This window comes from Melanostigma gelatinosum (assembly GCF_949748355.1).
Source record: "Melanostigma gelatinosum genome assembly, chromosome: 13".
NCBI classification, from domain to species: Eukaryota; Metazoa; Chordata; class Actinopteri; order Perciformes; family Zoarcidae; genus Melanostigma; species Melanostigma gelatinosum.
Genome location: NC_136646.1, coordinates 8,993,300 through 9,058,113, shown reverse-complemented (window position 1 = coordinate 9,058,113; position 64,814 = coordinate 8,993,300). Strand labels below are relative to the sequence as shown.

The 64,814-nt window shown below is 43.4% G+C and overlaps 4 protein-coding genes and 1 long non-coding RNA gene across 8 annotated transcripts in view; 2 read left to right on the top strand and 3 right to left on the bottom strand.

Moving 5' to 3' along the window:
• Nucleotides 1-140, bottom strand: part of cpt1a2b (carnitine palmitoyltransferase 1A2b) — a 34,674-nt gene extending 34,534 nt beyond the window's left edge. The window contains exon 1 of the mRNA XM_079281120.1: nucleotides 41-140. The gene's annotated coding sequence lies outside the window, so the exon portion shown is untranslated. The remainder of the gene's footprint in view (nucleotides 1-40) is intronic.
• A 2,124-nt stretch (nucleotides 141-2,264) lies between these two features.
• LOC306787014 (serine/threonine-protein kinase BRSK1-like) lies at nucleotides 2,265-26,634 on the bottom strand. Of its 3 annotated transcripts, none has more exons than XM_079282001.1 (20): nucleotides 25,995-26,634; nucleotides 25,584-25,678; nucleotides 21,815-21,900; nucleotides 21,432-21,572; nucleotides 19,861-19,977; nucleotides 18,929-18,962; nucleotides 18,747-18,815; nucleotides 17,777-17,923; nucleotides 16,297-16,328; nucleotides 15,425-15,589; nucleotides 13,226-13,323; nucleotides 12,912-13,062; nucleotides 12,740-12,800; nucleotides 10,301-10,907; nucleotides 9,887-9,935; nucleotides 9,428-9,551; nucleotides 9,203-9,304; nucleotides 8,353-8,471; nucleotides 7,375-7,457; nucleotides 2,265-7,241 (listed from the first exon to the last, which is right to left on the bottom strand). In XM_079282001.1, exons 1-20 carry the CDS (start codon nucleotides 26,080-26,082, stop codon nucleotides 7,030-7,032), a joined length of 2,580 nt encoding a protein of 859 aa, XP_079138127.1. In that variant the 5' UTR covers nucleotides 26,083-26,634; the 3' UTR covers nucleotides 2,265-7,029. The 3 variants fall into 3 exon arrangements, with proteins under 3 accessions (XP_079138127.1, XP_079138125.1, XP_079138126.1); XM_079281999.1 differs by having other exon boundaries at nucleotides 2,265-7,289; nucleotides 7,375-7,464; nucleotides 8,363-8,471; XM_079282000.1 differs by having other exon boundaries at nucleotides 7,375-7,464; nucleotides 8,363-8,471.
• Nucleotides 26,635-32,610: 5,976 nt separating this feature from the next.
• On the bottom strand, nucleotides 32,611-43,757 carry LOC306786782. 2 transcript variants are annotated; one of them, XR_013772505.1, is made up of 4 exons: nucleotides 43,639-43,757; nucleotides 40,551-40,705; nucleotides 33,353-33,460; nucleotides 32,611-32,930 (listed from the first exon to the last, which is right to left on the bottom strand). It is a non-coding gene; the product is annotated as an uncharacterized lncRNA (long non-coding RNA). The 2 variants fall into 2 exon arrangements; XR_013772506.1 differs by lacking the exon at nucleotides 43,639-43,757 and adding an exon at nucleotides 42,981-43,070.
• Nucleotides 43,758-46,004: 2,247 nt separating this feature from the next.
• On the top strand, nucleotides 46,005-48,360 carry prl (prolactin; the record flags this gene model as incomplete). The annotated part of the gene is made up of 5 exons (XM_079282168.1): nucleotides 46,005-46,108; nucleotides 47,114-47,226; nucleotides 47,410-47,514; nucleotides 47,620-47,802; nucleotides 48,169-48,360. The coding sequence occupies exons 1-5, from the start codon at nucleotides 46,063-46,065 to the stop codon at nucleotides 48,358-48,360; spliced, it is 639 nt and encodes a 212-aa protein (XP_079138294.1). The 5' UTR covers nucleotides 46,005-46,062.
• Nucleotides 48,361-50,419: 2,059 nt separating this feature from the next.
• Nucleotides 50,420-55,471, top strand: LOC306787541 (dual specificity protein phosphatase 3-like). Its single transcript, XM_079282710.1, has 3 exons — nucleotides 50,420-50,533; nucleotides 52,215-52,447; nucleotides 53,250-55,471. The coding sequence occupies exons 2-3, from the start codon at nucleotides 52,225-52,227 to the stop codon at nucleotides 53,456-53,458; spliced, it is 432 nt and encodes a 143-aa protein (XP_079138836.1). The 5' UTR covers nucleotides 50,420-50,533; nucleotides 52,215-52,224; the 3' UTR covers nucleotides 53,459-55,471.
• Nucleotides 55,472-64,814: the final 9,343 nt, after the last annotated feature.

Here is a 64,814-nt window from a genome sequence, read left to right as displayed (position 1 = left end):
AGCATCGTGAAAGTTGATTAAAATACGATTAAAAATGTACCTGAAGTGTCTTTAGAGGAGTTTTTTGTCGGTGAGGACTTTGATTCAGACGTTAGCACCGCTCCCTTCTTCTCGAGCTGAGCGCACCCAGAGAAAGCGAGATTTTCTTCACTCAACAACAAGGAGAGAACTCACCACGGCCAGCGGGCAGAGATCGCGTGAGGATGAGGCACGCGGACGAAAAGATCTGTCCCCGTTTAAATGTAGGCCTTAACTTTGACTCATGCGCAGTAGCTATGCCAATATTATATTTATATATTTATATATATATATATATATATATATATATATATATATATATATATATATATATATATATATATATGTATATGCCATTATTTTGTTTTAAATACTGGGCCAGAATTATTTGTAACATTTTGCCCAAATTATCTTTCTTTTTGTAAAAGGTAAAAATAATACTTTTTTTTTTTTACAACAATTGAAGTGGTTTGTATTGCACCGCAATTTATCGAATACAAAATTCAGTTTGTTCCGCTAAGCTTTGCTTTCGTCGTCCTCTGGACCCTCTGTTACTGTCAGAGTGAGACCTCTTCGTTTTTCAAAGCTGTATTCAGGAAGCGACAGCATTGGAGACCCTCCCACTTATGACACACACTACTTTAAAAAAAAACATGCCGGTTTGACCGCTTTCCAACATTTCAACCTACGCCTGCAGGTTTTCCTCATGTCGCTCATGCCCACTGTGACCTTTACTAATCTTGGTTGAAAAATGTTCATGGTCTTTTCAGCACTTAAAAAAATGATGTATATTAAATAGGGGTGTAACACAGAGCAGGAATACATCCTCCCTGTTCACCTTACCCATACTTGTTTCACAAACTAGACACACTCTTAATACAATCATGAAATTAAGATAAACCTCAGAGAATCAAAAGCTCACTTTTAATTATCCTGCTTGGGAATTGTCATTATGATGTCATGATGCACTTAATCTCAGAATATTATCCCAGAATTTCTGTCCAGATTACTGCCCGATGAATTACTATTATCATTTATTGGGACCACTGATGACCAAGCTAGACAGGTTTGACGGACCGGAACTGGCTGACCAATATTACGCCTGACACTCTTGGCCCACTCTATGATGCCTAATCACATAAGTAGTCCCTGTTCAGGTCATTCACGGGACACTTTCCACCCCTTTTTACTCTAAAACAGGGTAGGCTACACATCAGCAGTAGATTGCTACGCTAACCACTTGTAGCATAGTGGACGTGTGGACAACATCCACGGTCCGGACAGGTCAAGCATAGGGAGCACCAGGCTTTGAAGCACATTTTACATAATGGCCAAATGGCAGAATTACAACTTCCATGTCTGTCACGTGACCCCATGGGCCCCAAAAATATTTTCTTTTTTTAATCATAGATTTACATTGGGAAAGAGCCGTCTGTAACAATCTGGGTAATTTTGTACTATATTTTTTTTGCTTCGAGCACTGCGCAACCTTCACAGGAATGAATGAGGCAACGTCTCCGACACTGTATCAAGTTCTGTTTTTACATCCATAGAACGGGTCCGCACCGTCACACAAACTGCCGGTACGCGGGCGTTTTACGCGTACACCAGTGGCGTAAGGTACGATGGGCCCCAGTGCACACTATTATTATGACGGGCCCTGGTGCAAGCTAGTTACCAGTCGTGAAGCACACACTATCGTATTGTCTCATCACATGATCCAATAGAGACTTGACATTGCACAGTATCAACATACATATTACCCAGCAAGCATCATTGCATATCTGTATATGACAAAAATACCAAATATAAGCAATTTTCCATTTGATATACATTTTTTAACAGTTCATTTATAGTTATTATAGTTAATGTAGAATGAGCATATCACGTTGGTATTGCTATTGACTAGTTACTTCACGCGGACCCTCGCGTAGCCTTCTCAGTTTATCATATTTCTCCTGGTTGATATAAAGACAAGCGCAGAGATACCCAGTGGTAGCTACTTCTCCGCACTTGTCTTTATATCAACCAGGAGAAATTTAACAGTAATTTTGTCTCCATTCCAGGTTTCGGATAATGACTGAACATCTTCATGAGTGCACAATGCAACAGAACTCAAACACCCGCGTGTATATTTCCATTGTTGTTTATTGGTCAGTATTTCTCACAGGCAATAATAATCATTGTCATAATAGTGCACTTTTCCTTTTTTTGTAATTATACTACAAACATTTCTCTTCGTCGTTGTCATCATCATTTGTCGCGTTAGCTGTTTTTCTCAAACCCGCCCTCCCCCCCACGCACCTCCCTCGATTTTTTTTCCTGACGTCACAAATTCTTCCTTCCACTGTGTGGAGCGGAGGTACACAAGATGGGGTGGGGGGTGGGGGGGAAGGTGAGAGGTGGAGGGGGAATATGGGCGGGAGACAAGAGATTATAGTCGTACAATTCTAACTGCAGAAGAAGAATGGGCAACAATGATGAGAGGAAGAGTCGTACGGTGACTACAGTGTCGATAAAATATAGTGTACATAGATATGGATGGCATACAATGGAGACAGAGACAGGCATAGAGTGTATACAAATGTATACAGCATCTGCGTTGAAGTATACGGCGCGTATAAAATGTATACAAGGGGAGGGGACGACTATATAAGGGGGTGAGATATGTGCAGTTGGGACAAGAATGGGCGTGGAGCATGATTCAAGAAATACAAAGAGGAGGAATGGGGGGGTGTAGAAAATGTATAGTGAACGGGTGGAGGGGGGGGGTAAAAGAGGAATGAGGGAGGGAAGGGTGGGTTTTATTATGTTTCTTTTATTCGGAGAGTTTTGCAAGTCTCGCAGCCGCAAATGTGCTAAGGATCCCGTTGTGTCTTTTTTGGAATGGATTTTGATGCAGTTTGCTCAAAGTAGAGCAAAACCTGCCGCATGCTTCTGCCTTTCGTTCTTTTGTTCCTCTTCCCATTCGTATCCTTTAACTAGTGTCTCTCTTCTCAAAAGTGTGTGTAAGGTGAACTGGACTCTGACCATATGTTTAAAGGGAAAAAAAAGAAAAAGACGATGACATAAGACTCTCTTTCATGTATGTGTGTAACTATAAACCTCCCTGTCCCTTTGACCTTTCAGATGCGTGTGGCCTCACTGCTGGAAGAGGCCCACTCTGAGCCCCAGGATGGTAAAAGAAAGCCTCTGATGACATGAGAAGGGGGAGGGGACATTAATATCTACTGTTAAACCAGCGCAACCGCAAAATCTTTCTTGATTATGTCCACCAAGCCAATAGTTTTTCCGAAGCTTTCTAAAATGATTCCGAAACCATGCCAAGACCTGTGGCTACTATGCACTTGTCTACGGAAGGGGATTAGGGCCACAAGTGAAAAGAAATAATTTAAGTTCTGAGTTTATTCTCATAATTCTGACTTTAAACTCAGAACTCAAACAAATGTTCCACATGTCCTCTACCACACTTGCCAGCTAGGACAAAGTTCATCTACGGTGTTGGATGGATGTTCAAACAGTTGCTAACCACATGTTCCAGTTTTTCCAGAAGTTATGTGGCAGTTTCAGTTTAGTGTGCAGAGTGTGAGGAGACGATTGAAAGTTAATAAGGGATATGTAATGGTTTCAGTGAATTGTTAATTAGCAGGAATAAACAGTGTTTCACAGCTAATAAATATGACAGGAAAATACATTTGTGTTTGCAGTCACTGTCTCTGTTTGCAGATTTAATTATCTAGCATTCAGAACAAGACTAAGAGTCAGCAGCCATGCTCCGGCTGTACTTAGGCACAGAGCTAAATGCTAACGGATGTTTAGCAGGTATCATGTTTGCCATGCTCACCTTCTTAGTTTTACTTGTTAGCATGCTAACGTTTGCTAGTTACCCGTGAACACAAAGTACAGCTGAGGCTGGTGAGAATGTCATGTTTTGAAGGTATTTTGTCACAAACCAAATTATTGGACACATCTGAATTTTGACCTGATGATTGTGTTAGAGAAAAGGTTGGTGGATCACTATTGAGGTTCATCCTCTGGGGATCATGAATTGCAAAATTTCTACAGAAATGGAATAGGAGTAGAACGGACATTGAGTTGTTTTTCCGTGGTCATTTGACTGGTTCAAAAGAAAATGGCGATTGTTTTTAGTGGTCTTGGTTAATGTGGTTGCAGCTCACTGGGAAGAGAGTGGGCGGAGCTCTGGGGAAACGGATGGCTGGCTGGTTAGCTAGCTACAGTAGATTGTCCTTCTCCGGAGTGGCCGGTAGTGAGGCGGAGGGACCGCTGGCCACCAGCCTACTGTTCGGCTTATTTTCTGTAACCAGTATAGCATTAAAGCATGATGAAATTAGCAAGCTAGCTAACAAGCCAGCTGTCCGCTAGTTAGCTACTTTAGCGAGATTGTTAATTCCACCATGCTTAAATGCTACACTTGTTTTGGGAAAAATAAGCCAATCATAGTTGTGAGTCGTCTGGCGTTAGCTGTGCACTTTCTAACGCTGAGTCAAGAGTGTGAGGATGACGCATCAAGTTGCTAATATTGCTGCTTGTTTTTGTCGTCACAGCAAAACCTCACCTTAGAGAGCTGCGACTTGCCGTAAATCGGTTCGGTTCATAAGTAAGTTAGCGCGCAACAACGGTACACATAAAAATAGCCGCTGCAACTCTGACCATCCTGCTACATTGATTTGAATGGGAATGTCCGCTCTGCTCCGGCATTGCCATCCAAAGAGCCACGCCACGTGTGTTTCGTACGTACGCGCAAACCCAGGCATCTTTGATCAAATTTTCGAACAAGTTCAGTCGCTCAGCGCTCCCTTGGGCGTGCCAAAACAAAATGAACTGGACAAAAGTCAGAAAGAGTGAATAACTAGACACTGATACATATCAGAGCCTTTTGTCTAAATGTTAAAAAATCCTCCACATGGAGCTTATCTCTAACTGTGTGTGTGTGTGAAATATTTGTGTAGTGTCGTAGGAATGTGAACAGCTATAGCAGCCAGCAATAGGCTACTAAATGAACAAAACAAAAGCAGGTAAAGACACGATGTTAAGCTGGAAGGTATTTTTGCAGCATCACATTTTTTTAAATGTTAAAAATAAAAAAGGAATGTTGCTTTTCAGTTTTTTCTCAGGGTTTTCTGGTTTTCATCTTGAAAGTGACATTTCCCTGTCCTAACCCATCTCCTGCTTTTTTCCATTCATGAAAAAACAAAAAACAAATCACACTTTCAACAAATACAAATGAATGAAAATAAATAAATACATTTTCAATAAATATATGAAAAAAATATGTTTACAACTCTTGGAATCGTTTCAAAAGAGTTTTTGACATTCACATGGTTGGTGCCGCCCTCTACTTTGCTGGTGGCAAACACAAAAACACCTTCAACAACAACAACAACAATAAAAAGACACAGAGAAAGACAGGAGCAGAGTAGAAAAAAAACAACAAAATAAAACAAGACAGATTTCATTCTTTAGGTGTGGCCCCCCCCCCATTCCAGGCAGTATTTGTGCAGTGTTTTTATGACAACAGACACGCCAGAGTTCTTTTGTCTGTCTTGGAATCTACTTTTCCCACTTGTGAAAAAGCACATTTGTCCATCTCCGCCTGCCTCTCTCCTTTCAGAGGGGCAGACAGAAGCTTCAGTTTGGGGCTTAGGCGTCGCCCTGCGTCCTCCTGCATCCATTGTCAAATGTAAAGGAACATAGGAAGGGCTTTTAGTTACCTAATTGTGGGTCTAAAAAGCCTGGATGTCCTGTTTGACAGGCCTTTCGACTCCAATTCCACTTTTCAATCACCTTCAATTCCTGTAATTTCATGGACTTGAAGAGCGAAGAGTTTCACTGTCATCTCTACGTTAGCTTAAGATGCCATTGTTTTTTTCTTTTTGTCCTTCCTCTGCTACCAAACGGATACCTGTTGCTAGCTCTCCTCTGTTTAGTCTCCTTCCATCTACTCAGCTCCCCCGTCCTCCGGCGGGACTTTTCCCTCGTGAGACATTCTACCTGTGGTGTGACTAGTGTCCTCAAAATGGGGCTAAATCTAACTAGCTATCCACTATTCTCTCCTCCATTAAAGGCAACACGGTATCATAGCTTCATCAGTGTAATTCGGGAAATAATTTATGGGATTCATGCTTCTCAAAACGCTCGAGGAAAAAAGCGTCTTTGTCTGTCTCGCGTCGGACTCACGCCACGTCGACCGCGTCAGATCTTTTCTCTCCGTCATTTCCTTCTCTGCACTCAGGACACCCTTGATTGTTAAAGTAACGACATTAACAATCCAGTCTACATCAAGACTCCTTCGATGCTTTCTCGAAAGACGTCCTCTTTTTGTTGCTTTGCTTTGAGAACACACGTTTGTCTTCAGTCAGCGAGAGCGAGGAGAAGAGGGGAGAGCGGGTTTCCCTGGTCGTGTGACTCAACACGTGTGGTCAGGTGGTGTTGAGGGTGATGATCGATGTGATGTGGGCTCTGTCATTGGCCGGTGTCTTCCTGCGGCATTTTGTCTACCCGGCGGAGGTTTCCTGTCGGTTTTGAGTCCCGTGTTGCGTGATGGGAAGGTCATGTGCTTTCTTGATTCGTTAAAACGGGCGGACAACGTCTTTCCCTGGCTGTGAGCTTTTTCCTGCATTTCTCCGATCAGGTGGGACATCCTGTATTCTGCCTTGTCCGTCCCCCCCCGTCCCCCCCTTTCCGGGGTGAAGCTACCCTTGAAGACTGATTAGAGATCAGCTCAACCTGCCTCCACCGACCCCCACATGTACGCATTTCTGCAAAAAAATCTGTCATTTGCGGGGGGAATATCTCCTTTGTATCCCCCCCGAATCAGCTTCAAGGTAGAACTTTCCCCGTCCTCCGTCCCGTCACTTTGGAATAATGGTAGGAAGCAAGGCAGGAGGTAAGGAAATAGGGAAGGAAAGAATGTGGGAAGGGCTGAGGGAAGGAAGAGAAAAAAAAGGCCAGGCAGATGACCCTCGCCCTCTCTTCCACACAACATTCCTTTCAGGGATGGGACTGCGTCCCGTTGGACGACGAGAGGAGTCTGGTCTTGTCCTTCCCCGAGCCCCGCCTCTGCAAGGTGCCACCGCTGCCGCCCCCAGCGTCCGCCGCACGCTCCTTCTCTCCCCGCTCCCGCTCGGAACCGCTCTCGGAACGCCGGGAGTTCTGACGCGAAGGGGTGCTGGGCTGGCGGGAGAGCTGTCCGTTCTTCTCGTCTGAGGGGCCAGGGGTAAAACCGTGGGAGAGAGACGTGAAACAAACAACTAAACTACTGGTACACGTGGTTTGCGTGTGTGTGTGTGTGTGTGTGTGTGTGTGTGTGTGTGTGTGTGTACGTGTACTTCTTACCAGCCAGTGCCTGCACAGAATGCTGATCGTGAGTACTCAGGAGCTGAGCCTGGATCGTTTCCACCACTCTCTTGAATCTGCGACTGGGACCTGGTTGGGAGAGCAGTCTTTATTCATTCATTTGAAGGTTTAAAACAGTGAAAATTGAAACTCCAATTTTAAATACAGAATATAGAAACCTCAAGGATACAAATGTAAAATAAACACAGATGAGTGTTTTTGTGAATTTGAAGACCAGAGTCAACAATATAAAGGCCTAATAGGGTCTTTTCTTTCTTTCTTTTGCGTGAGATTCATTCACACGTCAATATATTTTTGTTGTTTGTATTACGCGGCTAAAAAAGCAATATGGTTTTGTTTGTCAGAGCGATCGCACTGTGCGGAACGGACATATTGAAGAACGTATACTGCATTGTACACCAACACGGAGGCGCCGTAGTCAAACTTTATTATTCCTTTCAACCTTCACCTTTACCTTTCACAATAAAAGCCCACAATAAAAGATGTGTAGTGTACGGCAGTATCTGTTTACCAGAGGGAAGCTATTTGCAATAAGGAAACACAATAAAACAGCCTCCAGTAGCTTTAAGCTACACAAATATTTGAATTCCAGAGGATCCAGGTAGTGCGTCCTGCACGAATCCATCAAACATTTTATGGAAAAAGTGCTGCAACCGTCGCAAATTTGCATCACTGCCGTTATGTTTTGATGCAAAAACATTTGCTGGTGTTGTTCTTTCTAAACCTCCAACAACTGATTTCTTTGGTCACCTTGTGGGCAGTGGAAACAAGCTGCGAACTCAACAAAGACACGTTGTGATCGCCTTTCAGGGAATAACCAGTTTCTCACCGGAATAACCGGAGGTCGCGCACATAACTGACCGCAAGGTAACATGGGACGAAGAAGAAGCACGCGTTATAATTGCATGTCTTACACCTGTGTGTTGCTCTCCTCTCATCTATCTTCCACACAAACACACCGTCCTACCTGTTATGAGAGTGAAGGTGACGCTGTAGATGCCCATCTCTCGTCTTCCCTCCCGCTCCACTCGTTCCCTCTCTCGCTCCCTCTCCCCCTCGGAGAAAGCAATGTCCACCTACAGAGAGCGAAGGAGTTCATGATGCTCACACACAAAGACCAAAGACGGTTAAAGAAACGATGTACATGTTTCAGTTTCTGAGATATGCTCATTTTGAGTATCCTCCGATGCTTCATACCCCTTAAAATCTGTTCAACCTAACTTAAGGTTATGTAAGTCAATAAGCCATAATAATTGATAAAAGTATTGTAATTGTATATGGACATTGGTTTCCATCAAAGCATATTTTTCCTGAACAATTCTAAATGTAGAAACATGAAAACACAATTCTCAACCAAATTAACATTATTTTAACTATGTACACACATTTCTTTAGTTTTTGAAATGTGCTCAGTCATGTGAGCAGAGTAAAAAACCGTTGATCGTTTAAATTTTGTATTTGTTTGTGTGTTTCTCTCAGTGTCCCTGGGTGGGATCCGTTGGGTTTTTGTACAACAAATAAAATGTTCTCAGTTGTGAGCTTAAGTATCTTCAAAGCAGAACACAAAAAACATGCGATTACATGGATGTATATACATATATATGTACATACATACATACATATATATAAATCATTGAATCTTCATGTATATGATGCTTACATTGAAACACTCAAAGTCTTCACTGAGGTGTTGACTAGAATCTGATAAAAACTTCAGTGGGTTTGAATGCGGCGTTTGTTAAAGATGGAGTTGGGAGTGTTGGGTCTCAGGGCTGAAGATGTAAAAAATAAATAAAAGTAATAATACTTGGAACTTGACAGGCTTCTGGAAGACAGAGGGGCCCCCGGAGGACTTGTACTCTGCCCGGAAACTGTTCTGAGACACCACGCTGTGGCTGAGGGATGGGATCTGGAGAGGCAAAAGAAAAAGGGCGACACTCAACATTTAGTCTCTGCCTTTAATGCCGCAAATTGTACTACACAGCGAATGCCCGAAGTTGTCGAGGCCGACTGAAGCTCGAGCCGTACTCACTGAGAGGAAGGCGTGGACGATGTCAGCCTTGATGGAGCTGAGCGGCTTGTCTTGGATCATCACGAAGATCTGCTCCTCTTTCTCCAGGCTGATGAAGTTACCGAACCAGGACTTCTTAGCCAGTCTGCAAATGAACAAGTGTTTGACATGTGACCGATTCCTTCCAATGACACTATTCATTTGGGTTGGATGTGGTATTTTCAACTGGCCCATAATGACGGACATAGTGTTCAGCCAAGGATTTGACTGTTTAAATAATTCTGCTTATACGGTTAAATTTGTCTGGATGAAAAAACAAGGAGTGAGCTGACAAACAAATCTCTGCTCTGGAGCTTGAAAGCATTGAAGCTCTAAACGCTACGTAATGGACCTCGTGGGGAGATTGTTTCTTCAACCTACAAACCGTTGTAATATTGTACTGTGTTGCAGGAAAACAAACGGAGACTTGTGTGGACTTACTCTGGACTGGACTCGGGAGTCAAACTGGACATGTCCTCTGACGTGGGGACTAAAAAAAGGAAAACAGAGAGAGAGAGAGAGAGAGAGAGAGAGAGAGAGAGAGAGGACGACAGAAGCAAAAGGCCAGTGAATCTTTATGACGGGGCATAATCTAATTGCCCTAATTATAGATTATCACACAGGCATTAATCAACACAGCCGCAGGCTACAGGCCGGGGCACGTGGCCGTTTCTCGGTAATAATAGATTCTATCTTGGATGCGAGTAGATTAACTCTGATTGTTTAAACTGTTAGCGCAGCATCAAGTTACTTCATACTTCATTCAGAGGCTACTACTTTTTTGAATTTCTTTATCTCAAAGTGTGGAGGATTCACACCACCATCGTCATCCACTGATAGTTTGTTCAAACTCACCTTGCAGTTTGCGCCGATGGAAGCGCGGCGAGCCCAGGAGGTTGTTTTTGAACGAGTTGAGCCTCGTTCTCCAGTGGGCGGAGCTGGAGGCGGCCAGACCGCCGCTGCCGCCCGGGCTGGAGGGCGGAGTCAGCGACAGCGAGGCCCCGCCGGCCCCGTCCGCCCTGGAAGAAGAGGACGAGGAGGAGGAGGAGGGAGGGGTGGTAGAGGAAGGGTGGTGGATTTGGTGCACGGGCGTGCCCAGCGGTGTGGGCAGCGGCGAGCCCTGCGGCGTGACCTGCGACACAGGGGGAGGGGCGGCAGAGGAGTTAGAGGACGAGTGGACGTTCTTGGACTTGAAGACGGATGGAGAGGGGAAGTTGAAGAAGCGTGGGATGGGGGAGAGGAGTGGCGAGGGGGACGGGGAAGGGGAGCGTGGGGTCTGGAGGGGGAGGGACTTCATGGAGTGGAGTGGGGGCCGGTCGGCCTGGGCCTTTGAGGGCAGGGTCTGTGTTTTTGGGTCGGGTGGTGGGCGGGTGGGCCGAGGCGTGGTGGCGCTTCCTGGTTTGGGGTCTTTGGAGGAGGGAGCGGAGGCGACTTCTGATTGGCTGAAAGTGAAGACCGGGCTCTGATGGGCAGACAGAGAGAGAGAGAGAGAGAGAGAGAGAGATGGGGAGAAGGAGGGAAAGAGGGATGGAAAAGATGAGAGAAAGCAATGGTCATGAATTATGGTTCATGGAAACGATTCAACAAGCCTCGATCAGATGGAAGATGGATTTGTTGGATCTCTGTTCTTGGTTACAACTACGTATGTGTTTTTGTCCAGACATTTGCATGAGGCAGCATGGCGTGTCTATGAAATGAGAATGTGAATGACTGAGAAAGTGATGGAGTGTGATGGAAAAGGCTGCCATAGCTTAACAGCGACAGTCTGAGCGAGAGTTAGCAGAGAAAATAAAACAAGCATCACAGGAAATTTGGTTTGCTGTTGTTGATGGCCTAAACTGATGTCTTTAAATTGGAGCCACTGATAGTACATATATGTTTAATATATACTGCAAGTTCAAAAGGAAAAGTCTGGAAAGACAGATACAAAACAGCTTTAGCACACAACACACAGCACATTACAAAGAAAAGACCAAACTCAACTCCAAGCCCACTGGTCCCTAACAAAGGTGGATAGGTTTTATCACATATGACTCAAACAGTAGGAAAATATTGCATTTATTCGGTACTATTTGCAGCTGCGGATGAATACGCATTTGATATGCTTTGACCTATTTTCTCTTACAGCGGCAGGATGATGCGTGTGGGATTGATTTAAAATACACCACAGTGCCCATGTTCATGGCAATGAAGGAACATGTCACCCAGTGCAACAGTGTGACTCACTGGTGTGATTATTAATAGTTCTTAGACAACAGTTGAGCGCTATGCGCAGAGGATTAAGATGTATCAGGTTTCGGATACACAGAAAATACTGTGTTAATAAATGTTGTTTTCTTCATGGGATTTGTTGACCATTACAAAATATGATCACCTTTATCCTTCAAATATGACAGGGAAAGCCTGTATTTACTACCAGCTTCTGACTTTGGTCTTCACTGTATGCGCAGACCATAGGAGTAGGAGTAGGACGGACATTGAACTGTGTTCCGTGCTCATTTGACTAGAACAAAAGACAATGGCTGCTGTTGTTAGTTGTTATGGTGACATAACTTATGTCAGTAAATGAGAGGTGCTGATCGGGCAATTTTATAACCTTTGGACAGAGCGAGGCTGGGGCTAGCGGTTTCCCCCTGTTTCCTGTCTTTGTGCTAAGCTAAGCTAACCAACTGCTGCTGGTAACTTCATTTTTACTGTACAGACATCATCTAACTCTTGGCAAATAAAAGAAGGAATAAGCTCACTTGCCAAACTGTTCCTTTAACTGCTTGTAAACAAACGAGTAATATCTATGAAATGCAAATTATGATACAAACATACTGAGTTCCCTTTGCTCATTAGAGTGTGTGAAATTGAACGCAAAGAGATCACCATATATGTAGAAATGCTTGCGAGACATTAAAAAAACGAGACAAACTGTGTACATTAATGCAGCTTTCAGTGCCAATCCCCCGCTCTCGTGAGTGTAATCATTTCGTCAGATTGTGTAATGTAAAGTACAGAACGGAACATTTCACAGACCTGGCCAGGATCGTCATAGACATGGGGGAGATTAAAATGGGAGATTCTATTTGGGAGACTCACCCATGTAGCTGTGTGACACAAGCATGGTTGATTAAAGTGTAAACTCGTAGGTTAAAAAACTTTTAATTTGCTTTTTGAGTGTAAAAAAAAAATCGAAATAGTTGAGCTCTGTGTCTGCAGACAGCAAGTCAGACCCTGTTTTAAGGCAGCTAGGTCAGAGGCAGTGAAAAGGTCTTTAACAGGGTTAATAGAGTAGAGAGACGTTCTTACCCGGGGACTGCTGAGAGGACTGGATGACAGACCTGTGGACGCTCCACTGACTGAACGAGACCTTTTGAAGACAGCAACAAACAACAAGTCATCGAGGCGAATGGGACTTTTAGGTGCAACAATTTCCATCAGTTAAAAAATAATGTCATGTTATGTCAGTCTTGATTCTGACCTCTGACTGTGTGCATTAGTGTCCAGGGCCCTGCGAGGCGGGGTGGGAGACCCCCCCTCTGTGACACTGAGGACCTCCAGGCTCTTCCTCTCTGGACGACAGCGACCATGACGCGTCAGCATGGGGGAGTCCACTCGCTTCCTGGGGGGGTCTTGGAGGACAAAAATATTAAGAAAAAAAGAAAAGGAAAATCTGAATTTTATCTTAGGAATCGACAGCATTTTCAATGGTAAAAGCACAGTTCAGAGGAGAAGTAACATTCGATTTCACAATCAAGCTTTTGTCTAAAAAGGTTGTGGAGCGCGTGTTCTCACCGAGGTCATTTCTGGCTGGCAGATCCTCATCTTCACAGCTGGGGTATCGCTCCTTCCTGTCCAACAGGAGGTAGTAGATCATCTTCTCCTGGTTCTCCCTGCAGAACAAGACGCAGAGCGACGGAGAAACCGAAGGTCAGAAAGAGAGGAGACACAGAAAGCTTTTTGCCGACGGAATCGGAAAACACAAGGAAGACGAGAGGCTTGTCAGTGTCACATGTGAATAAATAATGGAAACAAAAAATAAATTGTAAATGGGATGGTCCGGACAGGTCATATCGTAAGTAATCTCTATAAACAGAAATCTGCATATGAATGCAGAATCGCTAAGCGTTCAGGTTTCCGTTTGTATTCCGAGTTGTATTGACTGAAACATTTAGCAGATGAAAGTGTTTCGTGTATTGTTTTGGAGAGAAAAAGAGGTGGAATGCATCGGTGGAAATGCAATCTCGGAACCCATCGGCTGTCATCTGACGATGATTCAGCTTTTTATAAGCTAGGACATGTATCATTAACTGAGTGTAAACCGGCTACTTGTGAAACAAAACCATTCGTAGACGACGTCTCTCAACTCCAAATCTATTCTCGCGTCTCAAGTTGCTCATCGCACTGTAAACCATGACAGGTCCACGGAAGAGGAAGCCTTGGCCCGGATCTCCATTACCTCGATTTCTTTATTTTATACATTTGTTCCTTATCCCCGTCTCCAATGGCTACACCAGAAACCCAGAGCTGTTGGCCGTTGCTCCCAGAGGCTGAGTCATCGTTAGGCCGATAGTTGATGGGTTCGGGGATTGTATCGGAACCAGTATTTGATTAATTGTTTCGAGATAGAGTTAACGTGACACACTAAAGCTAGACATTGTTTCAAGTGAATCAATGTTGCAGCTTGAGTTGAAAAGTCAGCTCAGTTTGACGATTTTGTTTTGCTTTTTTAGCTAGCTATTTAGCCCACAAGCTAATTAAGCTAAATATCTGTTGCTAATGTTAACGACAACAAACCCTAAACACCTACATGTTAGCAATCAGTTGCTTATTAACACATCCAGTAAACACGGAAAAACATTAGAATGGATTTGGTTTGGAGTGTTTCTGGAAAATGTTAGTCAAATACTCCTTTAAGCTCGGATTTTTTGTTTCCACTAATTCTTACAATCATTGTTTGGCTCCATATCTGCTAAAGGCTCCACTGTGTTCACCAGCTAGTTGCTAAATTTGCTGTTTGGTGCTGGTCAGGCAGTATACAGCGGGTTTATCACAGTTGTTTCACTGACAACAGCTGCCTAATGTGGCTGGTAACGGTTATGATGAGAGCTGTGAGACTCAGTCAAAACAGTGAAGTTACCAGCCGGAAAAACAAAACAATGAGCTGAAAGATGTTAAAACGCGTCTGCTTCTGCTGTTGTGGTTGGTGAGCGAGCTCATCAGAGGAGGGGGACACAACGGATGGGTGGACACAGAGATAATAGAGCCCTTGTTGACATTGCTCTTGTTCCTGCCATGCCAGGCAGATTAATGATTTAACTCATTGACCGGCCACAAAAGGACAAAAAAGACAATGAGGGAAAGAGACATTGTGAGAGAGAAATGAAAGTAACTACACACACAATTATACACGTTCTCAATCCCAACTCGTCAAATACGGCAGCTTGGTCATCGGCCCTACGCTTCAAACTACTACGTAGCTAAGGCTACCTTACGTATGCAACGTAGTAACGTTACATCACTTTTAATAAGCCAAGGTTGACTCTTGGTTTCCCACGGGACACAAACAGCAGTTTCGTGGCTGAAATTCATGTTTTTGGACCCAACCATGCACCCAGACCTTCTCCCTTTGCAGACGATATTGCTCTGTATACTTCGTAACCTCACTTCGTTCTTTACTCCCCGCCATAACTACGGTCACATAGAGGGTCATAGTCTGATGCCGACTTGACACGTTTGTTCTACTTGTCTAATGATTGCCTAGGGAACAACCGGTCCAGTGGAGACACAGGTTTTCATTTTAAATTCTTTCCTTCTTTCAATCTATTTCTATAAAATATTAATATACTCTATAGTGGATAATAAAGCAGATTTATCAAGCTATCTGATCAATGTTCTGTCATAAATTCCAACCAATATGTTTCAACACTGGTGCACAATGATGTATTGCCATCCATTGAAAGTGGAAATGTTTGATGGGTTATATTTACTCACTCCTCACTTGTAAGGTCCTGTGTGAGTTTGACCCGGTCTCTGAAGCACCCTAAGGAGTACATGCTTTCCAGGACATCAGGGTCCAGGTCTGTTAAGGACAGGATCTTCTTCACACACACACGCCGGGGCGCCGGCTGCTCTGGGCAAGGCTCATTACGGCCCCCCCTGAAGGGACAAAATCAGGGTATGTAGTTGCGTGCAATTAAAAAAATGTTCGAAACATCTCAAAGTTTACCGCAAGCACTGACAGACAACTCTTCACAGTCCGATATTATGGTGATGATTTGGGCCATGGAGCAGTACGTTACACTGCTTCCTGCATTTTTCTTCCCACACTTTTATGATCTAGGGTTCATTGGAAGATTTCACACATTTTCTTCGGGAAGATTCTCATTTTCAACACGGCCATAACAGCTTAGTCACTGTAGTACAAATATATTGGTATGAGCATTGGCTTTTAAAAACCCACTACCACCCACAGAAGTTATTTCAAAAAGCAATGTAGGTCACATCAAGTCAGGACTATATTTATATTACGATATACTGTTTATATATATATACCACTTTATTTTTGAGCTTTTAGTAATTACAGTGAAAAATCAAATGCTAGTATGCCTGGTGTCGACTGACAATGTAAAACAGACGTCTGAGCAGCTCACTGTATGTACAGTATGGTATGAGGTATGTTGCGTGTTAGAATACTGGCTGACCCACAATAAGAGGCCGGCATAGTTAAAGCGAAGGTGTGAGAAATTACAGATGTGGCCCAGCGGAGCCAAGTGCCGCTATGCTACTTTAGTACCAACAATAGTGGCTTTGGTGAAGAAGGGAACAGGGAAAATGCAGAGGAAGAAAGTGAACGTGGTACTTACTGGTACCAGGGGTGTTTCTGTATTGCTTCTAGCTGTAATGAAAAAAAGAAGACAATATTACAGCATTGATCAAAACGTAGTTTCCCGATTTTACAGCTAATTTAATCCTACAATCATACATCAACAAAGATAAAGCATCTGCTGTCTAACTGAACACTGGGATCTGTGTTTAAAAAATAAAATAAAAACCTGATTAAACAAGTCTAAAGCTACCAAGTCTCCTTTTCAAGCCTTGCTTTCAGGAAGGGAAAGCTGGCATTTGGGTGAAAAGCAAGAGAGGCCCTCGCCCCCTTTCACCCTCAGCCTTCTCTACAGCCACTTGATCCATCCAATCAATCGCATTGTGCACACATGCATATATTCATGCCTCTCTTCCTCCCTACACCTCGGTTTCCGTGAGTCTCGTCTTCAAATGAACTGCTAACTTGCCTTTGAAGACAGAAATAAAAAACCCTGTCCTGTCATGGCTGACTCCACTCGTGCCTTTCAGCAACACCCAAGGCCCATTCCTCTGCTCTTTTCTTTTCCACCTTCCTCATCTCCTTCCTCTTCCCTCCGTAAGATCCGGTGTCAGCGTCGATTTCTGTCACATCTCGAAGCGAGGCCTGGGGCCTTTCCTTTCCTTCCTCCCTCCTGAATGTCTGGTTCATGCTTCGTGTGCTGTGGAAACTGCTGTGGGGCAATGTGACTGTTTGCTCAGCCCTGCCTTCCTCAGCTACGGAACGCTCCTCCATTCATACGCAGTTCAGAATGAGAACAGTGGCAGATTTAGCACTGAAAATGCTGATTCATTTTTTTCAACAATATGGCCTTTATTTCAAACAGAGGCAGTCAAAAGGGGCTACTCAATTTTAGAACCAACGATTTTGCCATCTGAAGATTTCATGAGCTGCAGTTAGCTAGCTGATTAAGCTAACGGTTGAAAACACTGTCTACGGCTGACATTTTACTCTTCCAGACAGGGCTGAGTTTGTGCGTGATCCTCTGCTTTTGACTGCCTGTGTTCTGGTACCTTTCTTTCTCTTATTGTTTATTTTTGCAGGGACAGTGTCCAGTAAAAACGAATTACACAAGAGCTAGCTAGAAGCTAATTTGCATCGGTTGTCAATGGGCAGATGGACAAAAAACAACCACATGATAATAAATGCACGACATAAAACAATATAATAGATAATGGTCCATATTTGCACCAAGTCCCACGATAAGAAGGCCAGGTTTTTTAAAGTACATTTTTGTAGTGGCCTACAACTTTGGGGTTGGTCACGTGATGTCATTGGGCCCACAAAGACTTTTTCCTATGGACTTACATCGAGAGAAAGATATCTTTGAATCAGCGGCTATTTTTTTTAGCTAAATCAACTTCAGAGTACGTACACTTGAATGCCCCTTATTTTATGTGTATATATGATATATATATATCATATATACACATATACTTGGCCCTCTCCCTATATAAGCCCCATGGTCCATCCCTGCTCACCGTAAGTCTCTTGTCAGGGTTGACTTCTATCATTCCTTTAAGCAGAGCTTGACAGTCAGGAGGTATAAAGTGGGGCATGTGGAACACCCCGCTCTTCACTTTCTCTAGAAGCTGCCGCAGGTTATCATGGTCAAAGGGCAAGGCACCCTGGGAAGGGGACGGGAGAAGATACAGAAAGACGAGGAAATAGGATGAGAGAGATGCAAAGAGATGAAATAGTTTAGTGTTACACTCAGCATAGTTAAAGGAATAGTTTAACAATTTGTGCAACAGATATATTGTAAAGCACAAGCAGCCAGTAAGCTTAGCTTAGCATAAAGTCTAAAAGCCTGTCTAGTCCTGAGGTAACAAAATATGCATACTAAAGCTACATACTACTACATTTATGGATTAAACAAGATATAACGTGTGAATGTAAGAGCTTCAGAGGTGCTGGTAGGCGGATTTTGTCACCTTTGTCGAACCATTCCTTTAAAGGCACTCTGCGGAGTGTTCTTGTAGAACAATACAGCTACCGGTATGTCTTTGTGTTATGTTTCTCACAAAAAAATCCATTGTATGTATATGTAACGCTTTTAAATCCATCCTTCTCTATTTAGTTCTGCTTTTTGTTGGCGCATTGCTGCATTTCTTGGCAGGTTACCGCCACCAACTGTCATGCAGTGGAAAAGTCGCGTCACCCACGCACTCTTGCATCCCACTACCTCGCTAGTCTCATGCACAAGATATAAACAAAATGGTGACCGGCTCATTCATCGCAACATTGCTCCAGGCTGCCAATAGTTGTCAACATCTCCACAGAGTACCTTTAAGATTTAAGGCTGATACGCTGACAGTCTGGCTTGAGAGAAGACTGCGTATGAGGTTCAATGAGATCCTTGTTCTTTGTGACTTAAATAGCGGGAATCAAAGGGCAGAGAGAAAAAGCAACTCAATACTGGAAAAAAAAAGAATAAAAGTATCTTCTTACCACCAGAAGAGCAAAGAGGATGACTCCACAGCTCCAGACATCGGCTCTGCGACCGTCATACTTCTCTCCCTGAAACCAAAATGCAAAGACATGGAAGCATTAGACTTCACACACAGACTCCCACACACACACACACACACACACACTAACACAATAACACACTGAGATGGGAAGTAACTAACCCTTATGACCTCTGGGCAAGCATAATGTGGGGATCTGTGAAGAAAGAAGAGGATATTATTAAATGATTTAACCAGATGCAACCATGCACACAGATAAAGGACGCAGGTGCTGATTTGATGAAAAAGCTCTTTTATTCATTGATTCGACTGAATAGGTGAATCCAGGCAAACAGCTACGCTCCTGTACTAATTGTATGTGTTACATCCACGTTGCTCCTGATGGGCAGTAAAGTTTAAAAAACGCTTAAGCTGTTGACGAACAAAGTCATCAATTATGTAAAAAGAACACAATAGAGCGCTGAGTGGATGTTCCCAATGTTCTGCACACTTTGTGTATGTCACCGAATTTACATGATCATATGTGTAGTTCATTTACAATACCAGATGTTATTTAAATAGGCAGATGAACAAGTCGCACCCAGGAGGCAACCTCCGGGTCTGAAAAGTGAAGCCAATGGGGAAGAGCCTTAAAAAATTGCATTCTTTCTGATGGCCATCAGGGGGCCTACTTATCACTTGACTTATTACCTCAGTACATTTCGTATCCATGAGTTTATGGTCTCAATCGCTAGTTTCATGTCTTCCTCAACACAGCATGATGTTCATTTAATAAATGATGGTCCCAGGAGTATGCTTTAGGGCGGGGCTACTTTGTGATTGACAGGTTGCTGCCGAGGCTTTTGTTTTCAGTTCATGAAAGTTAATTGTGGCATTTAAAAATTCTGCGTTTGGTTGTACTTCATCTTGTGTCACTTCTGGTTGCAAAAAAACAACATGGCGACGGACAAAATTCCAAACTCGAGGCTTCAAATCGGCAATCCACAAACCAATGGGTGACGTCACGGTGACTACGTCCACTTCACATGTACAGTCTTGGTGCCACATATGAATTCAAGCAAACGTTAGCCTCATCGATCTAATCCAGTACTCACCCACAACTGGTTTCCAACAGGCTGTCCCCAACTTGTAGCGAGGCCATGCCGAAGTCTGCTATCCTGATGTTATTCTTCTCATCCAATAGAAGATTCTCTGGCTTCAGGTCTCTGTGACTGGACACACACACACACACACATATATATTCAATGAAAGTCTTTTTCCAGACCATAAACCACAGCTGCAGCTAACCTTGTTTGTACGCTTGGTAGACTTTCACATGACATATAAATATTCATACCAAAGGGGAGTGCCACTGTTTATTAAAGCTCAGTGATCTGCAGTGCAGTTCACTGCACAAGGACGCACGTGAATGCACGTGTGGATGACGCAATGCACAGCTCTGCTTGTTCGGATGTTTTGAAGTGTGAATGTAGGAGCTACTTCTCCATAGTCAGACAGGAGTACCAGCAGGGAAGCTAAGCAACGTACTGCTGTGTACGGGGGCAGCAGCAAAACGTATTTTAGCCAAAAATCGATATCAGTTTAAGTGCTATATTTAGAATATGTTCACAGGTTTACCTTACAGTGAGGCAGCTCTTTTCCATGGGGAACTGAAGCCGTCATATACATCTAAGCTCTCGTAAAACACTACCAGGCTCCATTGCAAGAACAGCAATTTCACCTCGCAGAACACGGAGGTTGCTGGTCTGAAGCTACCTCGAGCCGTTAGTTCGTTCGTTTGTGCCATTGTGTGACTTTGGTGTTTTAAAGGGTGAGTTTGGATTCACAAAAGTCACACAATAAAACAAACTAACCAACCGATCGAGGCAGCAGTATAACAGCAACTCCTGTATTCTGCGAGGTGAAATTATTGTTTTTTTTCTGGCGGCTTTGGACAAGAGCATATAACGGCTTAAGTTCCCTGTCGGAAACATAGACTGCATTGCCGTCTCACAGGAAGGTGAACTGGTGATAATATTCTAAACATAGCGTACACTTAAACTGATATTGATTCTTGTTCAAATACAGCTGCTGAGCCCATTCCACAGCAGCACATTCCATTATTCCAGTCTGCTTCTCGAAACTGGGGGCGTGCCGACCGATATCTAACATACACTGACTATGGATGAGTACCTCATACAACCCCACTGGTGTCGGGTCACGTGAGCGCCTCATAAACGCAGAGTTGTGCTCCCAACTTTAGTTCTGATCCATGGCAGCCTGTGTGACCTGATCAAGAGGTCCAAGACTTTTGATTTGTCTTCACTATAGCCCACCATTAAAAATGTATATGTATATTCTTTTCCATTCACTGGACAGTTGATAGGGAAGAGGCAGACAGGAAACAAGGGACGAGGGTTCGATTCTAGGTCGGTTATGGATGGGCGTCGCAGAGGTAGCTGGTTGGGGTTCGAGTAAGGTTTGAGTTAAGCATAGTGGAAAACGACTGGTTGGGGTTAAAAATACATTTAGTCTCATTTGAAGGTGAGGGGAAACACCAATCGATGGGGAACAGACTTTGACTCAACACCGACAAATAGCGACGAAACGGGTTGAGAGACAAAATTGTAAATGATACAACAATGAAAGAAAGGGCGGGCCTTAAGGTCAGCAGCCTCTCACAGACCATATGGAGTGACTGTGGCAGAAGTCGAGGGCGGAGATGATTTGTCTGAAGAACTTCCTGGCCTCTTTGGGGGTCAGCCTGCCCTTCTTCACCAGGTAGTCGAATAACTCTCCGCCGGACACATGCTCCAAAACCAAGTACCTGGGGGGGGGGGGGGGGGGGGACATGTGAGACTTCATGCACACAAGCCATGGATGCTTCCTCCATACATAAAAACTCAAACAGACACCCACGACCCTCTATATCTCCCGTGTCATGCGGTTATTATTTTCCCTTTCAGATTCAAGGTTGGTCCTTCTCTGGCGCAGATCCAGAGGGAAGATTTCAAAAAAGAAAGAAAGAAAGACAGTCAGCGGAAAGCAGAAAGATAAAGAGATACTCACAGGTATTTGTTATTCTCATAGACATCATGCAGCTTCAGAACGTGAGGGTGCTCTATTAGTTTAAGAATAGCTATTTCTCTCTCCACCTGGATGGACGCAGAGAAGAGGAGACGTGTGGAGAAAGGTTAAGAAAGAGGGAGGGAGGGAGGTTGAAAAAGAATGGAGAATGAAATGTCAGGAGGAAGAGGAAGGTGTGTATGGAAGGCAGAGAGAGAGAGAGAGGGAAGAAGCAAGTATAAAGGCAGAGTTAGGTCAAATGTGGAGCAGAGGGAGGCAGTATTAAATGTTAATGTCAAATAGTTTAGTGTTCATTGAGTTGTAAACAGCGAGCAGAGATAGCAAATCATCATTTACACCGATGAAGTGTGTTTGAAGGATAAATGGAAGAAGAAAAGAGAGGAACGAAGATTCTTTTTCTCGTCAAAGCTTAAGTGCAGGCCTGTACTTTAAGCTAGCTCAGACCGAGACCGCCTAATGACTTCGACTTAAAGCTGCACTAATCAATATTTTTACATGAAGAATTGACCAAATAATTCTCATCTACGGCACCGGCCTTCTGTTTTCGGCAAAAATAAACTGTAAACACGCTGCTCAGCACCAAACAGACACAATATTAGACTCACACGATCCAGGTTGCATGAAGAATGCTCTCAAATGAACGCTAATGTTGCTCCGCATCTGCTAGATGTGTAAAAAGACAACTGTTTGCTAACGCTAAGCTAAGTTGCTAAGCTGCTCAGCCATATCAACATTAAAAGATGACATTATGTCACTTGTTTATTTACGGCTCGTTAAAATCTTCACAGTGAAAGTCACCGGTAATTTTGCTGCTTACTCTTCCTCCTCGCAGTATCTGCAGACTTGTTTGTTTCCAACAGAGCTCTGATAATTCTGTGATAAAAACGTTTAATCTCCTATAAATTCTTCATGACATAAGTCCCGTACGACTTTGTTCATCAAGAGCTTTATTTTGAAGGAACGAGTGTACAGACTTGACAGTGAATATGTCCTGTCGTGATCGGATGACAAAAGTCGCATTGAGAGGACAAGCGTTACCACGGCCACAATGACCAAAATAAGCCATAAACCTTCATAAGGTCATGTGAGTGTTGTATTAAGGTATTAAGATGGACTTCAAAATATCCAAACCTGTCCTTTAAAATGAATCTCATTTCAGCACCAGCAGCTGTCTATAGCATGACCTACTAAACATTCACACACGCATATCGGTTCGCTCTCCACATGAGGGGGGGGGGGTGATTACCGGATGGTACATTCGTGGTAAATTTGTTCTCATTGTGATCAAAGGAGTCCATTGGTAGCTATTTGCCGATCCCTAATTAAAAAGACTGATTTGATGAAAAAGAAATGGATTGTGATGATCCGCTGTAATAGATAAATACATTTAGTGGCCACTTTATTAGGTACCCCTGCACAGTCTAATGCAAGCCAACGCAAGAGCCCGTCCATGAACAAGTGCTTTTTCAACTGTGACCTCAAGAACAAACAAATAATTGAATTAACACCTCGATAACAGTAAAAAAACAAAAGTTTATAGACATCGTAAAAGTCGACTTCATGGCAGCACAGTTGTATTGGATTGCATCAGACGGCTGTGTGTTGGTAAGAATCTGGCGATGCGATACATATCACGATACAGGGGCTACGATTCAATATATTGTGATATATTGTGATATTGTAAGCAAAGTGATATATTGTGATGCTGTAAGCAAAGTGATATATTGTGATATTGTAAGCAAAGTGATATATTGTGATGCTGTAAGCAAAGTGATATATTGTGATATTGTAAGCAAAGTGATATATTGTGATGCTGTAAGCAAAGTGATATATTGTGATGCTGTAAGCAAAGTGATATATTGTGATGCTGTAAGCAAAGTGATATATTGTGATATTGTAAGCAAAGTGATATATTGTGATATATTGTGATATTGTAAGCAAAGTGATATATTGTGATGCTGTAAGCAAAGTGATATATTGTGATGCTGTAAGCAAAGTGATATATTGTGATATTGTAAGCAAAGTGATATATTGTGATATATTGTGATATTGTAAGCAAAGTGATATATTGTGATATATTGTGATATTGTAAGCAAAGTGATATATTGTGATGCTGTAAGCAAAGTGATATATTGCAATGTTTCAGACTAATTCTGCCTTAAAGAACACACCGCCATATGCATTAAAATCAGAGTAAAACAAAACGTTTATTGATGTTATGTAATCAGAACAGTGGGAGCTGTATTTGCATCTATCACAGTCTGTAACAGCCAACATCATAGCGCTGCTTTTCTCTCTGCACGTAAATGATTAAATTGACAGCGTTTTTGAGAATCGATACAGAACGACAAAACGTAACATCGCGATACTCAAGTGTGGGCTATATGTTTTTATAGCCCCCCACCCCCCCGTTAGACTTTGCCTAATAAAGTGGACGCCGAGTGTAAACGAGAGGATGAGAAGTCAACAGCTGCCAGAACAATGCTCACAGGTTTTGCTTCTGTTGTCGTGCTGTTGACTCAGAGCAGGAAGCTAAGAGACACATCTAGAGTGTCGACAGGAAAAGGCTACTTGTAGTTAAACATGCTTCAGCTGACCCAGTAATGCGGTTACTGGCAGTTAGCACCCCCGAGTAGGCAGTGGGCAGCTTTCCAAAGCGATACAAGACGAGGGAGATACTATAAACCAGATGAATGGGGACCGGTGGCATTTCCAGGTGGATGGAGGTTTCGTCGGTGGTGCAAAAGAGTTTTAATCACGCACTTGTCTCCTGCTTTTGTCATCTGGCTGACGAAAGTGTATTTACAAGTTCATCCTTTTTTTGAAAATGTTAGATTCAGTGTTTTCTGTTTACAACCGTAGAATGGAACGTTGGTTGATTTTAGCCAAAGGCTCGGTAGCTGCAAACCACCATTCCTAGAGGCCGTGTACCGTTTTTTGGCGAAAGCGCTTTTAAAGATCTTGCACCCTCATCTCGGCTTGAGCTTTTCAACGTTTTCAACTCGATTATCTTATAAGCGTGCAGGATTTTAAAAACAGGATTACGGATCATTTGTGCTTGTCCTGACACTGGAAGACAATTATTCTCTTCCTTCGCTGCTGCGATGTGCTGGTTTGTCTGTGGCCTCGGCCATGCAAAACTTTTTTGTATGTTTTCACATTGCATTTTTCCCGGTTTTGCTTTTTTTTTTAAATCTGTTATTTGTGTTTTGAAGTGGGGGAACTTTTACGCCGCCATCTTGGCCAGAACGAATGAGATTCAAGATCTCAACGGGATCATCCCGGCTAGATAAAGGTTACGGAACGGTCAAATAAAAATACTGAAACACACAAAGCCACAACGCAACTCTTTGCTTGGGCCCCACGTTTTCCCAGGCGCAACCTTTAAAAAAAGAGAAACGACTAGTCGACCACATTAGAAACGCAAATGTGGAACAGCTTTGTTTCTTTTTTTTAAACTTTTTTTCAGTTTTCAGCTGCAGTCTGTAGCTTTCATCAGAGGGCTTAATTAGCAGAATGGAATCATCTCCATTGTTCTGTGCACAGAAGCAGTGTGCCCACACACTCGGCGGCTCCACACGCAGACAGGGCTTTTTTTACTTGACTAAAATAAAAAAAGACATTTGTGTTGCTATTTCCGCAGGCTGGAGAGAGCTGCAAGCCGGCTCGATCCGGAGCTTTGTGGCTACTGAGGTGACAGTCGTGGGGATGGGGTACGGGGGTCAGACACGAGCACAGCGTATATATATACCTTCATCAGGACCGATTCGGAGAGTTTCTCTCTGTTGACAATCTTGATGGCCACCTTCTGTCCTGTTATGCAGTGGACGCCCAACTTCACCAGCCCTGAGGGACACAAAGAGACATGGGGAGAGAGAGAGAGAGAGAGACTGTTTGATATCTCAAATCATCATGCAGTGTGATAACAGGAAGGGAGGCATGTCATAAATAATTCAAAAAAAGCTTTACTTGGCTCACATAGAGACAGAATAGAATGGATGCACTTCAAACAAATGCGTGATGAATTTCATTTTGGATCATTTAAGAGGTTGTGATCAGAATAAAAAGAGGCTGGGTGAATAAAGCAGTGATTCTGAATGCTGGAATCAGCTGTTCGCCCCCCCCCCCCCCCCCCCCTGCCCTCCCCCCCGCCCCATCTTACCTGTCTGTCCCTTCCCGAGGGTCTTCTCCAGCCGGTAGGGCCCCACGTACTGGTTGGACGGGCCCACCGTCAGCTCCTTGCTGCTCATCCTGAAATTCTATACACTCCCGCTGCGATGCGGATCAAGACGGCGGTGGCTCCTGTGCGTAACGCCGTAGCGCCGCACATCCCAGGGCGGCTCTGGAGGCGATGGGAGGACCGGTCGTGATTCTAACGCCGGGCCCTGCAGGCTACTCCCATGCACTTGTTTGTCATGCGGGCCAGCCGCTCCGGCGCCGGGGAGAGTGAGAGCCGGTCCCCGGTTTCCACAGTCTCAGCACAGGCCTAGAATAAAGTATTACCCGGGCTGTTCTTCTTCGGTTTCGCGTCGCTTTCAGGGCGGCACGGAAAGCAGCATCATTCAGAGTAGAAAGAAGAAGAAGAAGAAGAAGAAAAAGAAGGACGCGTGAGGTGAGCCCACCCCCACCTTTTTGCTATAAATAACAGTAGTTTAAAGCTAATTGGTGTGTTAGCTTATGCAGCCGGCTAAAAGTGGAGCAGAAGAGAGAGGTCTCATTCGGGCTCTGCATTGGCCACAGATTGATTCCTGTAAGAGCAGGGTCTCAAATATCCCGAGTCAGAATGCCCCTGATTGAATCCATTCTCTGATCGATATCAGGGACCCCCCCTCCACACACCCTCCTCCTCCTCCTCCTCCTCGCTGCTGCTACCGTCCAAAAAATGTTTTCACCATCCTTCCCAGGCTCGTACATTCCCCTCCTCTCTCTCTCTCTCTCTCTCTCTCTCTCTCTCTCTCTCTCTCTCTCTCTCTCTCTCTCTCTCTCTCTCTCTCTCTTGTCGCCCCTTCTCACGCAGGGCCTCTCTCTCTCGGTCAGGAGACTGCCTTTTTTCTCTCTCTCTCGTGCAGATGCCCGCGCGTTGTCCAGATAATAATCTATTATCACAACAGCATCAGCCAGAAGAATGGGTTTTCCAATATCCGGTGCACACTTTGGCTCACCCCTCCCCGGCCCTGCATCAGGAAATAGAGGAAGAGAGAGAGAGGGGAGGGGGGGAGAGCATTAAAAAAAAGAAGAAGAAGAAGAAGAAAACCGGGCGAGACGGGACGTGGGGCGGGGGGAGAACAAGCGACCCTCGGTTCGGGACGGTCGCGGCGGAGAGGAGAGGTGCGCTCGGTGTGCCGGCGTCAAGATCAGCGCTCGGCCCGGTGATTAATCCTGCTTCTAGAAACAACAAGCATCCTCAGCTGGCCTGGTGGTGGGAGCAGACTCCCGTCCCTCCCTCTTCCTTCCTCCCTCCTTCTCTCTCTCTCTCTCTCTCTCTCTCTCTCTCTCTCTCTCTCTCTCTGTCTCCCTTGTCTCTCTCCCCTGGCCGGCTGTGCTCGTGATATCACCGCATCTCCTCCTTGGCTGTTGCCTCCCGCACAAATGACAGTAATTTAAAAAAAAAGAAAAGACATAAAAAAAAGAAATTCGCCTGTGGAGAAAATGAATCTTTCAGGTTATATGAGAAGTTGCCCGCACCCAACAGGAGTGCCCCTCGTTCACGGGATGGCCTCTTCTTCTTCCACTCCGCTGCTGCCGGTAATACCCCTGCTTCTCTTTCTCTCTCTTTTTTTTGTACCCCCCCCCCCCCCCCCCACCTCTCACACTCCTCCTCCTCCTCCCTCCTCTCTCTAGCTTCCTTCTCCTCATCGGTCAGCATCAGCATCCGGGTTCCGTTGTTTCTTCCCCCTCCCTCTCTCGCCCCCACCCTTTTTTTCGATACGGCAAACAGTCCCACATTATGTGATTGGCTGCAAGTACAGAGGAATGCCTTCCAACCAAGTAGCACATGGTCCAAGTCAGTAACACCGATAAATGGAAGAATATCAGATTCATATAAACCAACGACAAAATATGGAATTTTATAGGAATAGTGGGCGACACTCATACCACGCATGTGTTTGATTCATGATTCTTGAATGCATGAATTGATGTGTACGTTGCTTACCATTCTTCTTTATGTGACATTTTGAAATGATCACAATGTATTTAATGTTGAGTCGTGAGTATCACAACATCACTCAAAGGAGCTGAATGGGACACTCAGAGCACATGTTGACTCTCAACGGCTCTCAACATGGCGACGGATGAGACGGCGGCTAACAGCTAACAGTGCTAGCAGCTAACAGTGCTAGCAGCACCAGTTGGATTCGCGTGGATGGGGAGATGGACCACTTTCCGGACGCTACAAGGGAAAACAAACCAACAGTCAGACGGATTGCTGAATGATGAATATATTGGCATAAAATATATGGAACAAAATGATTTTGTGTCCACAGTTTTATGTAATTATTGTGGCAATGCGTGTAGCTATAAAATGCAGCTTTCTCTTATTATTGGGAGCTATATATACATAACATCAGGTTGTAAATTCCGTCGAGGTGAACGGCAAAAAATAGTGACTTCCTTCTCGACTCAGGTAGATATTAGTCCTCTATATCTTAACATAGCTGCAGTAATGAGTCCTTAAACCAGGACATGAGAAGTCAATGGGGGTTTGCATGGGATTTTAGTTAGAACACGAGTTTAAAGGTCCATAATACGAGATTGAGAGCGTTTCGATTGCCTATCAACAGCTCTCAACATGGCCCCCGTGGTGCTAACCGTTTAACGAACCGACTAACTTTCGGATTGGCCTACAAGGAGACAAAAGTCAGCTGAGTCATAACTATCTCACATGTGACATAATTATGAACACTTCATTTAATAAAATATGATTTAAAAAAAACTTGTGTTCCGAACTGGCTTGCTTGTGACGTAATGTGGCATAAACGGCTTTTACGTGCTTCATTCTATTTCAATAAAATTCTGTGAAAATACATTTTGGAAAATACTCAGCTGATGAACAGCCTCTGTTGGCCTCTGACCCGTGGGACGGCCCATGACGTGCACTTACAAAACCACAGGCTTCTGGGTCACTGCATGCTGTGATTAAGGTTCCTCATTGTGATATCTGTATGACGCCGACTCCCAAATCTTTATCCCTTTTAATCTTAAGCTCTTGATGCGGTCAGGATGATGTAGTTCAGGTTATCTAATGGTGCCGTGCTTAAATATGCGCCTGTCAGTGTATTTCTGTGTGATAGATGGTTTTTCCACATGAACAAGTTATGAGACATAAACATAGTTTTTTTGTCACAGAGATATATGCTGACAATAATATGCCAACATCTCCACAGATACCAGTAAAGTGGTGGTACCTGCTATTGTAAGTGCATTTTCTGACCACATGATGGTGCTGTTGTGCTATTGTATGAGCTGCCATTGTTTTCACCATGTAATGGGCACCAGAGGATGTGAATCGTGGTATTAAAGCCAATAGATAAAAATGTGTTCATTCTAATTATGAATGGCCAACACAGAACATTGTAGTCTCAAGAGGGTCGCTGCCATCTGTCTTTGTCTGGATTCAGTCCGTCTTTGTCAGCTGTCATTGACAACCATTATGTGAGACGGTGCCTCTTTAGTTTGGTATAAGGCGGCAGGCCGACTTACCAATAGTGGTGGAAAGTAACTATATACAGATATTAATATCGTCTTACTTTCCACTTTTACTCCACTGCATTTTAGACGGCTTCGTCGTAATTGTTGCTGCTTTACATTTATTGGACAGCTATAAGTTACTCGTAACGCATTTTACAAATGTTACGCTATTACAAATGTAATAGCGTAAATTGTAATCGAATTGCAAACAAACACAGGACTTTCACCCAGGCGACTGCCGTTCGTTTCCTGTATAAAAACCAAAAGTAAATGTTGCGTTTTCACGTGTGATGCAACATTATATAAGTAAGTCTGCTAAGGGATGTTGTTATGTATTCACGCTAGTAACCGTAACATTGTTACGGTTACTGTGGTTGTCATGTGAAGTTGTTAGGTTAAGTTGTTATGTTGTCATATGACCTGTGACCTGTGACCTCTTACCTTTTTATATCATATTATATTTTCTCTTTCAATAATGATGATTCTACGGAAGCCCTGACAGACAAAATAGAAAAAACTATTCTGGTGATCCATATTCTGAGAATGATCTCAATTGTTTTCTCTCCCGTGTTTATGATTTAAAAACGTGTTAAAAAAAGGTTGTGTGTGTGTGTGTGTGTGTGTGTGTGTGTGTGTGTGTGTGTGTGTGTGTGTGTGTGTGTGTGTGTGTGTGTGTGTGTGTGTGTGTGTGTTTGTGTGTTAGGATGTAGGACATGGTTTGCTCTCTCACATGTTGATACCGGGGGAACATTCCTGGAACCATAGCGAGCCTGTTTACACAGGTCATACATGCTGTTTACTGAGTTACAACACATGTGAACACCTGGACTGTCTTATGAGCTTCCATACTGCTCATATTTTGCACAGAGTCATTACAACTTTATTATGCAACACTATGAAAACCCCCAATGAGTGGTGTATCTGGGGCTCCATCGTGTGGTTGTTTTAAAAAATGAGAGAAATCCAACCTAAAACTATAACTACTTCTTAATATGGAGATATGTTTTCAAATTAGTTTGATTGGTTAAAAAATGAATAATGCAGGACTAATTGGGGGGTAAAACTGGAAGCTAACTGAGGTGTATTGTTGTAAATGTTACTGTTAATTCACTGGTGGGAGGTATTTAAATTGGACTGTTTTTATGTAATAAACACTCGGATAAACTCTATTTTCTGTTGTTTTGAATGCCAGTCACAAGGCTTTTTTACACGACTATACTTGTGAGTTTTAAGTGTTATAAACATGCGCATAGTGGCTTTTAACTCCAAACACACCTTTGACTGAAAGCAGAGGGCAGGCTAATCTGGGAATGTGTGGGTGTGATGCCAAAAGGAGTTTGAATGTACCCTTTGGGGCTGGAATAGTACAGCCAAACAGACAGCTGACAAGTATTGATGTCTGCTCATGAGTCTATCTTTGTGTGTGTGTGAGTGTGTGTGACCTGAGAATCGCCTCTTACTTGGTTTCTTTAGGCAGTATTTAGATGAATGCATTGCACACTTAAGTTTCCTTTTGATCCCCAATTTATGACTGACTGATGTGCAATGTACATGTACTATTAAATGATTCTTTATATGTGCTAAAGTGTGATGAATGATGGTAGCCTACACTGATTACTACTGTACCAAATATACAAAACTTAGCTGCATCACCTACATTTTGACGCGGTAGGATGACTCATCAACGTCTGAAATCGAATTATCTGAAATAGATTAATTTACTCTGGTTTGTGTTTACAGACCCTAAAAAATGGTATAAAGTTAAAGGGAACTGTGTCAATGACGACACTTGAGAAACAAAACATATTCAGTAACTTTCAGCGAACCATATACACCAGTTAGTTCTGTACTATAGGCTATAAAATATATATCTACTGAACTGCAGTCTTTTAAAACTCAAAGAAAGAGTTAGGCTACTTTGCTCACAACGTTAGCTCGCGAACACCACGTGAAGCTTTTTAGTTGAGTTTGAAATTATGAGAAAGGAGACATTAAATCACACACATGTACTAAATGTCAAAGAAAGCACAACAAAGAGGTAGATTTAATTCCATGCTCATCCTTGATGAAGACTTCTTAATGTTAGCTAGCTAGTTAACTTTGTTAGCGTTAGCTTGGAGGCTAAAATGCAATAACTATTGTTTTTAAGGGTTTGTGCAGTGATGCTACAGCAGTATGCGGTTTAGGATATGGATGATTGACATAACGTGCACTAGGTAGTGCAGCTTTATGCCAAAAGTTAGCCTGAGCTAGGTAACTAGCTGTAATGTGTCTGCACGTAATGTTAGAATAGTATCTCAGCACAATGGAAACAAGGCTGATGTAAGTCTACTAGAATCTTTTTTTCTTGGTGGACACAAATAAAACGTCACTTTTCAAAGCCACACCCCTAAAATTACCATTATCAATTTAAACATATAATGAACGTATGTAACGACCATGGCTATAGGGATTAAGTATTTTTGGAGGCAAAACATGGAAATTAGCAGTGCGCTGGAGCCCTCAACATAAAGCCAATGGGATTTTTCTGCAGAATCATAGCTCTGTGGCAAACAAAAGTTTATGATACAGCAAAATCATCTTCTCCAGATGGTAAGCGAGCAGCTTGTGGAAGACTAGTGACACCCAATGAGAGCATGGGCAGAATGTGCGCAGACGGACAGGTAGTACACAAGCAGGTCGCCAAATATATACACATATAACACAAAACTAATTCGAAACTATGACCATACCCATCTTTAACAAGGGATAAGTGTTTTGTAACAGCTTCTTTAAGTTTGTTTTCAGCAATCCTCTGAGTGACTTGTGAAACTTAGGTTTTGGTTTAATTACACAAGTCACGTCCGAGTGTCGAATCTACTTTGACTTCAGCCCTTCAAACTTATACAAGAATGTTACGTTCAAAAAAATTGTATTCTTTTGGTCTATTTTCCATAGGAATCAAATATATCCAGACTCCTAAATATTAAAATAGTTCAGACATGCAAGGCAAACTCTCTGTTCATATTCCAAGAAGATGTCCAACCTCCAAATGGTGAATAAAAAGAGGCCAAAAATCAGTTTTTTACACCAAGTATTTGATACTTTTATTTCCATTTATAAGTTTTCATCTCAAGCCAACAATTTACAGTACAGCTCAGCTCTCTGGAATTGTCAACAAGTCGATGTGCTGCACGTCAGCCGCAGAAGGAGAAGGGGAATGGCGGTAAGACTGAGGGACACCTGATAAGCCTCTAACGGGTGGGGAGGGGGGAGGAAACTGTGGTTACTGCCACCACGTCCCAAATTCAGCCCAAATCAACACTTCTGTCACGCATGATCATCCTTATCATCATCATCGTCATCATTCAGTTCAGTGCTGTTGTGGAGAAGGGAATGCTGGGAACTTGGAGGACTCAGTGCAGTGGACCTGGAAGAGAGAGAAAAAAGCAAAACATTCTCATTTTCGAGTTTTTCTTGATTATTTTGCTGCTTCTCCTTGCTGTTGACATATCCTATTTGGGTTTTCCAACTCTTTAACAATGGGCCTTTTTCCAAGTAGACGTTTTGACTAAATAGTGAGTCAGCATAAAACTAAAGGCGCTTCATTGACTCCAGCCATCATTCACTGTATTATTTACATGTGCTTTTCCTACCGTGACATGTCAAAGTGTCTTCCATGAAAAAGGCCCGTTACTCTGCAACGGTTACACTTTGTTGACAATTGTCTGCTGAAAGTGAGCGCGTCTGAACGCGACTCACAGATATAGCCTCATTCGTTAATTAACCCCCCCAACCTGAATTGCTTTGTGTCGACTATGAATGAATCGGCGAATTGTGTCCCATCCTTACATTCGAGGTGGGAGGGCCACTCCTCATGACCCCTCAGCTGCACTCTTCACACAAGCAGCAAAGGCCTCCATCAGATCTTTGCAACCCTCTGCTCCCTTCTCTGCCACACTGCAAAGAAAGATTTAACCACTGTGAGAATAAACATTGCACGAGTGATTGTTGCATTTCAATGTCACCTTCTCGCACAGAAGGCATGCGAGCTGGAAACAGAAAGAGGAATAACAGCAGGCTTTAGTCAGCAGCAGTGGACTCAACTAAGTCCCGGTCCAACTAATTCTGTTGACAGAGCAGTTGGGGCGTCTCATGTGCAAACAGGTTTTAATGGCAGAAACAACTATTAAACAGTTATTTTTCCTCCTCTTTCAGATTTTATTAAGACATGGAAAGTGTCGTCAGGGTGCTGAGCGTCTCATCCGGTGAAATGTTCCCACAATGACGACTGTTCTGTGAGTTTGAAATGCAATGGTTGACGAAGAGAGAGAAAAAAACACAAGACAGAAAGAAGAGACAAAAGGGGATGAAAGTGAGAGAGAGAGAAACAGAATGCGGGCTAACACAGGAGCAAACACAGCAGCAGACAGTGCCACAGTGCATTAGGGTGATGGAGCAAGAGGGAGGGAGGGAAAGAGAGGGAGGAGGAGGGAGGGGTAGAGAGAGCCATGTGGGTGAGCCCATCTGTTTGATGGGACACCAGAGAGGGAGGGAGGGAGGGAGGTTGCGTGATCATGCAGAGATGACAAGACACGGAGGTAAGAGGGCGAGCCAGCAGGAGGCGGAGGAGGAGGCGGGGTTTCACGATACATGAATGTAAACCCATCCTTTGGCTCCTCCTATCACGTCATGACGTCTGAACATCCCTCTGTTCTGCTTTTCCTCCAATCCCTTCTCTACCCAGGGCAGCAATCCTCATCCTCATCATATCCTAAACATCAGCCATCCAACCATACTGCCTCAAATTCTAATTAAAGCAGCCACTGCTTACCATATGAAAATATATATATTTATTTTGCTATCTAGCAGTGGTATACTCATTCAAAAAATAAGGTTGGTGCTTTTACAGAGTGACCAACAGACATTCAGTGTATAAATATTCAGTTAATACTTCTCTATATGGCCGTTTTCATCGATAGTTACACGCATGTTCTCAGGAGACTCACAGGAAACAATGCATGTTATTCAGTGACACCGTTTGTACTTGTATCTCATCATCAGCCTCACTACTGTTCCCTCTATGTCAATAACTGTATTGTAACCAAATTCAGAGCATTACTTATGACTGAGGGATTGCCATTATAAAACTGTTTTTTTCCAACAGTACATAAACACTTCCCAAGACCTGGAGGGCTATAATGCCCTGTCTTTTATTTTCAGTCACTTTTGTGACACTTTTGTGTCATCAGTCAAAACACACAACAGAGCAGAATTACTGCAAATCTAAAAACATTGGAAACGCCATCACATGAGAGCTTCAAAGCCGTTTTAATACACTAGCTTTGGGTCATCGCTGCTGCTTTATCTCTTGGTGATGTAACACACACAGCTGGCTGCTGCAGATTATCACTCAGCACTTTACTTTGCCAGGTGGGATGGAGCGAAGTGTGTGTGTGTGTGTGTGTGTGTGTGTGTGTGAAGATGAGAGCCATTGACTGAGTCGCTGCAAGCGTGCGTCCCTGGTGGTGTGTCGTAGCGCGTGCGCCTGGACGGAGTCAATGATTGCTTTTGATTGGCAGAGTCTGACCCGGAGGCTGTCGTTAATCCTGCTGCAGCAGCGTCGCTCCACCACAACACACACAACACAGGAGCCGACTGAAGGACAGAGTGTTTGCCACGCTGGAGAAGCCGAAAGAAAGTCGCATCGAACCAGTTAGGGCTTTAATACGCAACAGGGAAAATGTGGGCTCTACGCAATTGTGTATTTTTCAAAATAAAAGCACTGCCCTTTATTCTAAATTTTCTAATGTCATCATATCAACGTGCATTGATTCTACAGATTCTCTCATGTGATTCATTTTCAGATCTCTGTAAATACATACATGTAGTCTGAAGTGCACACAGGGGCCATTACAGAGAGCATCAGAGCACAGGGCTGGTCACATGGACAAGCAGGGGGGGGGGGGGGGTGTAGAGGAGCCGATGACATCACCACCACCGCGGCCATTACGCAATCTCCTGAGAGGAAACACGGCTCAGAGCGAGGTCCCGTTACAGTGTCATAGGGCACGGGGTTGTCATGGCGACCAGTGGCCGAATAATGTAGGCCAATCCATACTCAATAGACTCATTATTACACAATGCGAAAAAGTTTTACTCTGAATTCATCACCATAACTGGTGGATCGCCAGCATGATTCGTAATCCGAAACCACCGCTGCCGAGCACCGGCCGCATCCTGATCACCGGTCAGGAGGAGCGACGGCGTCCTCCCGTCTCGGACACGATCAGGAAATGAGGGCTGCATTATTTAGACTGATCTGGCTCAGTCCTCTGGGACGCGCATGCATAATGGATCACCGAGCAGGTGCACGCAGTCCACCATGATATAGAGGCCAAATATTCGTGAGCGACCATGTGATTGAGGCTATCATGTAGTGGGGATGCTGTCCCCGGGGCGTCTCGGGACAGCGGTTCCCAAACGTTTTGGTACTTGTGAACTGCCGTCACCGGTTGCATGACGTAATGCTGTGTAATGCCTGTCCCAGGCTGCTTATAATCTCATGGCCCCTCAGATTAAAATAATCAATAATAATCAAATAATTATTCACCAGTTCAGGCAGCAACAAAAATGACACCCAGCTCCAGTTTGTGGCTCTCATGTGTTACATTCAAGTCACAGAGTCTGTGTTTTTGAAAAACAATAAATCTGTCAATCTTTAATAAACCCAGGAGTTCTTTAACAATAATTACCACTGTTTTCCAAATGGTATCTGCTAATATAGGTGGGGGAAACAATCTCCTCGCTCATTTTGTGCAAATCCAACACAATATATAAGATAAATATACAGTAACATGTTATTTCGTATGAAAATATGATGATATCAACAGACAAAGCTGATGAAAGTGTAACCGAATTTCACGTTGTACAAATTGAGCTCTGACGTGTCGTTTCCATAACATACTAAACTCGAAAAACAGGTTCAAAATATCTGAGGATTCTGGAAATACCTCCACAACAGGTGACCATGGGCTCGGGTCTCAGCAAATTCAGAAGTTGATGAAATTGTCAGTTTGAAAAACCTTTTATCTCGGTACGTCTAGTGCTGGGGTGGCTCACTTTATCCCAGTTTAAACACTAGATGTCGAGGAAATTTCGTAAAATGTTCTACGTCTTAACCTCTTGGCACAGGACTTACATCTTCACATCTTACATTTACATCAAAATGTTTGAAGTGGGCCCTTAGGCCATGAACAGAAACCAGTATTTAGCAATTTCTGCCTGTTTTAATTTGACATATTTACACTTAACATCACCGTAGTTTAAGTGGGGACTTGGGCCATGCACTGTATTAGAGTTGAAGTGTATTGAATTACTTTGAATAAGATGTAAGAGCAGCAGATACAGAAATAATTTTTCTAAAAATGTATTTTCTGCTCTGGAAACACTGCACTTCTCTCAGTGCAACTGGTTGAAAACTACACGTTCGCTGTCGTTTGGCCCATGACTCCTTATATACTTTTCTCTATATAAGCCCACAATCAAAAAAGTTGGACCGCCCCTGATCCAGTTGGACTGGAGACTCTTACGGTTATTCATACAACTATGAACATGTGTAATCTATAAGAAGACCTTCTGGGAGACAAGAGTGCACGATTTCAGAGCAGCGCTCCGATTACAGCAGAGTCACCGAATTCCATAGTGAGAACCACCAGCACGGGTTCCAGTGGCAAGAATGCACATGTGTGTCTGCAGGCAATCAGTTACAGAGACATGGGTGTGTTTTTGTGTGTGTGGAGGTCAAAGGAAGAGGAGGGAGGGTCTATATGTTCCAGTCTGATGAAAGAGCCCGGGGTCTCAAAGTACACAGAGTTTAGTACATGTTAGCGAAAGGAGTTTGCAAAGTACTATTCGTGGTAAATATTAGCAAAAGAACTAACAGCTCACCAAGCCCACATTCTGCACTGCACATGTCAGCACGGGCCTGTTGTTCATCAGGAGTCGCTGCACAAAGCTTCATCTCGTACAGTTCTTTCTAGCTGTGACACATTATTTTAGAAAAGTGAGGGAAAAAAATGTCATGATAGTGAGTTTTTTCCACTCTCATCTAATTAATCTAATAGTTATCTTCCTTCAAACAAGTGTCTGTATCTTGAAACGATAAAGTGTCGGCATCTCAGTCAAGACAAATTCAACGACGTTCTCAAAGATGCTGTTGATTTGCATTGAAACGAGCTGAGATATTTGTGCTGCACTGCAGAACAAAGCAGGACTCAATTACAGACAATGAACATCAACAAACAAGGTTACTTTAAGACTACGATAACAATATTCCAGCTGTTGGACGGGGGCAGAATTTATGTAACCAAACTTCAAATAAAGGCGTTAAAATGGTTTAACAAATGACTGATGAGAAAGTGAAATGTATACCGTACAACACGTGTGATATTTTAAGGCCTGCCATGCGTTCTGGTCTCACACATGCTCATATGGCCCGTGGCTCGTACGTCACCTCTGTATGATCGTGACAAGGTCAGAGCTGCAAGTAAAAAAGAATTTAAAAAATAAAACAAATTCTCCCATGCAACCAAATAAAAACAACTTGTCCTGAAACTGTGGAAAAGTGTTCAAATCTGACCTAGAGTGAGCATGAAGAAAAGCTCATCACAAAAACACGAGAGGAGAGGGGGGGGGGGGGGCAAAACCAAGATGGCCGCCTCCACACGTCTCTGGCTGAGTGTGAATGTGAGGCTGTTGCTTCTTCATCTAAAAGAAGCAGGTGTCAGGTCGAGGGGGTCACATGATCTATGGAAGGGACCATGTCACGCCGTCCCACATGTACAGTCTCACTCGTACAGTCTCACTCGTACACACTTCCATCCATGGAGTCTATAAATACATAGGGTCTCATGGTGTTCATTACACAGAGCCAGCCATGTGATAGCTACAGTTGACTGGAAGCCGAAAATGAAAAACCCAAATAAAAACTATTCGAGACGGGTTACTTTCATAGTGACCACCAGTTTTAATCAATGTCAACTTGTCTTCTTGTCTCAAAGTAAATGGGTTTGTGGTCACAGTGGCTGAAAGAAGGTCAGTGGTTAACACAAGCTTAAGAGATATTAAGGGTTTTGTTCTACGACATTAACTATTTCAGCAAATACCCTCCTGGTGGGTCTGATGGCACGACAGAGGTGGTCCGGGACATTAAAGGGAACGTTCACCCCAAAATCGAAAACACATGAACTAAATTTCTTCATGAAACTTCAACAAGGTCTGTGGATTATCTTCAGTAACCGGATCATGATTTCTGTAAAGGGACATAGAGTCCTATTATACTGAAGATGTTAGTAGTTAGTTTATAGCCTAGCGTTAGCTCTTTTACTTCTGACGACTGCCTTTATGCTTCTAAAGTGTTTTTTGAAAGGGATCTTGCGGAACAAAACGTGTAAATATCATAATCTCTGTTTGCCATAAAGCATGGCTGTGCTTGTGTGAAAAAAGTTGAACAAAAACACTTCTTGCAGATGTATCTAGCTGTATACTGGAAGGGGCCAATGTGGCCCTCAGATCAACACCGGTAGCTTAGCGCTACATTTGCTAGCGCTGGAGCCACCTGACTATCCCCCTCTCAAGGCCATGGGTTCATGCTCTGCTGATATTTGCAGTCAAGGCCCCACATGCACTTATCACCTGAAACCGTGACATGCAGCATGAGAACAACCTCGTCACCATGAACCCATTGCACTGTGCTTTAAAAAGACCCTATGGAGCGCCAACCTTAGCCAAGCCTTCAACGAGCAGCAGTAAATGGCCAACTTTCTCCGTGACCGAACAATGTCTGCAACAGTGATGGATCACTTATGAGCACCTAAACATGGAGCTGTCACAGAAATGTCAACCTTATCTGTTAAATCAAAAGGGATCTTGAAGTGTCCTCTGACACTTCATAAGGAAAAAACAATAGGGGGAGGGGCAAAGTTGGCGTTCGCAAAACTGTTACACATGATTAGCCCACCACCCATGCCTTGCCCCACCAGCCCTCCCTCCTCCACCTCAATCTGCCGTCTTATCTAAAGGCTTCACACCCCCACACCCACCGTCAGCTTATCAAGGCCCGACAGGCCGGCTGGGATTCTACAAGCCACAAAATGTGTCTACTCTGCACAAATATAATTATTAGAAAATAGAACAATTAGCCCTCAAGTGGTCAAGAAATGCAGTAAACTCCTCCTGATGATCCATTTGAAGACCCGGCTCAGTGACCCTCCACACAAACCCCCTATCTGTCCGAATGGACCGTTCTAGAGCAGACGTGTGAAGGGTTGATGTGCGCCCAAGTGTATCATTGCACACGCACACAAAATAAATACAACCAATCCCCCAAAATATCTCCGAGCTGCTGGCGTAATTTTTTTCCGTGACACAGCAAAAAAAAGGAGACGGCGACGGACTAAAAGGGAACGCGCCAACGCAAGGTATTCTGGAGAAAGGGAGGCTGGTGACGCAAGCAGATTCCCGGCCTTCATCCATGCGTACGCATGAGAATCAAACATCACCCCGCTGCCACACATCATTAATCCCCTAATCACTCTCCCCTTGCATAGGGTACCCCAAGTTCTCATCACCGCTCGCCCTCCCTCCCCCCGCAGCTACATAGGATGTCGGATTCAGTTACATTTACATGAAAGACTTCGGTCTCTTTCGGTGTTTTTTCACAGCGCCAACCCCCCCAACGTCCTCCGAAGAGACTCCATTTTAGCGCGGTGCGTTTCAGGATGCTGCGGTCTTCCGATGCAGAAGTCGCCATTGGAAGGAATCAGCTGCTGGACGGCTCGTTGTAGGGGGACTTGATTCAAATAGGTCAGGGTTTCGGGTTTTACCTCAAGAACTCTTGAAAGGCAGTGGAGAACTTGTGGAGCGTTCAGGAGGTGCACGGAGCTTCATGTTTGCGAGTACGGTGTTGTCGTGATGGAAGGACTGAAGGATGCGCAAAATAAAATAAGACACATTCACACAATGTGTAAAAAAAAAAAACGTCACCTACCATTTGTCCAGGTCAGCCTTGATGGTGACACAAGCAGCGGGGACGGGGGCCTCGGCGGGGGCGGCGGCGGTCTCGGAGTCCGACATGTCTGCGGTGGTGCTGGTGCTGCTGCTTGGTGTCTAGGGTGCTTGTCCTGTCCTGTTCCTGTCCTCCGCCTATGGACCCAGAGACACCGAGAGACACAGAGAGAGAGAGAGAGAGGAGAGAGAGAGAGAGATAGTGGAGTTGAGAGTGAGTTTGTAGAAGGGGAGGGCGCACGGGAGGAGGTGGGAGGAGATAAACATGTGAGTGAGCAGCACACGTGTGTCCACAGCGGTCAGGGGGGGGGCACAGGGGTGAAGGGGCATTAACCCACAATGAGGTACAAAGGGAGAGGATTGGACAACATGGGACAGAAGAGATTAAAGGTTGAGGTGTTTGCGAGGAGGAGCTCAACACCGGCAGCTACAACTCTCACCAAAATATGTCAACAGTGGTGGAGAAAAAGTCAACGCATCCATTCTTTTCACAGCCCACGACATAATATCGTCTCTCCATTGAGTTTGTGCCACCTAGTGGCGGCTTTGCGCAAGAGGTCTCAGCATCTTCTTGCTGCAAATGCAGTCTTTATGGCAGCACACGGCAGCCATGCTTCTTTAAAAAGAAAAGGTCAGGGAACTTAAACGCAGCTAATGTGGGGGGCTGAATCTCACCCCATCGGGAGGCCAGCACACGTGGACTGTTAGCTTCACAGTCACACGGCGCTAAAAACGTTACCGAAACTGGTTTACCGTTAAAAGGATTTTAATCCTGCTGATGCAATTACAGTTATACAATGGAGTACATTACTCCTATGAAATATTTCAATATTAACCCACTTTGTAAAAAACTACCTCTGGTCCCAGGACACAGCCGTCCCAGGCAACCACACGCTAAAAGAGGCAGAAAAACGCTTTCTATGCCCGCCCTCATATCCGTTCGAAACTCCTCCCCTTCCGTTTATCCCAATTCCTATTGGCTAACTTCCAGGAGAGTATTCTCCTGTCTGTCTGTCCCTGAGGTCTCTAACACATTCAATGACTGTCAGTTATTGTTTAATCCCTCTATGACGTAACATTCCATATAATAAGACTTTGCAACTTTGGCATAAGGTTCATGTCTCAAATTCTACTGTTAGCTACTAATCCTAAAACACTTTATGCTTATCTTAATTATGCATTTCCAAAACGCTTATGATTATGACTAATTATGAATTATTAATCACTTTTATTATATCTACTGAACACACAGTTCTATGCTCAAATGTCTTACACTAAACCAATGTGTTTGGGGCTGAACTAAAGTGAAAGGACGTTTGTGTTTCATGAGCGTCTTCTACAGCGACACACTGCGTGTATTCGACACCATGTGGTAGCAGCGGCCTACATTGAGCCATGTGGTCTTGTAGGGACAGACTCAAGGTTTTCCAAGGTCAGTCGGAACTTAGTAGGACTTCACAAGTTTGGACTAAGGCCCGTAACAACTGAGTTACAGTATCAAGAGAATCTTCGGCTTTTACACCACTTTTCCATTTCAATCAGTTCATTTTTCTGTCCACTAATCTAATCCAAGAATCTTTGGACATACTTTGGACCCATATTGCAGAACATTAAGAATGTCATTAATAGTTAGTAAAATGATTTTGTTTTTACGATATAGATATCAGCTTCTAATTTTTTTATCTGACCGAAAGCTACCAAACGGAACTGTTTTCCATAAGTTTTAACTTGCAAGTAAATTATGATTAAATTTGGTTTATATTGACTGCAGGATTGCCTACAATAACCAACATTGTAGGAAAAGACAATTCAAATATCACATTCAATTCAATGTTTGTTTTTTTCAATGCTTGGAGTACAAGTGTTAAAGAGTTAATTTGCCTCAATACGTTGCTGGCTTCAGTTTACGTAGCTCATGTTCTTAACAAAGCATGAATGAAACCGTATGTGTGTGCACTGCCCCTTTAACGGGATGAAGACATCTTTACGACCCAAGTTTATCGTCCGCCATCACTGCGGACGCTGTAATGTTACATCACAGTTATGTTACATCACAGTTATGTTACATCACAGTTACGCAACAACCTGCACGAGCGGTCGAAGCTGCTGCTTTGCATACAAGCTAATAGCATCGCGGGTTTAATCACGGAAACGCACATTACCTCCGTTACAAAGTTTGATTTCTAACGCTAAAACTCTACAGACAGTGCCCACATTTATCGTCGCCCTTTCTAAAACATAGAAAAGTGACTTAAATTAAGTTTATTTTACTATCATTCCGCGCGTCTCGTGCGAGTACCGACGGCTCTTCGAGGCTCGCGACCGCTGCTCCCGCTACACACCTGCCTTAAACCTGCTAAATTAACGGCACCTATGACTTATGGGATATGTAGTACCGAGCGAATGCACTCACGCGAGCCTCAGGCTGCTTCGAAGGACACAAACAGCTTCTGTTGCCAAGGAAAAAACCCTCTTTTTAAAAACGTTTTTAACCCCTGCTCAACATGTGTGCCATATCGAGCACAACACGCATTAACTGGCCTCTGCCGCTTCCGAAAATAGAGCCAGCTACTCATTCATATTAAGCGAAGAGGAGAAGAAGAGTAAAAGTGCGCAGCGCCTTAATTACATCAGCATAAAATGTCAACCAATTAACTTCCTGCGTGGAAAAAAACAAAACTCCTTCATGCTCTCTAATAATGCATACATATTTTCTGGCACAAGGACACTAGATAAAGCAGGCATATAATAGGACTCAATTAATTTGGAAAAAGGTGTAAAAGTGGTATTAAATACATTGAAGAGTAGCCTATATTATGAAGCCCCAGACTATTAATCAAATAACATGAACTCCAAATCAATCTGGAAAAAAGTTTCTCTGTGAATGCAAGTCTCTCTGAAGCATAGAGCAAAAATAACTTCAATGAGAAGCTCCTTCAACACCTCCATCCGTCCCTCTGCCAAGAGCCAAGAAGGGAACATCATGTGCTTTGAGCAACATGAGTGGCTTCCCCTTGCAGATACCCAGCACATGAGATTGAATTCATGAAACAAACCCATTAGTTGCCTACCTATCTGCAGATGGGACGTCTTGGTCCTGAGTTGGAAAACTCAAAAAGTGTCTTGAGTGTGTGCAGGAAAAGAATTGGAGGGGGGGGGGGGGGGGGGCTTCAGTGTACTGCAAGTGCTCTGTAGCCTTAGTGAATGTGATCTCACTGGGAAAAGGGGTGTGTGTGTGTGAGCCGTAGCGCTTGGTTTACGAGCGTGTGTGCATGTGTGTACTCGTGGTATGTGCACTGCAAACATGGGGGCCGAAAGACAAGGGGGAGCCTTTAAAGTCAGTGTGTAGGTCACACACGGGGAGGCCCACCCGTGCACGTGCGTGCGGCACGCTTGTGCAGCAGCCTCCACACGATGTAAGGAGGGTTGAATGGAACGAGGCTCATGTTTAAAGCAAGGTGTCAAAAACACACAGGACGCCAGGAGAGCTGCAGGCTCCTGAACAAGACGGTCCGCCTGTTGTTTCTTGCAAGCAGAGTGGATCTGTGGCTTTCTGAAGAGGTCTGCTGGAAAGGAAACTGCTGTATTTACTTATTGTTCTTTTCAAGGTCCCCTTTCACAGCTCAGAAAACACATTGTTTTATCACATTGATACTTCATGACTTCTCTCATAAAAGTGTTTGTAAACATGACAGAGGTATGTTACACAAAATAATGTATAGGTTGTACAATAAGGTTAAACACAAAGGATTTTCATATGTTCTATGTGTGTCTGGGACTTTTTATGCAGCACTGCAGCTCCAAAATTCCAAATGATCCTTTTTGGATTTGTGCCACTGGAGTTAATAAGAGGTTCAAAAAGGAAATTGCATTACTTACGTTTTGGGCCAGTTTGCCCTCGGAGATGTCCAACTGGCCCAACACGTAAGTAATGCAATGGATCACAGAGCACGGACGGCCTCTGAACAAGGGAGGGCCATGAAGACGGAAGAAGGAGAACAAGACCAAGGAGAACAAGAAGAAGTTAGAAAGGCTAAAGAACAACAGCAACATAAAGCTATACTTTTTCAAACCCACACAATACATGTATTAACCAGAGAACTCACGTATGAGCATAGCACCATCACACTACTAAACCTACTTCTTTGTCTGTAAATGACTGTTTGGCAAACAAAAGGAATCTTTAGAGTTCATCGTGCACCTTATGACTTATACAACGTGCAATGTGTCCTTGTTTGATGTACGTTAATGCTTTATGTTCTGGTCTTTCTGTTTTGACTCTCATTCACCATGAACTGCTCTGTTCACAGCCTGAGACATAATAACACATCAAACACTTGATATTCAGACCAGCTCCGATAGCACTCTGTCTCTGTCAGTATGTCACGCCATCAGCTAATCACGTTCGTCAAAAAAAAGTGTTTTTCCTGCTAACAGGACAGAGATATTGACCTCAAAGTTGTATTACTTAAATAGTTTATTCTCTGTCTCCATTCTCTCCCCTTCCTGTCCCTCTGTTTTCCCATGTTTGGTCTGTCTGGCAGTGTCGTTCCACATCTGTCCACCAGGCGTCCCCGTTGAGTCATCTGCCCTGCATGATTGCAGATTGTTTGTTAAACCAGAACTGATGTCTGCAGGCAAGGCGCAGTCAATATTTTCCTGATTGTGGACACACAAAAAAAAGAAGATAATTCTATGACTTATTTAAATATTATTATTGTGTAATCTCCAGAGAAAAAACACATTAAAAGGGAAAAACATTAAAATCATAATGTTTTTTTTTTTTACCCATACAGCAGTGAGGTCTGTGGGATCCCAACACCATACACACAGTTTATTATCTACAGGATTACACTCTCAAAGACTTTTAGGAATTTTAGGAAGAATTTTAGGAGATAAAAAGTCAATATGGCACAATTAAACAGCAATGAAATATGACAGAAATGGATTTAAATGAAGGGCAAGTACTGCTGAAGCTGGTCTGTCCCTACGTTTCTATACCAGCAGGTCTTGAGGGAGAACCTGTCTCTATTCTAAGTGGATTTAGAACAAGGATCTCTTTTTGTTTTACCTACATGTCTGAGAACGCAGGTAGCAGGTGAGGAAAGGGGCCCACACTGTAACTATGGAAAGTTCAGCTCAGTTATGGACCCACATGGTCGTCAGCACTTTGACCATCCAATGATGCCAAAATGAATTAGGACGGGTCATGTCATTACCAAACATCGTGTGAGCGTCACTGTTTTTATTCATCCATCTAATTAAGATCTCGGAGCAACTTTTTCCACGTCGCCCACAACACACACACACACACACACTCCTGTTGCATCCATTCAAATCTCCTTGACCATGTTTCTCATTACGAACAAGTTCCCAAACAATCAGCACACGGTGCTGCATAACCAAACCGCCGAAGCCAAGGGACTATAAAATGGAGGCCAAGTGGAGCAAGAGAAAGACGTAAAGACTAACGGACAGGAAGCAGAAGAAGAGAGATGGCTCACAGCAGAGGAACCAATGGAAGCAAACTCTTCACGATAGGTGAGATGAGCTCAGCGTGTCTACTTTGTCTATTTATGAAGTTATTAGCATTCCTTCTTTGTCTGGGATCTATACTATACACCAAAATGAATAAGAGATGCATCTACTTTTACCATGTTAACAGATTTTAATATAATGAAAAGCAGGCCATGCAAAAAATCTGCACACCTCGTGTTTTATCAGCCAAAAATATCGAATGAAAATTGGTATGTTCTCTTGCTGAGATTTTAAACACTGCGTTTAGATGATAAACCAGCCGGGCCCTTAGCTCATCACGGGCAGTATATTTGTATGAGAAACAACAAGAAACTGCAGTATAAATTGTTTATTTTCACACTGTAAAATGTCCCGTTTAGTACAGATATCAATCACATATATCGACTAAGATTTTCAATAACCAGATTTAAGTGACGCTTATCTCAAATATTTGTTGGTATTATGCATTTGTATAAAACAGAAATGAATATCAGCCATTTATTGGACAGATGAAAGCATAGAGGCAGAGAGAGAAAGTGTTGTGTCATGCAACAAAGGCGGCTGGAATCGAACCGGGGACATTGCGACTATGCAGCATGTGCTGTAACCCTTCAGCTACAGAGGTGCTACTATATTGGATTTTAAAAGTTTGGTTTCTGTATCAATCTCAAAAATCTAGTATTGGTCGGGCAATCGTATCTACCACAAAAATACTTCTTAATTCTGCTTTTTTATCCAATAAAATTCATTCATTCATGAGTCACTCACGAAATCCTTCAGAAATAAACATGTGTAGAAGATACTGAAATATCATGCATCTGTTACAGCTGCCGGTTAGGATAAGCTAAACTATGTTGCTTCCAGCTCATTGGAGTGTTTCAGTTCTCACAGTGTGGGCTGTGGCTGGTGTGGATCTGTAAAAGCCCGTTGAGAGAGTGAATGCCATATTTGGCTTTACAGTTCAAACAGGTTTGACTTTGAGAAGTTGAACAACTGTTTTGTCTCTGTCTCCTTTTCTGTGCTCCGTAGTGTTGTACATGGTGGCAGCGTGCAGTTCCATCCCCATCAGCGACCTGCTCGACCGAGCCTCTCAGGGCTCTGACAAACTGCACTCCCTCAGCACGACTCTCACCCAGGACCTGGTCAGTACCCGGGCTTTACTAAACATACATGTCAAACCAGCTCCTGGCTTCCTGATTGCCTTGGGGCGGAATTGTGTTATACCCGTTGTACTCGCATGCATGTCTAGTTGGGTCACGGATCCAGTGAGAATGAAATACAACATGAGACAATATAATAATCATCCGCCCCCCCCCCCCCCCCAGGACTCTCATTTCCCTTCCTTTCGGGTGATCATGCCCCGCCCCTCAATGTGCCACACCTCCTCTCTGCAGACACCCAATGACAAGGAGCAAGCTCTTCAAGTGTCAGTGAGTTACTGTACATGCATGCAATGTTTCTGACTGTCACATCTCCCCAGTTACCCTTCAGCGTGTTGGATCATCTTCCTATCGTCTGTTTGGCTTCTTTTCCAGGAGTCTGACCTGTTGTCACTGGCTCGCTCCTTGCTCCAAGCCTGGGAGGACCCGCTGGTGGCTCTGTCCACCTCTGCCAACACCCTGCCTCACCCGGCCCAAGGCGCCATATTCAACAAGATCCAGGAGCTGCAGGAGCACTCCAAGAGTCTGGGAGACGGCCTGAACGTCCTATCTGGCAAGGTGTGCAAGTGTGGGAAGACACACGTACCGGTTTGCTCTTGTATTCACTAGCCGTGTTTGAGGTTCCTGGAAGGTCCTGGTCATTTTAGTCCAGGGAGCCACCATCTTTTACTAAACCTAACCAAGTAGCTTTGTCGCCCAAACCTAAAGGAATTGAGAAGGCATGCAGCAAGAGTGGTATAAGCAGTTATAACACTGTTACGCTGATGTATACTGATGATGTACACTAATGGTGATATTAAACTTATTTAGATCTTATGTACCTGCGGTTTGCGGAAACATACAATGCCAATATTTCATTATTTGTGTTTCTCCCCCACATCCCAATCCCTCCAACTCCCTTTCCCCGCCTCCCTTCTCTCCCAGATGGGTCCAGGAGCTCAGACCATCTCCTCGCTGCCCTACATGGGAGGCAACGAAATCGGCCAGGACAGGATTTCCCAATTGATCAACTTCAATTTCCTGTTGTCCTGCTTCCGCCGCGACTCCCACAAGATCGACAGCTTCCTGAAAATATTGCGCTGCCGGGCAGCGAAATCGCTCCCGGAGATGTGCTAGAAAGGGAGGCAGCCGGCTTGATGTCTCTCAAAGCTCGAATTGCCTCCCAACCGTAGCTTAGCTGTGAATCTGCTATCTGAGCTCGTATCCTAATTAATAAGTAGTTGTCATTCCGAGCTTCCAGAAGGTGAAGATGAGGAGGAGTTACACGGCACACGCAGGGAATCTTATTTCATTTGAACACCTTTAGTCATCACGGTGCATCAGTCCAATTGGAATGAGTAGAATGTATCGATGCTAAGATATTGTGACGTTTTAGCTCTTGAGTAACTTTTTCCCTTGTAAATTTGAAAAAAAGCTGTTCTTCCGAAACAGCTTCTTTATTGGTAAAGGTGGTTAATAACTAGGCTGGGGAGCCGCCCAGTGAACCTAAAGGCTCACACTGTTTTTGCTAACGAGGACGAAGCACAGCTCACGAACTTCCCCGGGTGGTTCCAGCTGGTCTGGCATTACGAGCTGACCACACCGTGCTCCCATACAGTGGTAAACCGGTGTGCCATCTCCCCTGTTGCTCCTCCAGTCTTGCCTTTCTTCTAAAAGCTTGTTACTTGTGTGTGGTGGCAAGAAGGGTGTGACATGAGAGATCCATCCACCAGCCAACTCTCCAGGTCTTTCTTCACACTGGGAGGCTTCGATGGAGAAAGGCCTTCTCTCCCTAACTTGCGCCCAACTGCAGCATTTGCACTTTAGATTTAATCTTTCTTGAGGGTGAAACGCTTATCAATTTCAATATTTCTGTTCATCAATAAAACTCATCTCTTGCACAGTAAAATCCTTTGTCTGTCTCTTGTGAGCCCATCGACTCTGTGGAAATGCAATGTTGAATCAATGGAGTACCACATTGGCTATTGATCATATGTTAACGCACACATGTAGTTAAATCGTTTAAAAAATAGAACATCTGTGTGGAGGTGGGAGAGCATGATAATCAATCCCACCATAATCTGATATTTGCTTGATTGATAAATTGATACAAATGTCAAAGTGGGCGCTTTGAAGACAAGAAAATGTCTTCAATCCCATTTTTCAGTTTTTTAAACATTTTTAGTAACTTTTCACGGCATGGCGACGTTCACATTATCTGCATTTGAATCACATACAAATGGGACTTTTCAATATGCTCAGTAGTAAGATAGGGAGAGTTATTTTACTCAAACTGCAGCATTTTTACATTCCCACGGATATGTCTTTGTGTCATATCACACCGCCCCAGGTGACTTTGTGTCCACTCGCGTCTTTCCGTTGATTTCCTTGACTGGCCGACAAGGGCAAACGGGAACATCTCCGTTAGGAGAAACGTGCTGTAGCTTCAGAAATAAATAAAACACAAACTAAAATCAAACACATTTACAATGGAAACGTGTTGCCAATGAAAACAAAAACCTGCTGCAGAAAGCCAAACACAATACATTGACATAAAACACGTAGCAAATGCAGAAACGATGCAAAGTCAAAAACACGCAAACTCCGAAAATAAATGCAAAAAAACAATCATGAGAGACCAACGACCTACGCCCGAATCTTACACAACTTTAAGTCAACGGGTGATGTGTTGCCATGACAACATACTTTGTGCCGGTGTTTTCAGGGGAGCGAGTTAAAAGAGAAAGTTTAAAAAATAGCCTATGAAGTCGGGTGGTATTGAGAATATATGCAGTACATGTAAAACTAAGATGTTAATGAAGAGGGACATTTCAAATGCAATACTTTTATTAAACCAAACGTATCACTAATGTCTGAAAACATATATTTTTCTTTCTTATTTATTTGATCGTCTCGGGGCCCCTTCAATGGGAACCACTGAGCTTGGCCCCCCTAAAAGCCCGGACCGGCCCTGCATGTGGGTCTGCTTTCCCCACACTGAAACTGGACTCGTGTGGATATGGTCTCGCTCTCAGCGTTGAGACGCGCTGGAGGCGCACGGAGAGCAGAGCAGCCGTCGGACCGGTAAACCGACACCTGTCTGCCACGTGCACCTCCCCCAGACTTCGGCCATGAAGAACAAACACAGCCAGCCGGCGATGAGCGCGTCTCCGGAGCGGCTCGACAACATGCCGAGCTTCGAGGTGACTCTCCAGCAGCTCAATGATTTGTTGACGGACGACAGCGGCTTGTACAGCTGGCCGACCAAACACTTCCACGAGGTCTACCCGCGGATCTACGTGGGCAACGCGTGAGTCGTTGTTTTCATTGCGCCACACATGTGATTAGCCCGACATGTCGCTCGATAATTCCGGTCACGCAGCACGAACAATCCCCACAGACGCTTTTGCCATTGACCGCAATCGAAACAATTATTACCTAATTCATTTAAGAACCACTCATTATCCTGTTACATTATATTCATGCAGATACGATACGACAACTGCATCAAAACAAGGTTATGAATATATTATAACACAATAGATGACAAAATACATGAACCTGCAGTATCACCATTGAAATCATCATTTATTTATTTATATATATACAAATGGTGCCTTTTGCTATATAAACCCTTTTGCTTCATATATACATATATATATATATACATATGTATATATATATATATGTATATATATATATATATACATATGTATATATATATATATATATATATATATATATACATATGTATATATATATATATATATATATATATATATATGTATATATATATATATATATGTATATATATATATATATGTATATATATATATATATATACATATATATATATATACATATATATATATATATGTATATATATATATATATACATATATATATATATATATGTATATATATATATATATATATATGTATATATATATATATATATGTATACATATATATATATATATATGTATACATATATATATATATATATATATATATATATATATATATATATATATATATATATATATATATATATATATATATATATATATGTATATATATATATATATATATGTATATATATATATATATATATATACATATTTTTTTGTTGTTTTTTTGATGTTGCCGAGTCGTGACGTTGGCTTCAGTAGCGTGCTGAGGCTCTATTTTTAGCTCTTTACATCGAAAAGGAAGGAGCTGCCAAGTGGCACAGCAATCCCAGAGGTTCACAGTGAGAAGCAGCACATCTCTCCTGCAAGAGTGGAGAGCATTTGTATGAACGAGAAAGGAAGAGGGATGAAGAAAAATGAAAGATTTAATTCCAAGGAGCACCCAAAAATAAACTCACAGAGATTTGTTTCTAAATGTAGCTCACTGTGACACAGTTTACACTACGCAGCTCAACATGTGTGACAGTCAAAATCACGACCTCTGCTTCTTCAACTGATTTCATTTGATTTGTGTCTGCTCTGGGGGATCAAATCAAGCGCTCCTTACAGGTAACCTGCGTGACTAAGGTGGTTTGTTTCCACCACGCCTCATCGCCTCATGAGCACAGCTGCAGGCAAGTAAACACGTAACGTTCAGAAGGAAGCAGCTGTCTGTGTCGGGAGGATTATTATTCAGTTTCCTTACGTGTAGTAGCCATTAAGTACATTTGGATTTATATTTAGTTCTCACAAGACAGAGTGATTCATGTGAAGAAAGACATTGGGATTAAAACACTTTGAAGCTTGTTCACAGCTTCATTAAAATAGCTCTGCACCGATTTCACACATCAGGTCATGACCCAAATCTCCAGAATCCGAGGGGCGGATTCAAAAAAGGATTTTGCCTAAACCTGCACAATTAAGAGAGAAAAAAACTCATTCTCAAAGCACCCGCAAAGTGTTGAGTGTTGATTTTACTCAGCTTTAGGATGTGTGAAATAAACTATGGTGTGTATTTGCTTTGCTTACCAATCGGCGCAGGTTCGTGGCGATGAACGCGATGCGTCTGAAGCGTCAGGGCATCACCCACGTCCTGAACGCCGCGGAGGGGAACTCCTTCATGCACGTCAACACCAACGCTGAGTTCTACGCCGGCACCGGCATCGTCTACCGCGGCGTACCGGCCAGCGACACCGACCACTTCGACATCAGCGTGTACTTTGAAGAGGGAGCGGACTTCATCGAGAAGGCGCTGGCGCACAAAAATGGAAAAGGTCAGAGGTTAGCGGAGCCGAGATGAACTGGATGTCAAAAAGATGAAGGAATGCATGTTTTTATACTTACAGTCCTGATAGAGTCTGTAATTGAAGGTCATTGTTAAAGCTGTACTCATCTTTATTTCTTCTATAAACAGTGGATCACATGACTATATGTAGTGTGAAAGGATTCACTCATGACAAACCCAGATCGTTGTCGCTTATTGTTTCGATTTTCCGGCCCTAAACTCTGCTTTTATCAATCATGTCTCCAGCTGCAGCGAGCTGCTACTTTCAGTGAGATACCAGACAGCACACAGAACACGGTGAACATAGCGGAGCACTTAGCAGCGAAAGAGTCAGACATGTTTCTCAGGAGTTGGTGGAGACCAAAACAGAGCTAAAAGAGAGAGAATACGCCTGGTACTTTTGTAAAATGGCCTTAAACACGATGCTAAATCAATGCAAATCTATTCTGCTGGATGTGTAAATAGGCAAGTGTCGACATATACGTCAGCCATCACTTGATAAGGTGATAAATAGTTGTGTTTTCATCTTGCTTTTTTATTACCAAAGCTACAAAGCCTAGCATAAACAGAAACACAAAGTTAGCAGCTAGCTAGGTGAAAATGTGGAACATTTAGCAGCTACACAGCTGGAGTTGGTGGAAACCAAAACTTCGCTGAAAGGAGAGTCAATGTTGCACTTGTGACCTGAAACACGAAACAAATCACCTTTGTTTCTAAATGAATGCTGATGTTCCTCGGTAATATTTCAGATACGATGCTGTGACCTCGGTGGCTCTTCTCGTCCTCTCCAGGTAAAGTGTACGTTCATTGCAGGGAAGGCTACAGCCGCGCGCCCACCTTGGTCACAGCCTACCTGATGCTTCGCCAGAACATGAGCGTCCACGCCGCTCTGGCCACGGTGCGACACAAGCGAGAGATCGGACCCAACGACGGCTTCCTTCGGCAGCTCTGTCGGCTGAACCAGCGGCTGGCTGCTGAGGGAAAGTTCTGGAACAAATGAAGCAGATAAGACTGTCCGTAAGAGAGAGCAGACGTATACTTAGTGGCACATCACTTCCTTTCACTCGTTCTACAGATGTAACGAGCCGCAGGTCTGTGAGGGGATGATCTAGAGGGGAGGATAGACATTCTGGCTTAGACTAAGGCTGATGGCACTATGTATGTACAGTACAAAATACTGTCAAAGTATAAAGGGAATGTAAATATATTTAAAAAACATAATGGTGTAACTGTTGTGATACGGTCACCGCCTTTTCTCGTCCGGCCTTCTCGCTGCATCTCGTTTCCTTTCCTTTGCGCCCTTTGTCTTGGCCTCACTCCTGCGATCACTGCCAAATGTCTCAGTCCCAGCCACCCACAGATGTGAAGTGGACACTGTGATTTTCAGATTTCAGGGGTACCACTGGATGATATTACAATATATTTTGTTGAACATGTTTTTAGAAAACTGCACAATCTTTTGACCCGTCTACAAGTCTGCCTCAGAAGTTTGTCTCAAGTTGAAAATGTGTCTGCGGTCTTGTTGGTGCTTCATAGGAAGTCCTGACGCTATTTCATATTGCAACATCATTTGATTTTTAATAGTAAATTGAAGATGGTCATACAGAGGGCCGGAGAGACAACTGAGAATTTTTTTGTCTGGTGATCAATCATCTAAGTCTGATCTAAATCGTTTTGTGTGTTTATGACTTCAGAACAGTCGAACAGGTGGTTTCTAAATTCCTTCATTTGTTTAATCTGAGAAACAGGTGGAAAAATGGTTTTCTTAATACTTATTACGGCCACAAGAGGCTGACGTGCACCACTGCCCCATTTCCTCAATCAGACTAATAGCGTTTTCTTTCATGCGAGTTTTAATTTACATTACTTGCTAACACACGATGTTTGCCTTGTGTTTAGATTGCATGGAGAACTGGAAGAAAACATGAATGCTGTTAGTCCCATTTAGGAGATGGGGTAGTGGGTGAACTTCAGCCTCCTGTGGCCGAAACGAGTATTACAACAACAAACTCCCTGGAAAAGAAATGTCAAATGTCAGAATTATTTTTAACCTGTTCTTATTAAGTCATACACACAGCAGGAATAGTGCAGCATTTTGGGAAAACATTTTTTTTTATATCATATCTTCAATTATAATTCACTTCCTCGCCAAGAAGTAAGACTGTTGATGCCACGCCCCATGTCTGTGTTGTAAATATGAAGCTAACGCCAGCAGCCGGTTAGCTTAGCTTAGCACAAAGACTGGAGACAGTGGGAAACAGCTAGCCTTTTACAAAGATGACACAACCTGTAAAAGCTATAAAGCTAGGAACTCACTTTTTTATCCCATATCTCAAATGTCGTGGACTGTTTTTTGGGACGGACACAGTAACCTCCCTAACCCCCGACAAACCGCATGGTGTCGTTACACCGTGCATAAGATTAAACAAACTAAATACAGCATGTTAATGAGTGAACTTCACAGGAGCTGGTTCAGGAGCCGGGCTAGCTTTAAGCCTTTGTGCTAAGCTAAGCTAAGCTAAAAGGCTGCTGGCTGTAGCTTCACATTTAGCCATGACAGCGGTGTCAATCTTCTCGTCTTAACGCTGGGCAAGAAAGCGCACAAGTGTATTTCCTGAAACAATTTCTTCATTTGACTTTGGGAGATTCTCACAGACAGTCTTGACGACGTACAGATTTAATGCCAAATGGCCCATTGAGTGGAACAAAGCCACCAAAGCCTCTGATTGTAACTTCAACACTGCCAGAGTTTGAGATATGTTTGCCAGAAACTTACACATTATTGGGTAACTTCTCAGTCAGCACTTTTCTGCACATTAGTGCGTTTACATGTACGTGTTGTTGTCAAGAGTGTTTAGTTTTGTATTGAACAGAAGCATGCTTTGTAATATAAATGTAATATAAATGTAACGTTACACCCCTAATATCTATATATTTACCGAGTCTGCAGGACTGTGTGTGCTGTATTCGTCACAAGGTGCATTAATAAGCCTGCGACTTGTGAATGATCATTGCTGAGGAGGATGTGATGTAACTGGTCGTGTCGGTAGGCTTCCATTGAGTCTCACAGATTAACAGACAGCTTTTATGAAGTGCACTTTATCTAATGACACTGGTGATTGTTGTCAATCTCTTTTCATACATTCAGGAATAAACTGAAAATGACAAACAACGCTTTCTTTCAACAGACTATCATTGATCGCTGTGGTGACATTCAGCAGAGTTCCAGACGATATTAGTGGATAGTTGTTTTTATTAACAATCGTTTACTTCTTTAGATCTGAAGATTTAACACTTATTAATACTGTAGTACAGCGGTTCCCAAACTTTTTAGGCCGCGCACCCACTTCTACATCCCGACCGGGTTCACGCACCCCCAATCCCCCACACCTTAAAAAAAGAAGAAGCAACAGAGCCGATTTATAGCCTCATAGAACTCGGACCAATGAGAGAACAGTTTGCTTGCGCGTGGCGTTTGTTTACAATATTTAGTCCGCTGTTAAATGTTGCAGTGTGAACACAAACCGAACAAAGGGGCAACTGCAACATTGTATCATATTAATCCCTGAATCAGAACAAAGCAAACGAACTGAAGGTGTGAAAACGCCCTGAAACACTGCAACAAAGTTTCAATAACTTTCAGTTACACAAGGCGTCACTTTTAAAGAGCAATCAGGATGCGAGCACACACGCACAGGCTCAGAGGCAGATTATCACATTTAATTTACAATCAACCACACATAGAATGAGACTGCAGTTGTTTTTGGCTGTTTTGTAACTCCTCCAATTTCAATATAAACAATGTAAGGGGCTTTTGACTTGCACTGGCATGCTTGGTGTTCAGGTGGCGACGTAAATAAGAGCTTCAGACTGTTAGCCAGAACCTCACTGCACACCACGCACTGTGGCTTTGGGAAAATTATATTTAATATTAATTATTACACCATTAGACCACCATTACATTTTTCCTCTCGCGCACCCCCTAGAAGCAGCTCGCGCACCCCCCACACTTTGGGAATCCCTGCTGTAGTCGATGATAGGTTGCTGGTTAGTCTGCACTCTGTCCTGTAGAGGGAGCAGTTGGGCTACTGCGGTTGTGCTGAGATCAGCAGGGTCATCAGAGGCCACAACTACTGTGCAGCACAAATGTTTTAGACTGATGCACCATTACCTGGGTAGTTTCTTTATTACACTCTGTTTTTATGTACAGTGTGTTGGACTACACGTTTAAGATTTAAAGGGACAGTCCATCCGCATGGAGATGAGTTGATACAACCAGTTAGTAAAATGTCTTTGATTACAACCTGGGGCGTAGCGTTTGAAAGATGACCATATGTAGGTTTTCGTTCAAACATTATTTCCATCAGGTTTATCACACCCATCATGAGAGTTGTTCTGATACCGATACCAACATCAGAAATACCGCCGATATAACTTAAAATGCAGGATCGGGTCCACTGGAACAACTACCCGGTCCTTACATCCTGCGCATCAGAGTGACACATGCTCAGTACCGATCAGGCCGGTGCAGAGCTGGCAAAATGTCAGCAATTTGACAATATTTGTCATCTGTCAAACTAGTATAATAAAATAAAGTTGTATGGCATTCATTCTCTGAATGCATTTGTTCATCTTTTAAAAAAGGGTTCAACCTGAGTCAGTCCTTACAACAAAGACAGCAATCACATCCGTACAGGGTTAGTAGTTTACAGCTGTTTGAAAAGAAGAATGACATTGGGCCTGGATATATTTTTTGCTTTTTGTTTTTAGCACACTGGTGACTGATCAGTACTCGGTATCGTGAAGGTACACATGCTATCGGAACATCTCTACAGAGGATCTAGAAGATATCACAGACAAATACACGATTGCTGTCGTAAGACAACAGACTTTCTTTTGCCCATGCTGAAATATAAAAGCCGTCTGATCTGCTGTGATGGAGTTCCCGTGTAGGCCCACGCTAACGCCTTAAAACTAGTGTCTTCTAGATGTACAATGCATAAAGCAAAATCTTGTTAAAAATGTGCAACTAAATCTCTTTAAAAATGGTCAACATCCTCAACATGCAGACGGTTCACCATCTAAACAAAACAAACACCGCTCACTTGTAGTCCTCCGCCCGCCCTCTTGCTTCATTTAGCTGCCCCTCTACGTCCCTGTCATCCTGCCAACAGCCTTTTAAAATGTGTGTGTGTGTGTGTGTGTGTGCGCCTGCATTCCACAGGCTTTGGAGGTTCTGCTCCATGGTGGGGCCTCTCTCCCTCCCCTTAAGATTTCTCCCCTTCTCGTCTTTTGCTCTCTCATGTTTTCATGCATGCTTTCTCTCTCTCTCTCTCTTTCTGCCTAACACCCGTCTGCATGAATGAATGCATGGGGGTGGGGCAGCCGTTTGCAAAGTGTGTGTGTGTGCACCATGCAGATCCTCAGAATATGAAATCATCAGGTTGATGTTTTGGAAAATGTTCATTAATTAAAATGTTCCATGTGATGCATTCGTAACAACGGTGGAGTAATGCGTCTCCATTTTCCACTCAGTGCAAACATCACATGCCTTCAATCAAGCCCTGCAGGGCTGATGTATTTGTGTGTGCCAACCCAGAGGTTAGCATCTGTTCATTACAACACTGAACATTTTGTGATGGGTGAAAATGTTTGAAACAGTGTAAATTTAAGATTTTTTACTACAAGTGAAGCTAAAAACTGGACTCAGATTGTACCACTCTAATCTGTATTTGAGCTAAACGCTAACTCTAGCATGTTAACAAGCATTTGACCAACTAATGGATGTTGAGACATGCTTGTATATAGTTTTTCGACATGTTACATGCCTCCACTGTGTATGGTGACATAGAATTTTAGCAAGTTAAGAGTTCCTAGCATGCCATGCAAGCATTAAAGGTCGCAGGGAGTCGTGAAACGATGAAAATTATAAAGGAATGTCAGTAAATATGAGCATCATCCAAACACACCTTGTATTTTTAGAGCCTCGCTGGAAGGGCTTTTCCTTCTGTCGAGGGGAAAAATCTCAACAATCTGTAATGTCAATCTGTGTCAGTGTAAAACTCTCTTGCTCTACCTCACACTGTCTGCAGCATGCCGGCTCTACCAGCTGTGCCCTTCTGTGTGTTTATGGCCGGAGGGCCGGAGGGCGGCGGACGGGGGTGTGGGTGGCCTGTGAAGGACTTTGGATTGGTGGAGAGCAAAGCTGCTCATTGTTACATCATCAGCTCCACAGCAACACTAAAACTAATTTGACGTCGACTGGCTTCCACGAATCTCAGTCAGTCATGATTTAGTAGTCTGTTTCTAAATTGAGCAAAAGTGCACCATGTGTAACCCATTTAGACCGTGCATGCACGGGACAATTACAGGGAGAACCACATTTAATTATGTTCTTTAATTCCGTAGATGAAGAACATCGAGAGACTTTCGGAATCTATTCATTGAAAACATTCAGAGCAAAAAATTGCATTTCATGTGGCATTTAATGCCTTTTATCAAATTGATTTTGTTACATTGTACAACAACCTGATTTGTCCTTTACATCAGACTTGGAGGTTTTACTGCAGCACTAACAACAGGCTGGAGGATTACTATCGCACAGTAATCTGAAGTGGTGAGGGAGCAAATCCCAGCAGCCAGGTCCCAACATGTTGTGGAAAGGCTTCACAGATGTCTGGAGGCTTTTATAGCAGCGCTTTAAGAAGTTAGCAAACTATTTGTGCTCCTAATTGACACCTTGACACCAAGGTGTCATTGACACCACTCCTGACACCATAGACAAGGGTGTCTACGGTGTCTATGAGAGGGTGGAGCTAAGTACAACTGAACGCTGAATAAGCCATTCTTAGGCGACAATTCACTTTCATGAACTGAAATCACACTTAAAAAGAGTTAAAGTTGTAAGACAAAGACCGGACAATGCCGTGGTAGTGACCCGTCAATCAATGACTCACGTGAGAAGTAGTCATTTTCTCATAGACTTCCATACAATCAGACTTATTTTTGCAACCAGAGGAGTCGCCCCCTGGTGGCCATTAGACAGAATGCTAGTTTAGGGCACTTCTGCATTGGCTTCACTCTTCAGAACCGGCGGTTGCTGCCTGGGCGTAGCACTGACTTAAATGGAAACTTTGCCGATTTGCATGACATGAGACAAGTCATTTTGTGTAACGCAGAGGGAAGCCGAATATCGTTTAATTTGCAGACACCGGCTGAAAATTCGACAAAGTTTCCCTTTAACAGAATGAACCCTGAATAGGAATGCAAAGATCAGTCCACACAATTTAACACCATCAATCTCATCAAATTAGAGAAGGCTGCATATGGCCTGTCGTGTTTGAAGCGGCAGATTCCTGCAGAGTTACGAGTGTCAGTTCAAGTTAATGTGCCATGACTAGTACATGTTCTACAATCTGTTGTTTTTCCTTCTTGTTTTCAGGCTACTGCACCCAAAACGGCTTCGAAAAAAAACCTTGACAAAGACAAAGGAGGCAAACTGATATCAAATCATTTTATAATGTTGAAAATGAATGTCACATAGCCACAAACACAAACAGCTTTGAGCCATTGAGATGCCATTCTCTGATTGTGCCATGAATGATTTGTCACAGGACACAAGACAAACAACAACCGTGCCCATTACAAACCCGCGGCCAGCATTACAAAACACACCATCAAACTCTCGTCTGGGGTGCTTCCACCGTATTCAGCTTTACATTCAACACTGTGCTGTGCCAAAGAAATTAAAATAAAAAATACACATTATGGCTGAATAGGGAACGAGCTGGCTGCTCACGCGGGCGGGCCTCGCATGATGCCTACTCAGATACGCTAATTAGCCGGGCTGCGTGCTACTGTATGAAGTCACTGTGGAGGGGCACTGCAGAGAGCGAAGAGCAAAAACAAGAAAGGACATTTCTGTCATGGGAATAGCGGTTTGGGACGTTTGGGGTCCTAAACCTTTGCGGTTCAAGGCACAATTCACCGGCCCGTATCAAAAGCACACGAACACAAGTGTGTAATTGCATATTTGCACTTGAGATGTCGAAGGCTTGAAGAAGAAGACGTCGTCGTCGTCTCTCTCCCGAGCTTTTTCTTGGGGGGCGGGGAGCACCGTATTTTGATTCTTTGCCACTGGAGGCGACGAAGTTTGAAACCGTAATTTGGAATTTTAAAGGTTTCATTTGGCCAAACAACTCATTGGACCCAAACTTTTGTCCTGATGAAGCATAAGTCCTCTCTTGGTTTGTCAGGGCAGAACACACGTAGAGATGGAATAAATATCTGCCAGCTGTGGATAAATACTCGAGGCATAGCTTCGTATTTTCATGCTATCGATTCCTTATAGACATTAAGTAAGTGCTGCATTTCTCAAACTTTTTACATTTTATTTTATCTTCAACCTGAACAGATCCTGTGAGCAGATTTAGCAAATTCACCCGTCGACACATTTTGAGTGTTTCCTTGTTTCTGTGTAGCGTACATTTCAGGGACGAGCTAAGGCGTCGACCAGGAGCTCAACTGTCCCGACTAAAACTAATCAAGCCACCAAATTTTTTTATAAAAAGATTTTCTGCAAAAAAAAGATTTTATACAAAAACATTTGGGGCCACGTATTAATCGTCCTGAGACCACTGTTGGGTCCTGTTCCGTATTTTGAGAAACCACCGGTGATTTTCTTTGCTTGAGACTGATCACTCTCCCTCCTTTACTCTGGCACAAAGCAGTACAATGAGGTATGAATAGTTGTATACTTTTTTTTTTTTTCTCTTTCTTTCCTTTTTGTAAGTTGAGGCGATTATCTTTCCTCATGAAATGCAATATTCTTGTCACAACATTGAGATTAATATACTGCAGATTTATACATCGCAAGATGACCCCTGGTTTAAAGTCCGATTATGAGAAATCGTATTATTTTTATAATTTATTGACCCAGATCAGGAGTACGACGAGCAAAGTGATACAGCCCAAGCAACTGTGGAAAACAGGATTCAGGTTCATTCACTCTCAGTCCAACTAATCGGAGGATGGATTTTCAAACGTAGCCTATTACTTGTCCGGGAAGTAAAAACAATACTGTGAGCATCCATAATGAGCCGTTAGGGACTGTGTGGAAGTTGTTAGGGAGGGGGCGCTGTGCTATTTATCTTTTTAAAATGTTTTCTCACCCCAGATTTATATTATAAGATGATGGTGCATCATCTTAAATTGTTATTGTTACGCATTTTATTAATGATAAATGAAGTTGTGCCAATACCGTTATAATATTTTGAGATGTTGGAGGGAGGGTCTGAGGATATATAAACAGAGTGTTTGACTCCCGGCACAACGCCACAGCACTCAAAGCATTTATTGACACTGGACTCAAACTGTGTGAGGTACGCAAGGTGTGAAACATAACGTTCCAGCCCCGTCCCAACGCAGATCGCTTTCGTACAGTCCAGAGGAACATCAAATGCACTCATTGTATGAAAGTATCGAGTGAAACTGGGAGATGGAAATGACCCGTTGATTGGGACTCTTCGGCCCGTTGACCCGAAATGGTGCTCAGCAACGTGCATGCTCAGCAATATGTTGACTTGTCATGTAGGTGACTAGCATTAGCATTGGAGCTAAAACACCTTCAACAAGTTGAGTGATTGTAACTTGTGCGAGGAAACCGTGTTTGTAGAAAATGCTAATAGCGGAGACAACAGAGCATTCGGTTCCTAAATTCAGTTACAGCCAATCAAATGGCAAAAGCAATGCGCCCGAGCCTCAGTTTACACTAAACTCCTCATGACATCGAGCAGTTTGTTCTGTTCATGTACAAGTTGCCATGGTATCCCCAGCAGCTAGTTAGCTGCGGCTCCTCTAATAGCTTAAAGAAGCCAGATTTATATCTCATATGCCAAATATATGTCAGAAAAACTTGATTTTATTTTAATTTGACATCAAATCCATTTTTTCTGTTGTGTAAACTGGTTTCAAATTTCTAAAAGTTTACACTTTGAATAACGCGAGTCACCTAAATGAGCGCTAGCATACACATTGCAGAGCTAGCTCCGGTGCTAAAAGTCCCATCAGACATGTAACCAATGGGCCAATTCCTTGAAATCAATTCCATAGTTCCATTATGAAATCATATAACGCATTTCATCAGATGTTATAACACCAGTTCAAGGTGAGTGAAGAGTTTAAATGCTAAATGCTGATCACCAATGAATGGAATCGCGGGCCGTTTTCAGCTGAACTGAAGGTGATTTGAACCCTGGCCCCCCAGTGGTGGCGTCTGAGCACTACAGCTACCACTGCACCGACGATGGTCCGCAAAAGTGCATATACAGCCATTTCATCACAGTAAAGCATCGACACACAAAGACGGACATTCACTTACCAAGAAAATCAGATGCAAATTAATAACGACATTAAAGAATAGTCATAGAAAAAAACAAAAACAGGGTTTTTTTCTCGCTGTCCAAAAACAAAATCACTTCATCTCTTACTTCAGTCCTCGCACCGCAAGTCTTTTATAAACATACTGAAGTAAAGAAGAAGGACTTAGTGTGTCGCACGGCCGAGGTTTTGACCTCGTCCACCCTCGAGTAAGCAGAACATCGAACACTTGGTGCACAACGAAAGCAACATCGACAACATCGAAAAAACAACATGAGTGTGGAACTCCACACCGTGTCTTTAAATCGTACAATTTTCAGTATTTCACATTCCACATGTGGACTTATCTTCCTGCAGGGATTGTCGACTATCTCCACCAAAAGAGTGCGTCTGTGTGTGTGAGTGTGTAGGAAGGGAAGTCGGAGGTGCATACGAAGAGGACAGAGTGGAATAAATAGAGAAAGAGGACTGGGTTGTAAAAAGAATGGGAACTAGAATGTGAGGTGGACGGACGCGAACTCGATGCGAGGGGAAAGAGGACGCTGCTGAGTCACAGATCGATGTTTTCCCTGGGTAAGTAATAAAAGTAGCTTCACTTGTGGAAAAAAGTGGTTGCATGAGAGTTGAACTGCTTTCAGAGCGGTCGTTTTGTGCTAACGCTGCAGCAGCAGAGCTTAGCATCAAGTTCACATTTTAGTTTGTTGTAAACGTAACATAACATCTCAGAGACGGTTAGAGAGAGAGAGAGCGAGATAGAGAACACAATTTTGTGGTCACTGTGCGGAAAAGACGGGAGACTAAAGGGTTCTTCTATTTCGCAGCTGGGCGGTGTGGAAGGTGGAACAGTAGAACTGCTGCTCTCAGCGTTTTGTATCGACTCTGTGGCTGCCGTGATGGGAGGCATTTCCGTCGCCTCGCGCACCGCCACAGAGGCCGCGTTACAAACGCACAGAAGCGAATACAGTTTTCCGTTTCTTGAATTTAGATGCTGCTTATATTTTTGTGTGTGTGCCCGGCTGCTTTGTCGGTGCGACTGCAGGGTCGTCAGCGGTTGAATGCACTGTCCCGAGCCCGAATTCGATTCTGTCGACTAGACACGACGCGAGCGGCAACTGGAGTCGCCCGCCGTCTGAGCATCCCCGTCGATAGCGCCGCCGCCCGTGTGAAATGGCTTCGGTGGTGACTGGATGGAGGAGGGTGACGGACCACTGGTCTGTCTCTCTGCTATGCTGGTGCAACTGATCGTGGTGGAAGGCAGTGTGTGCTCTGTGGTGCTGGTGTGTTTCTGTCTTTTTTTAGTTTTCTGTAAAGAGGACAGGGAGGAGGGTTTCTCCAGTGATCATTTGGCTGAGAGAGAGAGGGAGAGAACGAGAGGGAGACTGTGCTGCCAGCTCAAATCTCAATTCCCTGTGGACCGGAACCTGATCCCATGTTCGCGCTCCCGAGGTAACGGGGGGTTAAAGGTAGTTCTTGTGCCGGATGAGATGATTCAGAGGTATGCTGAAAGAAGGTGGGTAAAGGTTTACAAGGCAAACAAGCACTGTAATGCAATATGATGTCAAAAATATCATTCCTCTGTGGATATCAATGCGGTCGGCTCGGCTGAGTCCCGACACCTTCAGCCACCCGACCGGCAGGTCGGGTTCATGAGCTGATTTGAGCTGGCAGCAGGAATTCAGCCGCTGATAGCGCTAATGCTACGTACAATAACTGTAACATTTATATATCTATATATATAGATATATATATATCCATCCATCTATAAATATATGCTTCTGCATAATGTATATTTGTTTTGCCGACCTCTGTGAGGCACATTGTACGTGTCAGAGTTATTGAGCCAGCGGTTCCCTGTCTGGAGCCACGAGCCGGTCGCAGCGTGGCTTTCATTCACAGTGATGGTGAGCAACGTGCGGTACCGACACAGACCGGCCTGGACGGCTGCTGGACGGCTGCTGGACGGCTTGATCATCCTATTG

Bases quoted from the DNA above. Each gene is read 5' to 3' on its own strand.
- LOC306787014 (XM_079281999.1), bottom strand. From the start codon at position 26,082: ATGAGCAGCAAGGAGCTGACGGTGGGCCCGTCCAACCAGTACGTGGGG. The intron at 15,590-16,296 runs GTAAGTACCACG...TTGTCCCTTCAG, and splicing joins CAGAAACACCCCTGGTACCA to GGGGGGCCGTAATGAGCCTT. The intron at 9,305-9,427 runs GTGAGTACGGCT...TTGCCTCTCCAG, and splicing joins TCGTCCACGCCTTCCTCTCA to ATCCCATCCCTCAGCCACAG.
- LOC306787541 (XM_079282710.1), top strand. From the start codon at position 52,225: ATGAACGCGATGCGTCTGAAGCGTCAGGGCATCACCCACGTCCTGAAC. The intron at 52,448-53,249 runs GTCAGAGGTTAG...CGTCCTCTCCAG, and splicing joins GGCGCACAAAAATGGAAAAG to GTAAAGTGTACGTTCATTGC.